General features: G+C 38.8%; 1 pseudogene; it reads right to left on the bottom strand.

The window, feature by feature from the left end:
* Positions 1-40,045: 40,045 nt before the first annotated feature.
* Positions 40,046-64,291, bottom strand: LOC103020535 (solute carrier family 25 member 16-like; annotated as a pseudogene).
* Between the last annotated feature and the right edge of the window lie 7,798 nt (positions 64,292-72,089).

The following is a 72,089-nucleotide window of genomic DNA, read 5'->3' as shown; positions in this document are numbered from 1 at the left end:
CCTACAACCCAAGGAGAGATTGCTGGAAAGGTGCTCTTTTTTTGAGATCTTTTGGAAGGAATATTGAATGATAATAAAGGCTAGAGCATTCGCTGTCATGAAGGGAGAGCCTTCCCAGAAGGTGGGAGAAGGGGTCTTATGTGGGGTCCCTTGTGGACCCTGAGGAGTGAATGTGAAAAACGATTGAGAGTAGAGAAGAGATGAGGAAAGAAATCTATCTGGTTCTTGGTAAAACTGACCTCTTGATCCAGCCTCACGGTGGGACAAAACACCTTGACTCTTCATTTTGTAAGACAGTGTATTCCTATCTCAAGGAAATTACAGTTGGGGTTTTCTGTCACTTGCAAGCAAAACAATCCTCAGTGATAGAGCTCAATGGAACACTATGGAGATGTGGGTATTAGAGTAAACTGGTTTCATCCATCTGGTTTGCAATATGAAAACCAACTCACAACTTAAGAAACTTGGGGATTTAGGTAGTAGAAATGTGTGTTAAAGACTTTTCAGGCTAAGTTCACAATGGGGCAGGAGGAGAAAGAATAGGCACCCAAAAGGTGGCTGGAAATTCTATTCCAAGGCCAATATAAGAATCCTACATCCATAATGCTATTCTGCTTACAGCTGAGTTTACCAACATAGATGCCATTTTCATAAAGACAAGGTAGCAGTGTTTTGGAGACAGTCTGTCATGAATAATCCAAGTCTAGAAAATCTAGGAATCTACTACAACTTCTGGAACTTCTCTCTAGCTGAACTTCTGATTAGCTGAGTGATGTCATGGTTATTAACACCAACCCTTGTGCTAGCATTGGTCATATAGAGTTGCTCAGGTAACAGTCAGCCTGGATTCAGTGAGCCTCCCATCCAGAGAATCAGGTCTGAGTCCTCACCTGCCTGGTTAGGTTGGGTCCCCTAGTCACTTAAATTTCAGATGGCCAGTGATCTGCCTCTTCTTGAAGCAAGATGAAGAGACTGATGGCTGCCACAAGTTGATAACTCACAACCGTCCTGATGTAGCTCATCTGGGTCAAAAGAAAAGTGAAATTGCTTATGGTGGAACATGAGAAGACAAGAACAGAAGAATCCAAAATAAATGGACCCAAGAAAATATGACGAGGAAATTTGGCAAATAGTTCCCATGCCTCTTAATCCTTACCCTTGAGTAACTTTGGGAAAGAAACATCCTTATCTCAGGCATCCCATCAGTACGGGATAAATGAATGTCAGTAGTGTTGAGGTAATTCAGGAGCTACCCCTGCCACCTCCTCTGCCCTGGATGGTCATTGTCCCTATGAATGGAATAGATTTGGGGGTATCTTCAGGCATAATATATTCATATATAAATGTGTCTTATGTATGTTTGTTAGTATTTTAGGTGGGATATAAATGTTTATACTGTTTTTACATTCTATGCTATGTAGATGCCAAGATAGGATTAATATTTGGGAACATTTTGTGGTGAGAAACAGGCCTGCAATGGAAATTTAGAGGCAACTGGAGTATCTGGAGGCACCATCAACCACAACACGGGTCCAACACTGTGAAGGAAAGAAGGAATACATTTGGGTAGGAAGTGAGTTAGACTATAGTGCAATACTACGTGCCCTGGCATCATTAATGGCAACTAACAGACCCGAAATCACCCCTCAGGAGACCCAGGTCTCCCAGGGATGGGGCTTCTCCAGGGTCATGGCTGCACTCAGTCATTGGTTGGAAACAGCCCGTGGGAGGTGTGGCTCTAATGGTCACCACAGTCCCCCTTGTGCTCACAGATCTACTTCTCTACCCAGGTTCACAGAGCAGCATATCATGGTTCCCAGAGGCCTCTCTTCCAGAGGATGTGAGTGGGATGAAATATAGCTCCCCATGTTGGAGTTGATCTTGGGTCACAACTGATACCTATCTTCTCCATTCTCCACTCAAAATTCTCTTCACTCTTGGCTATCACCTCATCTGAAGGTTGGTGTGGTGTGACCCTAACTGTCATCTGTGGGTATGAATCCTCACTAATAGACCCTTTTCAAGCCTGAACTGCTGACTGTATCTGAGTTACAGTGAGGCAAGGAAAAGAAGTCTGAGGAGATAGTCAAGTGGATCACCTGGGCTTAATACACATACTTCCCTGCTCCCATCATGTAAAAGTAGCCCAACCTCTTGGTGATCAGTCAGTTTTGCCTGCAACAATGCTGACTCATGAAATGACAAAGTATGTCACTTAGAGAGATGGAGTTTAACTACAGGTTAAACTTTTACCTCCCGATTCCTGGACCCCAAATGTCTTCCTACTAAGTTCATCCTATGTGGGATTTTCTGTGCTTTCTGGACTTGGGTGACTCTTTCCTTTCCCAGATTAGGGAATTTTTCAGCTATTATGTCTTCAAATATTTTCTCGGGCCCTTTCTCTCTTCTCCTTTGGGACCCCTTTCATGGAAATATTAGTGCCCTTGATGTTGTCCCTGTGGTCTCTTAAACTGTCCTCATTTCTTTTCATTCTTTTTTATTCTGTTCTGCGGTAGTGATTTCCACTACTCTGTCTTCCAGCTCACTGATCTGTTCTTCATTATTTAGTCTACTATTGATTCCTTCTAGTGTATTTTTCATTTCAGTTACAGTAAGTCCCCTACATACGCACCTTCAAGTTGCAAACTTTCAAAGATGCGAACGTGTATTCGCATGTCCAATCATGTAAGTTAGTTCACGTTTGTGGCATACATTGTCACATGTGTGCATCCTCTACAAGTGGTTGTGATTTTGTGTACTTTACAGTACTGTATAGAGTACAGTAGTACAGTATCTTTATTTCAAGCCCAGGATGTCCAGAAGCAAGCATAAGACAGCTGTGATGTAGCTGGTACTGCTAAGAAGCACCAGTTCTTGTACAGTACTACTGTACTTTTCAAGGTACTGTACTGTAAGATTAAAAATGTTTTCTTTATTTTTTATTTTTTTAATGCATTTGTGTGAAAAGTATTATAAACCTATTAGAGTACAGTACTATATAGCCAATTGTGTTAATTGGTTACCTAGGCTAACTTTGTTGGACTTGTGAACAAATTGGACTTATGAACATGCTCTCAGAATGAAACTCGTTCATATGTTGGGGACTTACTGTATTGTTTTCTTAAACTGTTTGGTTGTTCTTTATATTTTCTAACTCTTTGCTTAAGACTTCTAACTTCTCACTCCGTGCATCCATTCTCCTCCCGAATTCTTTGATTGTCTTTACAGTCATTAGTCTGAACTCTTTTTGGGGCAGATTGCCTCTCTTCATGTCACTTTGTTCTTCTGGGATTTTATCTTGTTCCTTTGTCTGGAACATATTCCTCTGCTGCTTCATTTTGTCTAAATTGCTATTTTTATGTGTGTGGTAGGTTAGTTACGTTTCTTGACCTTGGAGAAGTGGTCCTCTGCAGGGGATGTCCTATGTGTTCCAGCAGTACACTCTCTTCTTATTACCCAAGGGCCAGAGGTCAGCTGGTTCCAGGGTAGGGTCTGACCTGCATTTGGAGACTCAGTTCTGCAGGCTGTGGGACTGTAGTTTCCTTACTTCTGGTGTCTGCCCACAGGGGGGTTATACAGAGTGGTAAAACGAGCTCACAGAAATGGCTGCTGCCAGTGTCTGTGTCCCCAGGGTGAGCTTCAGCTGCCTCCTGCCTCTCCAGGATACTCTCCAATATCAGTGGGTGGGTCTGACCCAGGCTCCTTTCAAATTACTGCTTCTGCCCTGGGTCCTAGAGCACGTGAGATTTTGTGTGTGCCCTTTAAGTGTGGCATCTCTATTTCTCCCAGTCCTCTGTGTCTCCCAAAAGTAAGTAAGTCCCACTGGCCTTCAAAGCCAAATGTTCTGGAGTCTTGTCTTCCCAGTGAAGGACCCTGAGGCTGGGGAGCCTGATGTGGAGCTCAGACCCCTTGCTCCTTGGGAGAGTAATTACAATTGCAGAGATTATCCCTATTTGTGGGTTGCCCACCTGGGAGTATGGGTCTTAGCTGTACTGTGACTCTGTAATCTGAAAAACTGGGTTTGACTCTTGGTAGGTATCAACCAAAAGATAAAACCAAGCCAAAGACTGGGAAAAGGAAGGACTTATTACTTGCAGAAAGTAAGGAGAATGCCGGGGATCTTTCCCAAAGCAGTGTCTCCCCAAACTGCAAAATTGGGGAAGTTTTAAGCTAAGAGTACATGCATATTCATGAAGGGGATTGGGTGGTGTATGCATATTCATGAAGGGGCTTTAACAGGAGAATTCACCTTAGAATTGGGGCAAAGGTCGACAGAGTCCAAGCTTGAGTTGATTGAATTCAGAAAATGTCAACATTATCATCCCTTAGATTCCTGTGGGTGGTTGAGCCCTCAAGGGAAGTTTAAATTCTACAAAACAGCTCAAGAAAGTGCTTCAGGCTAATCTTTACCATTGAAACAGAACTGAGAATCTTTACAACTGATCTATTTTTCTTTGCTATTGTTACTTCTCTTGCCTAATAAGTCATCTGTTCTTTCGTTCCCTTAAGATCATTGTTACTGAGACCTGTTCAAGGGCAAGCACTGTGGCCAGGCTTAGATCCCAAAATGGCTTAGGCCAAAAATGGCTTCGCTTATGTCAAGAAAGCCATGCCTGATTCTTCCTCCAGGGACCCCCTCACCCTATCTACTTACAAATCAACCCCTCCTACCCATCTTGTTGTGGTTCCTTATTTATACCTTTAGTTGTAGAATATCTTTTCTGGTAGGTTCCAGTCTTTTTCTATAAATAGTTGTTCTGTAAATAGTTATAATTTTGGTTTGCCTGTGAGAGGAGGTGAGCTCAGGGTCTTCCTACTCTGCCATCTTGGGAATGTCCCTTGATCTCTTTCTCCTTTTGATGAATGACTCTGTTACACTGCCAAAATCATATACTTTTAATCTTTTCCCCAGTACTCCCCAAATGGATCTATGGCCATTTACCAGTGTAACTGTGCATTGGGGAAAAGAAAATAATCGGACTTCTCAGAGATTACTGGTCACCAGCTCTGAACTGACGCTAATTCCTAGACCCAAAATGTCACTGTGGTCTACCAGTCACAGTTGGGGCTTCTGGAGGTTAGGTAATAGGGTTTTAGCTCAGGTACATCTCACAGTTGTCCAGGGGATCCACACCCATCTTGTGGTGGTTTCCTCAGTTCTAGAATGCATAACTGGAATAGACATACTTACTCAGCAATGGAGAGAATCTCTACGTTGGTTCCCTGACCTGTGGAATGAGGGTTTTTATGACAGGAAAGGCCAAATAGAAGCAACCGGTATAGTCTCTACCTATGAAAGAATGGTAAACCAAAAACAATACCACATTCTGGAAATTAATGTCACTATCAGGGACACGAGAGATGCAGGGATGGTGATTCCTATCACATCCCTATTCAACTTACCTATTTGGCTTATGCAGAAAACAGATGGATTTTGAAGAATGACAGTCCAGGATTATTATAAACTTAGGTGGTGACTCCAAATGCAGCTACTGTTACAAATGTGATTTCATTGGATGTGCCAATGGATGAGCGCATTGACACATCCTCTGGTAGCTGATATGCAGTTATTGATCTGGCAAGTGCATTTTACTCTGTACCTGTTAGTAAAAGCCACCAGAAGCAGCTTACTTTCAGGTAGCAAGGCCTGCAATAAACCTTCACTGTTCTATTTTAAGGTCTCAACTCTGCAGGGTATTAGCCCTATGGCATAATTTAGTCCACAGGGACCTTGATCACCTTTTCCTTCCATGAGACTTCATGTTGGTTCATTATGTTAATATTATGCTGATTGGACCTGGTGATCGGGAAGTAGTAACTACTCTAGACATACTGGAAAGACATTTGCATATTAGAGGGTAGGAAATAAATGCTACAAAGATTCAAGGGCCTTCCACTTAAGTGAAACTTCTAAGGGTCCAGTGGTATTGAAGCATGTGGGGATATGTCTTCTAAAGTGAAAGAAGTGGTTGTACCTGCTCTCCCACCACCAAAAAGAGCACAATGCCTAATGAGCCTTTATGGATTTTGGCAGCAACATTTTCCTCATTGGTGTGTGTTACTCCAAACCATTTCCCAAGTGACTTCAAAAGCTGCTAGTTTTTAGTGGGGCCCAGAACAAGAGGAGGCTCTGCAACAGGTCCGGGCTGCTGTGCAAACTTCTCTGCCATTGGCCATATGGTCTAGCAGATCCAATGGTACTGAAGTGTCACTGGCAGATGGAGATCCTGTTTGGAGCTTTCAGTAGACCCTTATAAGTGAATCACAGCACCGACTCTTAGGATTTTGGAGCAAAACCCTGCCGTCCTCTGGAAAATTTTGTTTTGAGAAACAGCTCTTGATCTGCTACTAGAAGAGACTGAATGCTTGACCATGTCCTAGAAGAGACTGAATGCTTGACCATGTACAGTGTTACCATGTGACCTGAGCTACCTGTCATAAACTGGGTGTCGTCTGACCCACCAAGACATCAAGTTGGGTGTGCGTAGCAACACTCCACTAACAAATGGCAGTGATTTATATGAGATCAGACTTGAGCAGACCCTGAAGGCCCAAGTAGTGGGCCTGAGGAATTGGTCCAAATGTGAAGGGCTCCCACTCCTACTAAACTACCTTCTTTCTCCAAGCCATACCTATGGTCTCATGGAGATTTCCCTAGGATCAGTTGAATGAGGAAGAGAAAATTGTTCTGCATGATATGCAGGCACCAAAGGTGACAGCTGCAGAACTACAGCCCCTTCCTGCAACATTCTCAAAGGATAATGGTGAAGGATAAGGCAGAACTTTGAAGAGTGCACCTGGTTGTTGACTTTGGAAGGAGAAAGGGCTAGAGATAAGTCTATATTGATTTATAAGCTGTAGCCAATAGATTGACTGGATGGTCAGGGCTGTGGAAGGAATAAGAATTAGAAAACTGGACACAGAGGTCTGGGGGGAAAGTATGTGGATAGACTTCTCTGGGCAAAGAATGAAGACTCTGGCCTTCTGAAGACTGTTACAGCACCAGCTGGTGGCAACACCTTCCAGGGCTGGGAAAATGTCTTCCAGAATGCTGTCTATGGTCTAAATCTGTGTTCAGTATTTGATGCTGTTTCTCCCATAGCCAGGTTTCTTGGGTCCAGTATCCAAGGGGTGGAAATAAGAATGCCTCTGCTATTACCCCTAGTGACCTACTAAAATTTTTGTTACTCATCCCCATGAACTTAGGCTCTGCTATTCTATAGGTCTTAGTTCCAAAGGGAGGAATGATTCCACCAGGAGACATGAGTTCATTGAACTGAAAGTTGAGACTGTTACCGGCCCCTATAGACTCCTTGTGCCTCTGAATTAATAGGCAAAAATGTACTATACTGGCTGGAATGATGGTTCCTGACTATCAAGGGGAAACTAGATTGCTACTACACAAAGGAGATCTCTTAGGGCATCTTATTACCACCGAGTTCTATAGTTAGTCAATGGAATGCTATAAAAACTGAATTCAGACAGCATTGCTAATGACCCAGACTCTTTAGGAATAATTTGGGTCACCCCACAAGACAAAGAACCACGACCAGCTGAAGTGCTCACTGAGGGGAAAGGGAATATGGAAAGAGTAATTGGAAGAATACCCTATAAATAAAACCTATGACCATATTTATTGTTAGTCACCATAGTGACTAACCAGAGAGACAAAGACATAGTTTTGAGTATTTCTTATTTTGTTATGAATATTTGATATAAATGAAATGTTTTTTCTTATCTCTAAGATATAAATCAACCTTATATCACAGTAGAGAAGTGAACTAAATTCAAAGGATTTTGCATTCTTTTCTGGGGAAAATGTGGTGTGTTTTCAGTTGTAAAAAGGATAGTTTATCATGTTAGGCAGAAGTATGACTTTGTCTTTATTTGGAGGTCAAGTATTGTTTCTTTGAACCTGTACATTATTCTTCCAGCTTTATTGAGATAAAATTAACATATAACATTGTATAAGTTCAAGGTGTACAACATGCTGATTTGTTACATGTATATATTGCAAAAAGATCACCTCCATATTTAGCTAACACCTCCATCATGTTACATAATAAGCATTTTGTGTGTGTGTGGTGAGAATATATAAGACTTACTCTCTTAATAACTTTCAAGTATATATAATACAGTATTAACTATAATTACCATGCAGTACATTATATCCCTCAAACATATTCATCTTATAATTGGAAGTTTGTACCCTTTGACAAACATCTTCCCATTTACCCTGCCTCCCAGCCTCTGATTACCACCACTCCACTCTGTTTTTCTATGAGTTCAGCTTTTTTCAATTCCATATTTAAGTGATATATGGTATTTGTCTTATTCTGACTTATTTCACTTAGCATGATGCCCCCAAGCTTCATCCATGTTGAAAATAGCAGGATTTCCTCATTTTTTCTTCATGAGTCTGGCTAAAGTTTACGAACTTTGTTTATCTTTTCAAAGAACCAGCTCTTTTTCATGGCTGAATAATACCCCATTGTGTATAGATACTACATATTCTTTATCCATTCATCTGCTGATGGACACACAGGTTGTTTCCATGTTTGGCTATTGTAAATAATGCTGCAATGAATATGGGAATGTAGATACTACTACGAGATCCTGCTTTTATTTCCTTGGTATATACCCAGAAGTGGGATCGCTGGATCATATGGTAGTTCTATTTTTAACTTTTGGAGGAATCTCCATAATGTTTTCAATAGTGATATACCAATTTACATCCCCACCAACAATATATGAGGGTTCTCTTTTCACCACATCCTTGCCAATGGATGTTATAGCTTGTCTTCTTGATGACAGCCATTCTAACAGGTGTGAGATGATAATTTCACTGTGGTTTTGATTTGTTTCTCTGATTAGTGATGTTGAGCATCTTTTCATGTACATGTTGGCCTTTTGGATGTCTTCTATGGAAAATGTCTACTCAGTTCCTCTGTCCATTAATTATTTGAATTGTTTGTTTTTTGGCTATTGACTAGCATGAGTATAAAATGTATTTTGGGTGTCAATCTCTTATCAGTTACATGGTTTGCAAATATGCTTTCCCATTTGGTAGGTTGCCTTTTCATTTTGTTGATTTTGTGTGTGTGTGTGTGTGTGTGTGTGTGCGCGCGCGCGTGTGTGTGCAGAACCTTTTTAGTTTGATGTAGTCCCACTTGTGTTCTTCTCCTTTTGTTTCTTGTACTTTGGGTGTCATATCCAAAAATCATTGCCAAGACCAATGTCAGGGAGCTTTTTTCCCTATGTTTTCTTCTAAGAGTTTTATGGTTTCAGATCTTACATTCAAGTCATTAATCCATTTGTCCAAATTATTTGAGTTTGTTTTTGTGTATGGTATAAGAAAGTGGTCTAGTTTCACTCTTTTGTATGTAGCTGTCCAGTTTTCCCAACACCCTTTATTGAAGAGGCTGTCTTTTCTCCATTGTATATTCTTGCCTCTTTTATCATAGATTATTGACCTTATAAAGGTAGGTTTATTTCTGGACTTTGTATTCTGCTCCATTGATCTATTTGTCTGTTTTAGTGCCAGTATTATACTGTCTCTTATGATTTTTTGTATTTTTGTGGTATTGGTTGTAACTTTTCTTTCATTTATGTTTTATTTACTTGGGCCCTCTCATTTTTTCCTGATGAGTCTGGCTAAAGTTTATCAACTTTGTTTATCTTTTCAAAGAACAAGCTCTTAGTTTCATTGATCTTTTCTATTATTTCTTTTAGTCTTTATTTCATTTTATATCCACTCTAATCATTATTTCCTTCCTGCTAATTTTGGGCTTTGTTCTTTTTCTAGTTCCTTTAGGGGTAGGTTAGATTGTTTGAAATTTTTCTTGTTTCTTGAGATAGGTCTGTATTATTATGAACTTCCTTCATAGAACTGCTTTTGCTGTATCCCATAAATTTTGAAAGATTGTGTTTCAATTTTCATTTGTCTCAAGGTGTTTTTGACTTCCTCTTTGATTTCTTCATTGTATCATTGGTTGTTTAGTAGCTTGATGTTCTCCACGTGTTCGTATTTTTTCCAGTTTTCTGTTTGTAATTGATTTCTAGTTTCATAACATTGTGGTCTGTACAGTTGCTAGATATAACTGAAATCTTCTTAAACTGTTTTATGGCCTAACGTATGCTCTATCCTGGAGAATGTTCCATGTGCACTTGAGAAGAATATACTGTTGTTATTTGATGGAATGTTCTGTGTATGTGTTAGTTCTATTTGTTCGAAAGTATGGTTCAAGTCCAATGTTTCCTTGTTGATCTTCTGTCTGGTTGATATCCACTGTTGAAAGTGGGGTATTGCAGTCTTCTACTATTTTTCCTTTCTGATCTGTTAGTATTTGCTCAATACATTTACGTGCTCCAATCTTGGTTGCATATATATTTATGATGTCTTAATTGCCCCTCTGATCGTTATGTAACGACTATCTTTGTCTGTGGTTACTGTTTTTGGCTTGAAGTATAGCTTTGTCTGGTAAGTATAGCTAACTCTGCTCTTTTTTGGCTTCTACTTGCATGGAATATATTTTTCCATCCCTTCACTTTGATCCTACGTGTGTCCTTAAAGTTGAAGTGTCTTGTAGTCAGCATATAGACAGGTCTTGTTTTTTTATCCATCCAGCCACTCTGCTTTTTTTTTTTTTTTAACATCTTTATTGTAGTATAATTGCTTTACAATGATGTGTTAGTTTCTGCTTTATAACAAAGTGAATCAGTTACACATATACATATATTCCCGTAACTTTTCCCTCTTGCGTCTCCCTCCCTCCCACACTCCCTATCCCACCCCTCTAGGTGGTCACAAAGCACCGAGCTGATCTCCCTGTGCTATGTGGCTTCTTCCCACTAGCTATCTATTTTACGTTTGGTAGTGTATATATGTCCATGCCACACTCTCACTTTGTCACAGCTTACACTTCCCCCTCCCCATATCCGCAAGTCCATTCTCTAGTAGGTCTGTGTCTTTATTCCCGTCTTGCCCCTAAGTTCTCCATGACCTTTTTTTTCTTAGATTCCATATATGTGTGTTAGCATATGGTATTTGTTTTTCTCTTTCTGACTTACTTCACTCTGTATGACAGACTCTAACTCCATCCACCTCATTACAAATACCTCCATTTCATTTCTTTTTATGGCTGAGTAATATTCCATTGTATATATGTGCCACATCTTCTTTATCCATTCATCCGATGATGGACACTTAGGTTGCTTCCATGTCCTGGCTATTGGAAATAGAGCTGCAATGAACATTTTGGTACATGACTCTTTTTGAATTATGGTTTTCTCAGTGTATATGCCCAGTAGTGGGATTGCTGGGTCGTATGGTAGTTCTAGTTTTAGTTTTTTAAGGAACCTCCATACTGTTCTCCATAGTGGCTGTATCAGTTTACATTCCCACCAAGAGTGCAAGAGTGTTCCCTTTTTTCCACACCCTCTCCAGCATTTATTGTTTCTAGATTTTTTGATGATGGCCATTCTGACTGGTGTGAGATGATATCTCATTGTAGTTTTGATTTGCATTTCTCTAATGATTAATGATGTTGAACATTCTTTCATGTGTTTGTTGGCAATCTGTATATCTTTGGAGAAATGTCCATTTAGGTCTTCTGCCCATTTTTGGATAGGGTTGTTTGTTTTTTTGTTATTGAGCTGCACGAGCTGCTTGTAAATCTTGGAGATTAATCCTTTGTCAGTTGCTTCATTTGCAAATATTTTCTCCCATTCTGAGGGTTGTCTTTTGGTCTTGTTTATGGTTTCCTTTGCTGTGCAAAAGCTTTTAAGTTTCATTAGGTCCCATTTGTTTATTTTTGTTTTTATTTCCATTTCTCTAGGAGCTGGGTCAAAAAGGATCTTGCTGTGATTTATGTCATACAGTGTTCTGCCTATGTTTTTCTCTAAGAATTTGATAGTGTCTGGCCTTACATTTAAGTCTTTAATCCATTTTGAGTTTATTTTTGTGTATGGTGTCAGGGAGTGTTCTAATTTCATACTTTTACATGTACCTGTCCAGTTTTCCCAGCACCACTTATTGAAGAGGCTGTCTTTTCTCCACTGTATATGCTTGCCTCCTTTATCAAAGATAAGGTGGCCATATGTGCATGGGTTTATCTCTGGGCTTTCTATCCTGTTCCATTGATCTATATTTCTGTTTTTGTGCCACTACCATACGGTCTTGATTACTGTAGCTTTGTACTATAGTCCAAAGTCAGGGAGCCTGATCCCTCCAGCTCCATTTTTCTTTCTCAAGATTGCTTTGGCTATTCGGGGTCTTTTGTGTTTCCATACAAATTGTGAAATTTTTTGTTCTAGTTCTGTGAAAAATGCCAGTGGTAGTTTGATAGGGATTGCATTGAATCTGTAGATTGCTTTGGGTAGTAGAGTCATTTTCACAATGTTGATTCTTCCAATCCAACAACAAGGTATATCTCTCCGTCTATTTGTATCATCTTTAATTTCTTTCATCAGTGTCTTATAATTTTCTGCATACAGGTCTTTTGTCTCCTTAGGTAGGTTTATTCCTAGGTATTTTATTCTTTTTGTTGCAATGGTAAATGGGATTGTTTTCTTAACTTCACTTTCAGATTTTTCATCATTAGTGTATAGGAATGCCAGAGATTTCTGTGCATTACTTTTGTATCCTGCTACTTTACCAAATTCATTGATTAGCTCTAGTAGTTTTCTGGTAGCATCTTTAGGATTCTCTATGTATAGTATCATGTCATCTGCAAACAGTGACAGCTTTACTTCTTCTTTTCCGATTTGGATTCCTTTTATTTCTTTCTCTTCTCTGATTGCTGTGGCTAAAACTTCCCAAACTATGTTGAATAATATTGGTGAGAGTGGGCAACCCTGTCTTTTTCCTCATCTTAGTGGAAATGGTTTCAGTTTTTCACCATTGAGGATGATGTTGGCTGTGGGTTTGTCATATATGGCCTTTATTATGTTGAGGAAAGTTCCCTCTATGCCTACTTTCTGCAGGGTTTTTATCATAAATCAGTGTTGAATTTTGTCGAAAGCTTTCTCTGCATCTATTGAGATGATCATATGGTTTTTCTCCTTCAATTTGTTAATATGGTGTATCACATTGATTGATTTGCGTATATTGAAGAATCCTTGCATTCCTGGGATAAACCCCACTTGATCATGGTGTATGATCCTTTTAATGTGCTGTTGGATTCTGTTTGCTAGTATGTTGTTGAGGATTTTTGCATCTGTCTTCATCAGTGATATTGGCCTGTAGTTTTCTTGCTTTGTGACATCTTTGTCTGGTTTTGGTATCAGGGTGATGGTGGCCTCATAGAATGAGTTTGGGAGTGTTCCTCCCTCTGCTATATTTTGGAAGAGTTTGAGAAGGATAGGTGTTAGCTCTTCTCTAAATGTTTGATGGAATTCACCTGTGAAGCCATCTGGTCCTGGGCTTTTGTTTGTTGGAAGGTTTTTAATCACAGTTTCAATTTCATTACTTGTGATTGGTCTGTTCATATTTTCTATTTCTTCCTGGTTCAGTCTCGGCATGTTGTGCATTTCTAAGAATCTGTCCATTTCTTCCAGGTTGTCCGTTTTATTGGCATAGAGTTTCTTGTAGTAATCTCTCATGATCGTTTGTATTTCTGCAGTGTCAGTTGTTACTTCTCCTTTTTCATTTCAAATTCTATTGATTTGAGTCTTCTCCCTTTTTTTCTTGATGAGTCTGGCTAATGGTTTATCAATTTTGTTTATCTTCTCAAAGAACCAGCTTTTAGTTTTATTGATCTTTGGTATTGTTTTCTTCATTTTTTTTCATTTATTTCTGATCTGATCTTTATGATTTCTTTCCTTCTGCTAACTTTGGGATTTTTTTGTTCTTCTTTCTCTAATTGCTTTAGATGTGAGGTTAGGTTGTTTATTTGAGATGTTTCTTGTTTCTTGAGGTAGGATTGTATTGCTTAAATTTCCCTCTTAGAACTGCTTTTTCTGCATCCCATAGGTTTTGGGTCATCGTGTCTCCGTTGTCATTTGTTCCTAGGTATTTTTTGATTTCCCCTTTGATTTCTTCAGTGATCACTTCGTTATTAAGTAGTGTATTGTGTAGCCTCCATGTGTTTGTATTTCCTACAGATTTTTTCCTGTAATTGATATCTAGTCTCATAGCGTTGTGGTCAGAAAAGATACTTGATATGATTTCAATTTTCTTAAGTTTACCAAGGCTTGATTTGTGACCCAAGATATGATCTATCCTGGAGAATGTTCCATGAACACTTGAGAAGAATGTGTATTCTGTTGTTTTTGGATGGAATGTCCTATAAATATGAATTAAGTCCATCTTGTTTAATGTATCATTTAAAGCTTGTGTTTCCTTATTTATTTTCATTTTGGATGATCTGTCCATTGGTGAAAGTGGGGTGTTAAAGTCCCCTCCTATGATTGTGTTACTGTCGATTTCCCCTTTTCTGGCTGTTAGTATTTGCCTTATGTATTGAGGTGCTCCTATGTTGGGTACATAAATATTTGCAATTGTTATTTCTTCTTCTTGGATCGATCCCTTGATCATTATATAGTGTCCTTCTTTGTCTTTTGTAATAGTCTTTATTTTAAAGTCTATTTTTTCTGATATGAGTATTGCTACTCCAGCTTTCTTTTGATTTCTGTTTGCACGGAATATCTTTTTCCATCCCCTCACTTTCAATCTGTATGTGTCTCTAGGTCTGAAGTGGGTCTCTTGTAGACAGCATATATACGGGTCTTGTTTTTGTATCCCACTCTGCTTTTTGACTGGAGATTTCGGCCCATTAACATTTAGGGTAATTACTGATAGGTAAGGATTTACTAATTCTATCTGTTTTGTGGCTGTATTATAGTTCCATTTTTCTTTTATTTCTTTCTGCCTTTTGTAAATTGATGATTTTCTGTAGTGGTATGCTTTGATTCTCTTCATCTTTTGTCTATTTATTGTAGATTTTTGCCTTTGTGTTTCCCTGAGGCTTAAATAAAATGTTATATACGTAAAACAGACTGTTTAATGCTGATAACAGTTTAACTTTGATTGCAAACAAAAACTCTACCCTTTTACTCCTACCCTTTTGTTTTTGATGTCATCGTTCACGTTTTTTATGTTGTGTATCCATTAACAAATTATTGAAGCTATAGCTATCTTTAATACTTTTGTCCTTTAACATTTATACTAGAATTAGGTAGTTAACACATCACCTGGTTATAGGATCAGGGTATTCTGAATCTGACTATATACTTACCTTTACCAGTGTAATGTATATTTTCATATGTTTTCATGTTACTAGTTAGCGCCCTTTTGTTTCAGCTTGAAGAACTCCATTCAGCATTTCTTAAAAGTCAATGGGAATTTTCTAAATTTTTATACTCTGTATTGCATATGTGTACGTATTAAAATTAATATTTAAATAGCAGTTGGCCTTTTACAGCATTATCTCATTCGACTTTGAATATAAACCTAAACTATATTTTGTTTTGCATTTCAGTTTACTCATGTGGGTACTAAGATATTGTCCTAGGTTATGCAGATAATAAGTTGGGCCATAACAAGAGTAGGCCTTCAGATTTCAAATCCAAGGCCTTTCTAACATTACAAACCAAGTCAGTATAGGAAAAATCCTATTTGAGTAATAGTCAGTAAATACTTGCACATACCTTGAATAGAATAATGATTCACACATGCCAGTGCTTGTGTTACCTCTTCTTATACAGACCGATTAACTGAGACTATTTAATGCTGTAATGGTTGAGAAAATTGAAAAGGAAATTTCCAAAAAGCTTAATATCTCTAGTAATCAGCTGAGGCTATTGATGCTTCACTTTATGGGTATTCTATTTTTATTACATTAAACTCTATTGTGATACAACGTGCAATAGAGCTGAAGACTGGAAATATGGAATAAAGGAATAAATTGTTCTAATTAAAAAAAAAGGGGGGGGCAGTGATGATGGACTCCCTGAGCTTTTGTTAGGGAAAGGCTTATCTGACCTTCATTCTAAAGAACAACTTTCAGTAAAGTTTGCAGTTTGTTTCTTTTAGCACTTTGAACATCTCATCCCATCCTCTCCAGGCCTGCAGGTCTTTACTGAGAAATCCACTGGTAGCCTAATGAGTGTTCCCTTCTATTTTTTTCTCCTGTAGCTTTAAAAGTTTTTTGTTTGATTTACTTTTTTAAATTTAATTTTATTTTTAATTGAAGTATAGTTGATGTACAAGTATGTTACAGGTGTACAATATAGTGATTCACAATTTTTAAAGGTTATATTCCATTTATAGTTATAAAATGTTGGCAATGTTTTCCATGTTGTAAAATATATCATTGTAACTTATTTTATATAAGAGTTTGAACCTCTTAATCCCCACCCTATATAGCCTCTCTCCCCACTGGTAACCACCAGTTTTTTCCCTACATCTGTGAGTCTTTTTTGTTAAAGTCACTGTTTTGTTGTAGTTTTTAGATTCTACATATGCGGTATCATACAGTATTTGTCTTTCTCTGACTTCTTTCATAATGCCTTAGCATAATGCCCTCCAAGTCCATCCATGTTGTTGCAAATGGCAAAATTTCATTCTTTTTTATGCCTTGGTAGTATTCCATTACATATATATACACACCACATCTTCTTTATCCACTCATCTATTGATGGACACCTAGGTTGCTTCCATATCTTAGCGATTGTAAGTAGTGATGCATGTATCTTTTCAAATTAGTGTTTTTATTTTTTCGGATACATACCCAGGAGTGCAATTGCTGGATCATATGGTAATTCTATTTTTAGTTTTTTTGGAGAAAACTTCATGCTGTTTTCCACAGTGGATGTGCCAATTTACATTCCCACCAACAGTGTACGAGAGTTCCCATTTCTCTGCATCCTTGCCAATGTTTGTTATTTGTGGTCTTTTTGATGATAGCCATTCTGACAGGTGTGAGGTGATACCTTATTGTGGTTTTGATTTGCAGTTTCCCTGATTAGCAATTTGTGTTTGGTTTTAGATAGTTTTATTGTATCTTGGAAAAGATTATTTTGGATTGAAATTTTGAGGTGACCTGTTGGTTTTATGAGCTTGGATGTCTAAATCTCTTCCCAGATTTGGGAAGTTCTGAGCCATTATTTAAATAAGCTTTCTACTCTTTTTTGCCTCTGGGACTCAATGATATAGGAACCATCAAAGGAAATAATATACAGAAGTCCCATAGGCTTTCTTCATTCCTTTTCCTTCTTTTTCCTTTTTGCTCCTCTGATTGGATAATTTTAATTGATCTATCTTCTAGCTTACTACTTGTTCAAGTCTGCCTTGAAACTGCCTATTGAATTCTTCAGTTTAATCATTGTATTCTTTGGCTCTAAAACGTTTTTGGTTCTTTTTTGTTCTTTCTCTTTGAACTTTTCAATTTGCTCTTGTTTTCCTAATACCATTAAATTGTGTTCTCTTGTAGTTCTCTGAGCATCTGTAGAAAAATTATTTTGGATTCTCTGTCTGCCACTTCTGGGATCTGCATTACTTTGGGGCCTGTTACTGGAATTTTACTGTATTCCTTTGAGGGAGACATGTTTCCCAGATTCTTAGTGATCCCTATAGCTTTGAATAGGTGTCTGCACCTTGGAAAAAGCAGTCACCTCTTCCAGACTTAATGGTCTTTGGTAGGGGAAGCTTTCACTTGCAGGTGGGGTAGGTTGGATCATGTTATGTCCCTGGGTCTAGTGGTGCAGGGTACAATGAGGGGGTATGGGGTGGCACCAGATCCGGGGGGGGGGGCTATGATATCTCTTTGGTTTAGGCTCCTGGGGTCCTTGGCAAGCACTGCAGGGGATCTCTGTGTCTGCAGCACTGTTGGAGTTCTAAGGGGCACTTCTACATCTGCTAGCTAGGGACCAGGGTAGGCAACGCTGATGGCGAGAGACAGTAGTTAGTACATTCTTGACTGTGGGGACCAGCTGCATGTGCCTATATAGTGGCGGAGGCCAGTTGCAGGCCTTTAAACCTCTATCTGAAAAACAAACCATAGTGATGGGGGCCAGAGCAGGCAGCAAGTGTTGGGACCAACTATGGGCTCACTGGCGGCTGCCGGGGCCCCAGCTGTCAGCATAGTCTTCCCTGGGGCCTGCACACTGCAGTGAAGGCTGCTGTGTGTTGGGCTGGGGATGTGCAGGTGCACAGCTGGAGCGGCTAGCTTACAGGTGGGTGTGGTGGTGCCAGCCGGTTACAGAAGGCAAGGCCTGATCCAGACCCACAGGCAGCTTCAGGAGGCTCTGGCTCTCAGTACACTCACCTGTGGCTGCACACTCTCTGAACCGCGACATGCACACAGCAGTGGAGGCTGAGTACAGGTGTCAGCGTGGTGGCATTCAGGAGCACAGCTGGAGGGCTCACCCTGAGTGTGGGCATGGCAGTAGGGCAGCAGGGGCCATCCTGGGGGCCCTAGGTTGGCTTCTTGCATTCACACAAGTGCAGCAGCCCGAGCTGACTGCTGGGCTCCCATGAGGACAGGGAGGGACTCAGGCAGCTGGAGTTTTATACTTGTGTGGCTGCAGAGACTTTGGATGGCTACCAGTGTGGGTCCTGGCCTCCCGCAGGGGAGCAGGGAGGGACTCGGGTGGCTGGCATCAGCAAACAAGGCTACTTGTGGGGCAAAAGTGGGTGGAATCTACAGGGGTTCTGTAATGGCTGCTGACTGTTAGTTTCTTCAGTGGTGAAATCAGCTGGGTTTGTCTGCAGAGCAGGTCACTGAGAACGCCATTGCTCCTGCTGCATGACTGCTGTTGATAGCCGCCACTTTACTTTGTTCCCAGCCATCTCTATGTCTCACCGTTGCCAGCCTCTGGATGGAGTGGAACTGAAGTGGGACCTTCAGGCAGTGCCCCAAAGGCTGAGAAGCTGATGGCTCACCCTGCTTTCCTTTCCCAGCAATGGGAACTCTTTGTAGTTGAGGAGTTAGCTCTTAGTGCTGAGCAACGCCTGCTTGGGGGAGGGATGATGGAGGCATCCTTCTCTCGTGTAGTTTTTCTTGGGGTTTTTGTTCTACTGTATTGCTAAAGCTGCCTAAGTGGACTCCAGAGCTCTCCCAGAGCTGTTTCTGTTCATGGATAGCTGTCTAATAGTTGATCTTTGTTGGGGGACAGAGAGTGGAGTTTCCTATGTTGCCATTTTGGTGATGTCACTCAAGATTAAGTATGGTTTAAAGTGATGTACAGTTGACCCTTGAACAACACAGGTTTGAACAGTGCAGGTCCACTTATATGCAGATTTCTTTCACTAAATACATACTACAGTACTAAATGATCTCCAGTTAGTTGCATCTGCAGATGCAGAACTGCAGTATAGAGGGCCAATTGTAAAGTTATATGTGAATTTTTGACTGTGTGGAGCGTTGATGCCCCTAATCCCCATGGCGCTCAAGGGTCAACTGTATGTGTGCCAAGTTGACAAGGGGTGGACACACTTTTGGGGTGTCAACTTGGCCAGGCTACAGTCCCCAGTTATTCAGTCAAACATTAGTCTAGATCTTTCTGTGAAGTTATTTATGGATGTAATTAGAGTCCATAGTCAGTTGTCTGTAAGTGAGGAAGATTATTTTAGATAATCTTATGGGCCTGATTCAACCAGTTTAAAAGATTTGAGAGCAGAGCTGAGGCTTCTCTGAAGATGAAACTCTGTGGACAAGTTTCATCCATACCTAACAGTTCCAGCCTACTCTTCCTGACAGCCTGCCCTAAAGATTTTGGATTTGCCGTACTACCACTGTATAACTCATTTCCTTGCAATCAGTATCTTAATATAGATCTCCTACCGGTTCTGTTTCTCTGGTTGAACCCTAACTAACACATCCTCTTAAGTATATGATATAACTTCCAAGATTAAAAAACGTTTCCAATAACAGTAATTCCAACCACACGGGGGAGAATGAAAATGACTTACATAATCTTACAGGTATGAGCCTTTGACGTCAGCTGTCCCACGATTAATCCCTTTCTGCCATCTTGTGGTGATACTTGAAAGTTTACAGTGATGACTTCTTAAGGAATACTCCTGAAAATCCTTAATCAATTCTGCTGAGTCACCATCTCATAAGAAAATAGGGAATGATGCCAAGATTACAGTCAGGTGACTTACATTTCTCTGTTTTACCAATAATGGAAGTTGAGTATCTAAACACACAATGTTACCTTCCTAGCTGAAAACAACATACTTTATAGAATGTGAACATCTGTGGCAGCAGTCAGAATAAATATTTTTTTATATAAAAGTTTAGACTTAGAAAAGCAATACCTTCTCTGCAGAAAAGCTTAATATATTTCTCGAAGTTCAAAGTCCCTCCTTTCTCCCTATCCACCTCCCCATCCCACTCAACAGGTGTTCACTGTCAAAAGATCATGCTTCAGAAGATGGAGCAAATGCAAATGAACATAAAGGATTTTAGAAGCACAAGAATTACCTTGCAGAAGTTTGATCATATTGTACATATTTTTATGTAATTTCCTTTTTATACTCAACATATCATGGTCATTCTTCGACGAAGATTGGCTTATTCCTTAACTCATGCCCAGTATTCTGTAGTATGAATGAACCATCATTTAATCTTCTCCTTGATAGACACCAAGCTCAGAAGGTCTTAATGTTACCACCTTCTAACCAAAAACTTTCTGCAGCAAAATTCCTGAAGCCTGGGCAACAATCATCATGGCTCTGGTTCAAGATGACATTAAGATGGTGAAAGGGAAATCTTACAGGAGGAGGGTAGAGAATGACAAATGACCACCAGACTACTCAGGGCCACCTTGATTCTCAGGAGCTGCTATATGTGTTGGTTCAAAGGCAGATAACTGAACTGAGAGGACAAGATTCTCTCAGTGGAGGCCCCTTGACTGGTGCTTGGAAACACATTTCAACAATGCTGGTGATCTTAACAGCCCTCATTTCAGTGCACTAGTTCACTACCCTAAACTAAGGAGATTCAGCTCATTCTTTGCAATAGGAGGGCCATGTAAATAAACGCCGTAAAGTGAATATGCTATAAATGTAACATGAGAAATGGCTAAATCTTTTAGATGTATACTGTGTACCGTGTACATAAGCACAACTAATCTTCATGCCAACCCAATAAAGTAAATGCTGTCATCTCCTCATTCAGAAAAAGGCAATCAGCACCCCTTCTAGGAAGCTTCCGAATGCTGACCTTGGCCTCCTTGCTACCTGTGTACTCCTTTCAGACACAGATGGGCTGTGTAATTGGCCAAACTGCCAATGGTTAATAAAAAGCCACGAGAGAGGGAGAAAGTGGGAACCTTTAGTTCTACTGAAAGGTAGGTTGCCAGATAAAATACAGGATGGATGCCCTGATAAACTTGTATTGCAGGTTAACAGCGGATAACTTTATAGTAGAAGTGTATATACTGAAACACTGATATATGTATAAAAATGGGTATATTTACACAGAGTTTCCTCTTTTTCTGTGGGCCCATGCTGAACAGCAATCACTGGATAGGGGCCAACACAGAGGATGCAAACTCCCAGGCACTTCCAGGTCCAGAGTCCAGTGACAGGCCTCAGAAGAAGAGACAAGTGTGAGCTATTGGAAACCAATGCAAACTGAAATTGGGAGAGACAGAAATGCTAAAAAGGGTTCAACTGAATCCGGATGGAACACCAATAGTGTGTGCTAGAATCCAGCCACCATCTTGAAGATGTGTAAGGTAGGAATAAACAAAGTGAGACTTGAATAGATGTGACAAGTGCACAAGGTGGTCACAATTTTGGGGGGAAACCTATAACAATGTTAGTAGACTAGCTATAGCCCCCACTGCTGCACTTGGTCCTGAGGCCATACATAATTTTTATTTATCTTCCTTTACATTCTAGATTACCTGCCCCTTTGTCTAGTATTTTTGCTGGGCTAGAGCACTTGCCTGGTGGCCCAGACCTTTATCCTGAGTCTCTTATTACCAGAAGGGACCATTGCCCTTATGGATGGATATATATGATCCTAGCCATGTCACTACTGTTTCTACCATCAGCTCTGGCCTAAAGAGAGCCACTACTGACTCTCAAACAAAATCACATATTGCAGGAGAAGGAACTTCCCAGTGATGATAGTATCCCATGCATCCACACATTCCTGATGGCCTTGGTGACACAGTGCTTTAGTGTGAATTGCTGGTTCAGGAGTGTTTAAATTTTTACATATTTGAATTTTCCAGTTTTCCTGTTGTTGATTTCTAGTCATACCATGTGGTCAGGAAAGATACCTGGTATGACTTCAACCTTTTAAAATTTTCTGGGACTTGTTTTGCGACCTATCCTATGATCTACCCTGGAGAATGTTTCATGTGTGCTAGAGAAGAATGAGTATTTTGCTGCCCTTGGATAGAATTTCTGTAAATATCTGTTAGGTCCATTCGGTCTAAAGTATACTTCAAGTCCAATGTTTACTTGTTGATTTTCTGTTTGGATGATCTATGCCTTGTTGAAAGTGGGGTATTGAAGTCCCTTACTATTATTGTATTGTTGTCTATCTCTCCCTTCATATCTGTTAGTGTTTGCTTAATGTATTTAGATTCTCTGATGTTGGGTGCATGTATATTTATGATTATTATAGCCTTTTGATGAGTTGACCCTTTTGTCATTATACAGTGACTTTCTTTGTGTCTTGTAATAGTTTGGATTTAAAGTCTGTTTTGTCTGTTTTGTCTGATATAAGTATAGCTACCCCTGCTCTTTTGGTTTCCACTTGCATGAAATACTTTTATCCATCCCTTCACTTTGAGCATATGCATGTCCTTGAAGCTGAAGTGAGTCTCTTGTAGGCAGCATATATTTAGGTCTAGTTTCTTTTTTTGTTTGTTTGTTTTAATTCATCCTGTCACTTTGTGCCTTTTGATTGGAGAATAATCACTTACATCTAATGTGATTATTGGTAGGTCAGGACTTACTGTTGCCATCTTGTTAACTGTTTTCTATGCTTTAGTAGTTCCTTTGTTCTTTTCTTCCTCTCTTGCTGTCTTCCATTTGAATTGATAACTTGCCATAGCGGTATACTTTGATCCTCTTTATATTGTTATATCTACTATAGGTTTTTGTTTTGTGGTTACCCTGTGGCTTACTTGAAACATTTTATAGATATAATAGTCTATTTTATGCTGATAGCAACTTAACTTTGATTGCATACAAAAACTCTACCTTTTTACTCCCCCAAACAATTTTGTTTTTAATGTCACACATTACATATTTTTATGTTGTATATTTACTAAAAATTATGTAGCTATAGCTATTTTTAATACTTTTGTCCTTTAACCTTTAAAAATTTTTTTTTGAATTTTATTTTTATACAGCAGGTCCTTATTAGTTATCTATTTTATACATATTAGTGTATATATGTTAATCCCAATCTCCCAATTCATCACACCACCACAAGCCCCTACCCCCGCTTTCCCCCCTTGGTGTCCATATGTTTGTTCTCTACACCTGTGTCTCTATTTCTGCCTTGCAAACTGGTTCATCTGTACCATTTTTCTAGATTCCACATATATGCGTTAATATATTTGTTTTTTTCTTTCTGGCTTACTTCATTCTGACAGTCTCTAGGTCCATCCATGTCTCAACAAATGACCCAATTTCATTCCTTTCTATGGCTGAGTAATATTCCATTGTATGTATGTACCACATCTTCTTTGTCCATTCGTCTTCTGATGGGCATTTAGGTTGCTTCCATGACCTAGCTATTGTAAATAGTGCTGCAATGAACATTGGGTGCATGTGTCTTTTTGAATCATGGTTTTCTCTGGGTATATGCCCAGTAGTGGGATTGCTGGGTCATATGGTAATTCTAATTTTAGTTTTTTAAGGAACCTCCATATTGTTCTCCTTAGTGACTGTATCAATTTACATTCTCACCAACAGTGCAAAAGCGTTCTCTTTTCTCCACACCCTCTCCAGCATTTGTTGTTTGTAGATTTTCTGATGATGCCCATTCTAACTGGTGTGAGGTCATATCTCATTGTACCTTTGATTTGCATTTCTCTAATAATTAGTGATGTTGAGCAGCTTTTCATGTGCCTCTTGGCCATCTGTATGTCTTCTTTGGAGAAATGTCTATTTAGGTCTTCTATCCGTATTGTGATTGGGTTGTTTGTTTTTTGGATATTGAGCTTCATGAGCTGTTTATATATTTTAGAGAATAATCCCTTGTCAGTTGATTCATTTGCAAATATCTTCTCACATTCTTTGGGTTGTCTTTTCATTTTGTTTATGGTTTCCTTTGCTGTGGAAAAGCTAAGTTTAATTAGTTCCCATTTGTTTATTTTTGTTTTTATTTTCATTACTCTAGGAGGTATATCAAAAAAGATCTTGCTATGATTTATGTCAAAGAGTTTTCTGCCTATGTTTTCCTCTAAGAGTTTTATAGTATCCAGCCTTACATTTTGGTCTTTAATCCATTTTGAGTTTATTTTTCTGTATGGTGTTAGGGAGTGTTCTAATTTCATTCTTTTATATGTAGCTGTCCAGTTTTCTCAGCACCACTTATTGAAGAGACTGTCTTTTCTCCATTGTATATCCTTGCCTCCTTTGTCATAGATTAGTTGATCATAGGTGAGTGGGTTTATCTCTGGGCTTTCTATCCTGTTCCATGGATCTATATTTCTGTTTTTGTGCCAGTACCATACTGTCTTGATTACTGTAGCTTTGTGGTATAGTCTGAAGTCAGGGAGTCTGATTCCTCCAGCTCCACTTTTTTCCTTCAAGATTGCTTTGGCTATTCGGGGTCTTTTGTGTCTCCATACAAATTTTAAGAATTTTTCTTCTAGTTCTGTAAAAAATGCCATTGGTAATTTGATAGGGATTGCACTGAATCTGTAGGGTTTTTTTTTTTTTCTCTCAGAAAGGGCTAAGCTGGTTTTAATGGTACTGTGAGCTGCTTTCCCCCAGCACATGGAGCAGAATCTCTTACCTTACAGAAAAAATTTTTAGAAACCATACACAGACTCTAGCAAAACCTTAACCATTTACATTTCAGTCTGAATAAAGGACAGCTGTGGGAGTGCTCCAGATGGTGACAGGTTGGTCTCTGTACACAGCCTTGGGGACAGCTGGGTAGTATAGTCATTTTCACAATATTGATTCTTCCAATCCAAGAACATGGTATATCTATCCATCTGTTTGTGTCATCTTTGATTTCTTTTATCAGTGTCTTATAGTTTTCTGAGTACAGGTGTTTTATCTCCTTAGGTAGGTTTATTCCTAGGTATTTTATTATTTTTGTTGCAGTGGTGAATGGGATTGTTTCCTTAATTTCTCTTTCTGATCTTTCGTTGTTAGTGTATAGGAATGCAAGAGATTTCTGTGCCTTAATTTTGTATCCTGCTACTCTACCAAATTCATTGATTAGCTCTAGTAGTTTTCTGGTGGCACCTTTAGGATTCTCTATGTATAGTATCATGTCATCTGCAAACAGTGACAGTTTTACTTCTTCTATTCCAATTTGTATTCCTTTTATTTCTTTTTCTTTGATTGCCATGGCTAGGACTTCCAAAACTATGTTGAATAATAGTGGCGAGAGTGTACATCCTTGTCTTGTTCCTGATTTTAGAGGAAGTGCTTTCAGTTTTTCACCATTGAGAATGATGTTTGCTGTGGGTTTGTCATATATAGCCTTTATTATGTTGAGGTAGGTTCCCTCTGTGCCCACTTTCTGGAGAGTTTTTATCATATATGGGTGTTGAATTTTGTCAAAAGATTTTCCTTCATCTATTGAGATGATTACATGGTTTTTATTCTTCAGTTTGTTAATATGGTTATCACATTGATTGATTTGCATATATTGAAGAATCCTTGCATCCCTGGGATAAATCCCACTTGATCATGGTGTATGATCCTTTTAATGTGTTGTTGGATTCTGTTTGCTAGTATTTTGTTGATGATTATTGCATGTATATTCATCAGTGATATCGGTCTGTAATTTTCTTTTTTTGTAGTATTTCTTTCTGGTTTTGGTATCAGGATGATGGTGGCCTCATAGAATGAGTTTGGGAGTGTTCCTTCCTCTGCAATTTTTTGGAAGAGTTTGAGAAGGATGGGTGTTAGCTCTTCTCTAAATGTTAGGTAGAATTCACCTGTGAAGCCATCTGGTCCTGGACTTTTGTTTGTTGGAAGATTTTTAATCACAGTTTCAATTTCATTACTTGTGATTCGTCTGTTCATATTTTCTATTTCTTCCTGGTTCAGTCTTGGAAGGTTATACCTTTCTAAAAACTTGTCCATTTCTTCCAGATTGTCCATTTTACTGGCATAGAGTTGCTTGTAGTAGTCTCTTAGGATGCTTTGTATTTCTGCGGTGTCCATTGTAACTTCTCCTTTTTCATTTCTAATTTTATTGATTTGACTCCCCTCCCTCTTTTTCTTGATGAGTCTGGCTAAAGGTTTATCAATTTTGTTTATCTTCTCAAAGAGCCAGCTTTTAGTTTTATTGATCTTTACTATTGTTTTCTTTGTTTCTTTTTCATTTATCTGCTCTGATCTTTATGATTTCTTTCATTCTAGTGACTTTGGGATTTGTTCTTCTTTCTCTAGAGCCTTTAGGTGTAAAATTAGGTTGTTTATTTGAGATTTTTCTTGTTTCTTGAGGTAGGCTTGTATAGCTGTAAACTTCCCTCTTAGAACTGCCTTTTCTGCATCCCATAGGTTTTGGATCATCGTGTTTTCATTGTCATATGTCTCTAGGTATTTTTTGATTTTCTCTTTGATTTCTTCAGTGATGTCTTGGTTATTTAATAAAGTATTCTTTAGCCTCCATATGTTTGTATTTTTTACAGATTTTTTTCCTGTAATTGATATCTAGTCTCATAGTGCTGTGGTCGGAAAAGATACTTGATACGATTTCAATTTTCTTAAATTTATCAAGGCTTGATTTGTGACCCAAGATGTGATCTATCCTGGAGAGTGTTCAGTGTGCACTTGAGAAGAAAGTGTAATCTGCTGTTTTTGGATGGAATGTCTTATAAATATCAATTAAATCTATCTGTTCTCTTGTGTCATTTAAAGCTTGTGTTTCCTTATTAATCTTCTGTCTGGATGACCTGTCCATTGGTGTAAGTGAGGTGTTAAAGTCGCCCACTATTACTGTGTTACTGTCGATTTCCTCTTTTATAGCTGTTAGCATTTGCCTTATGTATTGAGGTGCTCCTATGTTGGGTGCATATATAATTGTTATATCTTCTTCTTGGATTGATCCCTTGATCATTATGTAGTGTCCTTCCTTGTCTCTTGTAACAGTCTTTATTTTAAACTCTATTTTATCTGATATGAGTATTGGTACTCCAGCTTTCTTTTGATTTCCATTTGCATGGAATATCTTTTTCCATCCCCTCACTTTCAGTCTGTATGTGTCCCTAGGTCTGAAGTCGGTCTCTTATAGACAGCATATATATGGGTCTTGTTTTTGTATCCATTCAGCTAGTCTGTGTCTTTTCATTGGAGCATTTAATGCATTCACGTTTAAGGTAGTTATTAATATGTATGTTCCTATTACCATTTTCTTAATTGTTTTCGGTTTGTTGTTGTAGGTCCTTTTCTTCTCTTGTGTTTCCCAGTTAGAGAATTTCCTTTAGCATTTGTTGTAGAACTGGTTTGGTTGTGCTGAATTCTCTTAGCTTTTGCTTGTCTGTAAAGCTTTTCATTTCTCTGTGGAATCTGAATGAGAACCTTGCCGGGTAGAGTCAACTTGGTCGTAGGTTCATCTTGGTTGGAGGTTCTTCCATTTTCTCACTTTAAATATATCGTGCCATTCCCTTCTGGCTTGTGGAGTTTCTGCTGAGAAATCAGCTGTTAACCTTATGGGAGTTCCCTTGTAAGTTATTTGTCATTTTTCCCTTGTTGCTTTTAATAGTTCTTCTTTGTCTTTTATTAAATTTTTTAATTAAAAAAATTTTTTTAACATCTTTATTGGAGTATAATTGCTTTACAATGGTGTGTTAGTTTCTGCTTTATACCAAAGTGAACCAGGTATACATATACATATGTTCCCATATCTCTTCCCTCTTGCATCTCCCTCCCTCCCACCCTCCCCATCCCACCCCTCTAGGTGGTCACAAAGCACCGAGCTGATCTCCCTGTGCTATGTGGCTGCTTCCAACTAGCTATCTATTTTACATTTGGTAGCATATATATGTCCATGCCACTCACTTCATCCCAGCTTACCCTCCCCTCCCCATGTCCTCAAGTCCATTCTCTACATCTGCATCTTGATTCCTGTCTTGCCCCTAGGTTCTTCATTATCTTTTTTTTTTTTTTAGATTCCATATATATGTGTTAACATACGGTATTTGTTTTTTACTTTCTGACTTACTTCACTCTGTATGACAGACTCTAGTTCCATCTGCCTCACTACAAATAACTCAATTTTGTTACTTTTTATGGCTGAGTAATATTCCTTTGTATGTATGTGCCACATCTTCTTTACTCATTCATCTGTTGATGGACATTAAGGTTGCTTCCATATCCTGGCTATTATAAGTAGAGCTGCAATGAACATTGTGGTACATGACTCTTTTTGAATTATGGTTCTCTCAGTGTATATACCCAGTAGTGGGATTGCTGGGTCGTATGGTAGTTCTATTTTTAGTTTTTAAAGGAACCTCCATACTGTTCTCCATAGTGGCTGTATCAGTTTACATTCCCACCAACAGTGCAAGAGGGTTCCCTTTTCTCTACCCCCTTTCCAGCATTTATTGTTTGTAGATTTTTTTAAAAATTAATTTATTTATATATATTTTTTATTTTTGGCTGTGTTGGGTCTTCGTTTCTGTGCAAGGGCTTTCTCCAGTTGCAGCAAGTGGGGGCCACTCTTCATCGTGGTGCACGGGCCTCTCACTGTCGCGGCCTCTCTTGTTGCAGAGCATAGGCCCCAGACGCGCAGGCTCAGTAGTTGTGGCTCACGGGCCTAGCCGCTCCGCGGCATGTGGGATCTTCCTGGACCGGGGCACGAACCCGTGTCCCCTGCATTGGCAGGCAGATTCCCAACCACTGGACCACCAGGGAAGCCCTATTGTTTGTAGATTTTTAATGATGTCCACTCTGACTGGTGAGATGATACCTCATTGTTGTTTTGATTTACATTTCTCTAATGATTAATGATGTTGAGCATTCTTTCATGTGTTTGTTGGCAATCTGTATATCTTCTTTCAAGAAATGTCTATTTAGGTCTTCTGCCCATTTTTGGATTGGGTTGTTTGTTTTTTTGATATTGAGCTGCATGAGCTGCTTGTAAATTCTGCAGATTAATCCTTTCTCAGTTGCTTCATTTGCAAATATTTTCTCCCATTCTGAGAGTTGTCTTTTCGTCTTCTTTATGGTTTCCTTTGCTGTGCAAAAGCTTAAGTTTCATTAGGTCCCACTTGTTTATTTTTGTTTTTATTTCCATTTCTCTATGAGGTGGGTCAAAAAGCATCTTGCTATGATTTATGTCCTAGACTGTTCTGCCTATGTTTTCCTCTAAGAGTTTGATAGTGTCTGGCCTTACATTTAGGTCTTTAATCCATTTTGAGTTTTTGTGTATGGTGTTAGGGAGTGTTCTAATTTCATTCTTTTACATTTAGCTGTCTAGTTTTCCCAGCACCACTTATGAAAGAGGCTGTCTTTACTCCATTGTATATGCTTGCCTCCTTTATCAAAAATAAATTGACGATGTGTGCCTGGTTTTATCTCTGGGCTTTCTATCCTGTTCCATGGATCTATATTTCTGTTTTTGTGCCAGTACCATACTGTCTTGATTACTGTAGCTTTGTAGTATAGTCTGAAGTCAGGGAGCCTGATTCCTCCAGCTCCGTTTTTCTTTCTCAAGATTGCTTTGGCTATTTGGGGTCTTTTGTGTTTCCATACAAATTGTAAAATTTTTTGTTCTAGTTCTGTGAAAAATGCCATTGGTAGTTTGACAGGGATTGCACTGAATCTGTAGCTTGCTTTGGGTAGTATAGTCATTTTCACAATGTTGATTCTTCCAATCCAAGAACATGGTATATCTCTCCATCTGTTTGTATCATCTTTAATTTCTTTCATCAGTGTCTTTTAATTTTCTCATACAGGTCTTTTATTAGGTAGGTTTAGGTAGGTTTATTCCTAGGTATTTTATTTTTTTTTGTTGCAGTGGTAAATGGTAGTGTTTCCTTTATTTCTCTTTCTGATCTTTCATTGTTAGTGTATAGGATGCAAGAGATTTCTGTGCCTTAATTTTTTATCCTGCAACTTTACCAAATTCATTGATTAGCTCTAGTAGTTATCTGGTGGCATCTTTAGGATTCTCTATGTATAGTATCATGTGATCTGCAAACAGTGACAGCTTTACTTCTTTTCTGATTTGGATTCCTTTTATTCCTTTCTCTTGTCTGATTGTTGTGGCTAAAACTTCCAAAACTATGTTGAATAATAGTGGTGAGAGTGGGCAACCTAGTCTTGTGCCTGATCTTAGTGGAAATGGTTTCAGTTTTTCACCATTGAGAATGATGTTGGCTGTGGGTTTGTCATATATGGCCTTTATTCTGTTGAGTTAAGTTCCCTCTCTGCCTACTTTCTGGAGGGTTTTTATCATAATGGGTGTTGAATTTTGACGTAAAGCTTTTTCTGCATCCATTGAAATTATCATATGGTTTTTCTCCTTCAATTTGTTAATATGGTTTATCACGTTCATTTTGCGTATATTGAAGAATCCTTGCATTCCTGGGATAAACCCCACTTGATCATGTTGTGTGATCCTTTTAATGTGCTGTTGGATTCTGTTTGCTAGTATTTTGTTGAGGATACTTGCATCTATGTTCATCAGTGAAATTGGCCTGTAGTTTTCTTTCTCTGACATCTTTGCCTGGTTTTGGTATCAGGGTGATGGTGGCCTCGTAGAATGAGTTTGGGAGTGTTCCTCCCTCTGCTATATTGTGGAAGAGTTTGAGAAGCATAGGTGTTGGCTCTTCTATAAATGTTTGATGGAATTTTCCTGTGAAGCCATCTGGTCCTGGGCTTTTGTTTGTTGGAAGATTTTTAATCACAGTCTCAATTTCAGTGCTTGTGATTGGCCTGTTTATATTTTCTGTTTCTTCCTGGTTCAGTCTCGGTAGGTTGTGCTTTTCTAAGAATTTGTCCATTTCTTCCAGGTTGTCCATTTCATTAGCATAGAGTTGCTTGTAGTAATCTCTCATGATCCTTTGTATTTCTGCAGTATTGGTTGTTACTTCTCCTTTTTCATATCTAAATCTATTGATTTGAGTCTTCTGCCTTTTTTTCTTGATGAGTCTGGCTAATGTTTTATCAATTTTGTTTATCTTCTAAAAGAACCAGCTTTTAGTTTTATTGACTTTTGCTATCATTTCCTTCATTTCTTTTTCATTTATTTCTGATCTGATTTCTTTCCTTCTGCTAACTTTGGGGTTTTTTTGTTCTTCTTTCTCTAATTGCTTTAGGTGTGAGGTTAGGTTGTTTATTTGAGATGTTTCTTGTTTCTTGAGGTAGTATTGTATTGCTATAAACTTCCCTCTTAAAACTGCTTTTGTTGGATCCCATAGGTTTTGGGTCATCGTGTTTTCATTGTCATTTGTTTCTAGGTATTTTTTGATTTTCTCTTTGATTTCTTCAGTGAGCTCTTGGTTATTAAGTAGTGTATTGTTTAGCCTCCATGTGCTTGTATTTTTTTACAGATTTTTTTCCCTGTAATTGATATCTAGTTTCATAGCATTGTGGTCAGAAAAGATACTTGATATGATTTCAATTTTCTCAAATTTACCAAGGCCTGATCTGTGACCGAAGATGTGATTTATCCTGGAGAATGTTCCATAAGCACTTGGGAAGAAAGTGTATTCTGTTTTTGAATGGAATGTCCTGTTAATATCAATTAAGTCCATCTTGTTTAATGTATCGTTTAAAGATTGTGTTTCCTTATTTATTTTCATTTTGCATGATTTGTCAATTGGTGAAAGTGGGGTGTTAAAGTCCCCTACTATGATTGTGTTAGTCGATTTCCCATTTTATGGCTGTTAGCATTTGCCTTATGTATTGAGGTGCTCCTATGTTGTGTGCATAAATATTTACAGTTGTTATATCTTTTTCTTGGATTGATCCCTTGATCATTATGTAGTGTCCTTCTTTGTCTCTTGTAATAGTGTTTATTTTAGAGTCTACTTTTTCTGATATGAGTATTGCTACTCCAGCTTTCTTTTGATTTCCATTTGCATGGAATATCTTTTTCCATCCCCTCACTTTCAATCTGTATGTGCCCCTAGGTCTGAAGTGTGTCTCTTGTAGACAGCATATATATGGGTCTTGTTTTTGTATCCATTCAGCCAGTCTGTGTCTTTTAGCTGGAGTATTTAATCCATTTACATTTAAGGTAATTATCGATATGTATGTTCCTATTACCATTTTCTTAATTGTTTTGGGTTTGTTATTGTAGGTCTTTTCCTTCTCTTGGGTGTCCTGCCTAGAGAAGTTCCTTTAGCATTTGTTGTAAAGCTGGGTTGGTGGTGCTGAATTCTCTTAGCTTTTGCTTGTCTGTAAAGCTTGTCATTTCTCTGTCAAATCTGAATGAGATCCTTGCTGGGTAGAGTAATCTTGGTTGTAGGTTTTTCCCTTTCATCACTTTAAATGTCTTGCCACTCCCTTCTGGCTTGCAGAGTTTCTGCTGAAAGATCAGCTGTTAACCTTATGGGGATTCCCTTTTATGTTATCTGTTGTTTTTCCCTTGCTGCTTTTAATATTTTTTCTTTGTATTTAGTTTTTGATAGTTTAATTAATATGTGTCTTGGCCTGTTTCTCCTTGGATTTATCCTGTATGGGACTCTCTGCGCTTCCAGGACTTGACTATTTATTTCCTTTCCAATATTAGGGAAGTTTTCAACTATAATCTCTTCAAATATTTTCTCAGTCCCTTTCTTTTTCTCTTCTTATTCTGGGACCCCTATAATTCGAATGTTGGTGCGTTTAATGTTGTCCCAGAGGTCTCTGAGACTGTCCTCAATTCTTTTCATTCTTTTTTCTTTATTCTGCTCTGTGATAGTTATTTCCACTATTTTATCTTCCAGGTTGCTTATCCATTCTTCTGCCTCAGTTATTCTGGTATTGATTCCTTCTAGAGAATTTTTAGTTTCATTTATTGTGTTGTTCATCATTGTTTGTTCGCTCTTTAGTTCTTCTAGGTCCTTATTAAACGTTTCTTGTATTTTCTCCATTCTATTTCCAAGATTTTAGGTCATCTTTATGATCACTACTCTGAGTTCTTTCTCAGGTAGACTGCCTATTTCCTCTTCATTTGTTTGGTTTGGTGGGTTTTTACCTTGCTCCTTCAACTGCTGTGTGTTTCTCTGTCTTCTCATTTTGCTTAACTTACTGTGTTTGGGGTCTCCTTTTCGCAGGCTGCAGGTTCGTAGTTCCCGTTGTTTTTGGTGTCTGCCCCCAGTGGCTAAGGTTTGTTCAGTGGATTGTGTAGGCTTCCTGTGGAGGGGAGTAGTGCCTGTGTTCTGGTGGATGAAGCTGGATCTTGTCTTTCTGGTGGGCAGGGCCATATCTGGTGGTGTGTTTTGGGGTGTCTGTGACCTTATTATGATTTTAGGAAGTGTCTCTTCTAATTGGTGGGGTTGTGTTCCTATCTTGCTAGTTGTTTGGGATAGGGTGTCCAGCACTGTAGCTTGCTGGTTGGTGAGTGGAGCTGGGTCTTAGCATTGAGCTGGAGATCTGTGGGAGAGCGTTTACCATTTTGTCTACCAGAGACCTCCCAGCTCCACATAATATCAATGTCCTGAACTCAGGTCTCCCACATCAGAGACAAAGGCCTGACCCCGGCTGGAGCACCAAGACACTGTCAGCCACATGGCTCAGAAGAAATGGGAGAAAAAAAGAAAGATTGAAAGGACAAAAAATAATAATAAAAAAAATTAAAAAAAGAAAATAAAAAAGAGCAACCAAACTATAAAGTAAATCCTCCACCCATGATAACAAGCACTAAAAACTGTACTAAAAAATATAAATAAAAACAAACAAACAAACAAAGGACAGACAGATCCCTAGGACATATGGTAAAAGCAAAGCTATACAGACAAAACCACACAAAGAAGCATACACATACATACTCACAAAAAGAGAAAAAGGAAAAATATATATATATGGTTGCTCCCAAAGTCCACCGCCTCAATTTTGGGATGATTCCTTTTCTATTCACGTATTCCACAGATGCAGCGTTCATCAAGTTGATTGTGGAGATTTAATCCGCTGCTCCTGAGGTTGCTGGGAGAGATTTCCCTTTCTCTTCTCTGTTCGCACAGCTCCTGGGGTTCAGCTTTGGATTTGGCCCCGCCTCTGTGTGTAGGTCACCTGAGGGCATCTGTTCTTCACTCAGAGAGGACGGGGTTAAAGTAGCAGCTGATTAGGGGGCCCTGGCTCACTCAGGCTGTGGGGAGGGAGGGGTACAGAATGGTGGGTGAGCCTGCGGCGGCAGAGGCCAGTGTGACATTCCAACAGCCTGAGGTGTGCCGTGTGTTCTCCCGGGGAAGTTGTCCCTGGATCATGGGACCCTGGCAGTGGCGGGATTCACAGGCTCCCAGGAGGGGAGGTGTGGATAGTGACCTATGCTTGCACACAGGCTTCTTGGTGGCTGCAACAGCAGCCTTTGCATTTCATGCCCGTCTCTGGTGTCCACACTGATAGCTGTGGCTTGCGCCCATCTCTGGAGCTCGTTTAAGTGGTGCTCTGAATCCCCTCTCCTTGCGCACCCCGAAACAATGGTCTCTTGCCTCTTAGGCAGTTCCAGACTTTTTCCCGGACTCCCTCCCTGCTAGCTGTGGTGCACTAGCCCCTTTCAGTCTCTGTTCATGCAGCCAACCCCAGTCCTCTCCCTGGGATCGGACTTCCAAAGCCCAAGCCTCAGCTTCCAGCCTACACCCGCCCTAGCGGGTGAACAGACAAGCTTCTCGGGCTGGTGAGTGCTGGTTGGCACTGATCCTCTGTGCGGGAATCTCTCCGCTTTGCCCTCTGCACCCCTGTTGCTGTGCTCTCCTCCGTGGCTCCGAAGCTTCCCCCCCACAACCCCCCATCTCTGCCAGTGAAGGGGCTTTCTAGTGTGTGGAAACCTTTCCTCCTTCACAGCTCCCTCCCACTGATGCAGGTGTCGTCCCTATTCTTTTGTCTCTGTTTTTTCTTTTTTCTTTTTCCCTACCCGGGTACGTGGGGAGATTTTTGCCTTTTGGCAAGTCTGAGGTCTTCTGCCAGCGTTCAGTAGGTGTTCTGTAGGAGCTGTTGCACACGTAGATGTATTTCTGATGTATGTGTGGGGAGGAGGGTGATCTCTACAACTTACTCTTCTACCATCTTGAATGTCTCTCTCCTCTTTGTCTTTAATTTTTGTCAGTTTGATTACTATGTATCTTGGTGTGTTTCTCCTTGGGTTTATCCTGCCTGAGACTCTCTGTGCTTCCTGGACTTGGGTGGCTATTTTGTTTCCCATGTTAGAGAAGTTTTCAACTCTAATCTCTTCAAATATTTTCTCGGGTCCTTTCTGTCTCTCTTCTCCTTCTGGGACACCTATAATGCGAATGTTGGTGCATTTAATGTTGTCCCAGAGGTGTCTTATGCTGTCTTCATTTCTTTTCATTCTTTTTTCTTTATTCTGTTCCACGGCAGGAATTCCACCCTTCTGTCTTCCAGGTCACTTATCCGTTCTTCTGCCTCAGTTATTCTGCTATTGATTCATTCTGGTGTATTTTTCATTTCAGTTACTGTATTGTTCATCTGTTTGTTCTTTAATTCTTCTAGATCTTTGTTAAACATTTCTTGAATCTTCTCGATCTTTGCCTCCATTCTTTTTCCAAGGTCCTGGATCTTCTTCACTATCATTATTCTGAATTATTTTTCTGGAAGGTTGCCTATCTTCACTTCATTTAATTGTTTTTCTGAGGTTTAACTTATTCCTTCATCTGGTACATAGCTCTTTGCATTTTTATTTTATCTATCTTTCTGTGAATATGGTTTTCTTTCCACAGGCTGCAGGATTGTAGTTCTCCTTGCTTCTGCTGTCTTTCCTCTGTTAGATGAGGCTATCTAAGAGGCTTGTGCAAGCTTCCTGATGGGAGGGACTGGTGGTGGTTAGAGCTGGGTGTTGCTCTGGTGGGCAGAGCTCAGTAAAACTTTAATCTGCTTGTCTGCTGATGGGTGGGTCTGAGTTCCCTCCCTGTTGGTTGTTTGGCCTGAGGCAACACAGCATTTGAGTCTACAGGCTCTTTGGTGAGGCTAATGGCAGACGCCAGGAGGGCTCATGCCAAGGAGTACTTCCCAGAACTTCTGCTGCAAGTGTCCTTGTCCCTGCGGTGAGCCACTGCCATGCCCGCCTGTGCAGGACACCCTCCAACACTAGCAGGTAGGTCTGGTTCAGTCTCTATGGGGTCACTGCTTCTTCCCCCTGGGTCCTGATGCACACACTACTTTGTGTGTGCCCTAAGAATGGAGTCTCTGTTTCCCCCAGTCCTGTCAAAGTCCTGCAATCAAATCCCACTAGCCTTCAAAGTCTGATTCTCTGGGAATTCCTCCTACACTTGCCTGACCCCCAGGTTGGGAAGCCTGATGTGGGGCTCAGAACCTTCACTCCAGTGAGTGGACTTCTGTGGTATAATTGTTCTGCAGTTTGTGAGTCACCCACCCAGCAGTTATGGGATTTGATTTTATTGTGATTGCGCACCTTCTACCATCTCATTGTGGCTGCTCCTTTACTTTGGATGTGGGGTATCTTTTTTGGTGAGTTCCAGTGTCTTCCTCTCAATGATTGTTCAGCAGTTAGTTGTGATTCCCATGCTCTCGCAAGAGGGAGTGAGCACATGTCCTTCTACTCTGCCATCTTGAACCAATCTCCTCTTTAATCTTTTTGAATAAAATTTATTTTTAATATCCTATGTATTCTATAACAGACATAGAATGCAAAATTTTATTTTAAAAATCTGCAGTCCTTTTATTGGTAACCTGAGATACTTATTTTATACATTTAAATTTTCTTGAGATTTGATGACAGTATTTAGATACATTTGTAGCCCAGAAATTAAAATACACAAAATAGTTCTAGGAACACATGTATTTTTACCTGTGTGTACACTTATAAGTCATTCAAAGGTACATATTTATTTTAAAATAAAAACTTTGAAAGTGAAACCAGTTCATCTAATTTTTACCAAGGTATGACAAAAAATATTTTATGCAAAAAATAAAAATTGAAACAGAAATAAGACTTTCAACTTATGATTTTTTAAGACATTAGAAAACTATTCTACAAATTGCTATTTCTCAGGACAGAACCATAACTGTTCCCCTTGAATTTAGTCATGCTTATGATAAAACATAAAAAGTACTCTAAACACAATAAATGGAATTCTTAAATTTTAAACCATTTTAATATAAAGGATAGCAATTCAAATCATATTTTACCTTTCTACTTAAGTTTACATTGCATTAAAATTATTTTGCAGGGGTGAACTAGTTGATGTATCATGACATAATACCTTAGAATCGTTCTTTGATGTTCACATCTATATTAGTGGATATTTCACAGTCCACTTAGATGATTTGGTGTATACTAAAAAATTTAACAAACAAATCTATAATGCTAATCTGTTTTAAGAGCAAAGATACTCAGTATTTATTACTGCCTTTGGGAAATACACTAACTTTTAAAAAATGTTATTTAATTAATTAATTTATTTATGTCTGTGTTGGGTCTTCTTTGTTGTGCACAGGCTTTCTCTAGCTGCGGTGAGCAGCAGCTACTCTTTGTTGTGGTGAATGGCCTTCTCCTCGCGGTGGTTTCTCTTGTTGCAGAACACAGGCTCTAAGCATGCAAGCTTCAGTAGTTATGGCATGTGGGCTCAGTAGTTGTGGTTCGCAGGCTCTAGCGCACAGGCTCAGTAGTTGTGGCGCATGGGCTTAGTTGCTCCGCAGCATGGGGGATCTTCCTGGACCAGGGCTTGAACCAGTGTCCCCTACATTTGCAGGCGGATTCTTAACCACTGTGCCACCAGGGAAGTCTCAATACACTGACTTTTTTTTTTTTTTTTTTTAAGAAATTCACGTTCCCTTATTTATTTATTTATTTATTTATGACTGTGTTGGGTCTTCGTTTCTGTGCGAGGGCTTTCTCTAGTTGTGGCAAGTGGGGACCACTCTTCATCGCGGTGCGCGGGCCTCTCACCATCGTGGCCTCTCTTGCTGCGGAGCACAGGCTCCAGACGCGCAGGCTCAGTAATTGTGGCTCACGGGCCCAGTTGCTCCGTGGCATGTGGGATCTTCCCAGACCAGGGCTCGAACCCGTGTCCCCTGCATTGGCAGGCAGATTCTCAACCACTGTGCCACCAGGGAAGCCCCCAATACACTGACTTTTAAAAACACATTTAAATCACTCACAGTAACTGGAAATAACATTTGTGCAATTCCTGAAAATTCTTATTGTTGAGTCTCTACACAGCTACTTTTTAAATACAATTTTTATTAAGAAATGAAGAGAAAGTGTCCTTTTATTCAGTAGAGCAGAATTACAAGAAGAGCAATATTAATAATAATACTTCAGTGTTGGCTTCTAAGCATGCTTCATATAACTTAAATTTTCAGTTCTCATGATTCTGCTGCAATATAATCAAGCCCGTTTGTAATAAGAACTGATGCCAGAGTCTTTGAAAATCATGATTACAATTTAAAACTGGAATAGCATGATAAAGCTAATATCAACCTCTTTTTAAAATTATAGTTGATTTACAGTATTGAGCTAGTTTTGGGTGTATAGCAAAGTGATTTAGATATATATATATAACTGAATATATATATTTCAGATTATTTTCCATTATAGGTTATTATAAGATATTGAATACAGTTCCCTACGCTATATAGTAAATCTTTATTGCTTATCTATTTTACATGTACTAGTGTGTATCTGTTAATCCCAAATTCCTAATTTATCCCTTCCCCCTTTCCTTTCCCTTTCCCCTTTGTTTTCTGTCTGAGTCTGTTTCTCTTTTGTATATAGACTCACTTGTATCATTTTTGGATTCCACATATAAGTGATATTACATAATATTTGTCTTTGACTTACTTCACTAAACAATATTCTCTAGGTCCATCCATGTTGCTGCAAATGGCAATATTTCATTCCTTTTTATGGCTGAGTAATAATTCCATTGTATGTGTGTATATATATACATACATATATAGGTATATATGTTATATATATATATATATATATACACACACACACACGCACACCACATCTTCTTAAGCCAATCATTTGTTCATGGGCACTTGGGTTGTTTCCATATCTTGGCTATTGTAAACAGGGCTGAACATTGAGGTGTGTGTATCTTTGTCTTTTCTGTATATATACCCAGGTGTGGGATTGCTGGGTCATATGGTAGCTCTACTTTTAATTTTTTAAGTAAACTTAATGGCAACCTCTTGAATCCCATTTTAAGTTAGTTCTACTTCCAAATAACACTTTTTTAAAAAAATTAATGTATTTATTATTATTTTTTGGCTGCATTGGGTCTTCGTTGATGCACGTGGGCTTTCTCTAGTTGCAGTGAGCGGGGGCTACTCTTTGTTGTGGTGCACGGGCTTCTCATTGTGGTGGCTTCTCTTGTTGTGGAGCATGGGCTCTAGGTGTGTGGGCTTCAGTAGTTGTGGCGCATGGGATCAGTAGTTGTGGAGCACAGGCTTAGTCGCTCCGCGGCATGTGGGATCTTCCCAGACCAGGGCTTGAACCCGTGTCCCCTGAATTGGCAGGCAGATTCTTAACCACTGCGCCACCAGGGAAGCCCCCAAATAACACTTTTAGCCAGCAACAGCTTACATTTTTTTCAATGTTCTAAGATATAACTTTTGGCATCCAAAAGTATAAGTAAGCACTTTCGATTTGTGATGAATAAAAAAGTCAAGTGCTAAAAATACCCATGGTTTCCTGTGACAGGGTATATATTCCCCTTCAAGTAATGTTCTCCCCCCAAATTAACATTTTATTTCTCCCTCAAAGAGTTGACTAAGGAAAAGAAATCACAACAACTTTTTTTAGTTGAGGAGAAAAGACTGCTTCATAAGTTCATGTACTGTAAAAGCAACTGCTTGCGAAAGAACACAGTGAATGTAAATTAAGAGAGAAACCATGATATCCTTCTGAATTCCCTGCCGTATAGACATACTTTATAGTCACCTCCACGGTATGGCACTTTTCAAATTCTGGAAGAACAGTCCTTAACTGCATTCACTGATGAGTTACATCAAATGGGTCAGATACTGTCTGTGTTATTGCTCCAGCAGCACCACCATAATGTAAGTTTATGTGAGTTTTCAAAACTCAGACGTTAGGGTAGTCTGAAGGTCTGCAAAGAAGGGTGGGAGCATGGGAAAGGCACCAAAAGTAAAAAAAAGAAACACCTGCACGGGGAGCCATTGCTAATACAGCAGGCATCAGGCCTCTGTAAAATTCAAGGCACCTTCCTTGGCATAAATTGTTTTGAATGCATGAATAATTCCTGTATAGGTATGTTCCCCTTTCACCGGGATTGCTAGGCGTACTCTAACCACGTGAAGAGAGTAAGTACCAATAACTGCTGTTAAACCTGCCATCGATCCAGACATTCATCTGTGCACAGACCAGAAACTCCCAGCTTTGTAGTAATTAATGTTCTATAATGCTCAAACGCGGTAAACTGGATCGCACCATAGGGAACGATTTGGATCATCACTGCACCATTCCCTTTATACAATCCCCAAGGTATCCCTCCTTTGGGGAACAGCACGCAATGCAGCAAACACTCCCAAATGTTTGTAATGGTGATTGTGAGCTGGTAATAAAACGTTTGTTGATCTAAAGGAGCACCTGTTTTGGCACAGCGTCCGGCAACACCTGTAGCCAGGAAGGAGCACGGCCAGGAGAAGTCTCGGCCTGCGATGGGCCCTCCAGCTCCTGCTGCCTGCCGCATCGCCAGAGGTGGGGTCGCCACAGCCAGTGCTGCCTCGGGAGATTTGGTCGCCAAATTACAAGCCAAGGGCCCTAGCCATGGCCAGAGCGGGCAGTGACAGGGCACCAACCGCCAGTCAGGAGGGGCAGAGTCTGTCCTTTAACCTTTATACTAGAGTTATGTGGTTATATGTCATCGTATTGTAGTATTAGAGTATTCTAAGTCTGACTATATACTTAGCTTTACCAGCGCAATGTGTATTTTCACGAGCTTACATATTAGTAGTTAGCGTCCTTTCATATTAACTTGAAGAACTTTTTTCAGCATTTCTTCTAAGGCAGGTATAGTGGTGATGGATTCCCTCAGCTTTTGGTTGTTACGAAAAGCTTTCTCTTGCCTTCATTTCTGAGGCATAACTTTGTTGGGTAAACTATTCTTGGTTGGCACTTTCTATGTGACCATGCTGGTGCCTTGATTTTGGACTTCCCAGGTTCCAGAACTGTGAGAAATACGTTTATAAGCTATCCAGTTTGTGGTTTTTTTGTTATTGCATCCTGAATGGGCTATATCAATCAAAATAGAATTGTTTGTTGAAATTTCTTTTTCTCTTGTAATGTCTTCTCCCCCCCTTCATATATTACACACTTTGGTTTTGGTGATTGTTCCCCTAAGCAATTTTATGCACATATATGTACCTCCTTATATACAGATATCTTTTCCAAAATGATCAATAAGATCATAATTGCACATGTTCAATATTTTTTCCCACTAAACAGGACATGGACAGGTTTCCAAGTCAGTATATAGTTACACTTCAGTATTTTTTAAATGCTGTATAAAACTGGATAGTATGGACATCGTGATTTTTTTCTAAACAACATTTTCCATGTAATGAAAATCTTGGTTGTGTACAGTTTTTAGCTCCTGTAAGCCTGTTCACTGGAAAAGTAACAAAACTATTTAAGGATACATATATATATATATGTATATATTTACATATGTGTGTGCATGTATATAGATGTGTATATATGTGTGTATGTATGTGTGTGTGTATATATGTGTATGTGTGTGTATATATATGTGTATATATATATGTGTGTATATATATATGTGTGTGTATATATATATATGTGTGTGTATATATATATATATATGTATATATATATAAAGAAAGATTCCTAGCAGTGTAATACAATCCTTTCAATTCAAGGAACTGAGCTCCAGAGGGCAAGAACTTTATCCAAGGCCAGATTTAAACCATGACTGATACCAGTGATCATAAAATTTCCATGAAATCCTGCCAGCCTTTCAGCTTATATAGTTAATAAGGAAGAAATGACTCTTACTAATGTGATTGATAGATTTCTTGAGGATAATTTTTGAAATCCAAGGCAGTAATTATCATGCATTTTCGTCTTGTTACTCTTTTGCTAAGTATGGTTCTTAAACGTCAGGGACATTTTTGTTGGCAGGATGAACATTTACAATTATTTTGTAGAATAGAGAATTGAGCCCCTGGGACTTCAGATTCTTTTTTCTTTTCTTCTCTTTTCTCCTCTCCTTTCCCTTCCCTCCCCCTCCCTCTCTTTCTCTCTTTTTCCTTCTTTGTTTCTTTCTTGGCTATTTGTCCAAGGTTGCCCATAGGCATAATTTGAGTACTCTAGTACAATAGCCTATGTCCTGGGGATACAAGAGAACTCTGAACAATGGGAGAGACAACAAGGAAATCAATGCTCCACAGTAGGGATAGGGTGAAATAGATAGCATGGCTGCAGGAGAAGGTGAAGAGTCAGCTCTACTTGGAGATGGACATAGTGGGTGATGATTGAGTTGAGAATTGAAGGATGAGTGGACATTTATCAAGTGGGGAGGGCATGCTAATCATAAGGAACAGCATGTAAGTGCTTGGCGTTCTGAAAATAATCGGTATAATCAGGCAAATGTCTATTTTCTATCCTGGGATTGGCAGGAGTTGCAGTGGGAAGTAAGAAAAACCAAATCACAGAAGGCCTGCCCCCTGTTAAAAACTTGGTCTGTCCGCCTCCAATCTTGTCTCACATTGCAGTAATCATCTAGATGAGAGATGAGGGCCTAAGCTATGGAATGAGACATGATAGATGTGAGAGATTTAAAGATTGAATCAATGCCAGCTGAAACTTAGCCAGGGTCCTAGTTCTGCTGAGTCTCAAACTAATTGGGAGACAATGGTCAGCCAAGAGATGGGAAAATTGGTAGTTATCCAATTTCTTGTCTGATTCAAGATTTCCTGAGTTACTTGATATATCCATATCTAAGGCACTTTTTCAGGGACAATAGAAGGCATTTAAGTATACTAATACTTGGGAGTCTAAATTTCTTTTCAGGACAGTGTGAGAGTGGTCAAAACTTATAAACCACAAACCTAAGGAAGTAATGGGTTAGGGATAAAGTTCAAAGCTTGAATCCTGGTCATTCCTAATGTAAAAGGTTGCTAGGACTTGAGTCTTGGTATAATTTATTTTCAATGCAAAGGCACACAATGAATGATCTCTATTTTGCTTGTACTATATCATAGTAACAGATATACTGAGCTAATCTCTTAGTTTGTGTTTCAAAGGGGAATAATGTAGAGGCACATTAATACCATCCCCACTCCTAAAATTCTCCCCTACCTTCCTTCTCTAACTTCACCAACGTGAAGCTCTATTCTAGGTCCACACCAGCAGATTCCTGACTAATCAATTTCAAAAGTCTAAATGAATGATGTTCAGCTTAAAAACAAAATGGCCTGCTGGCCCCTGTAAACATAAAATAAACTTAATTCCATGAACTGCCCAAAACCTTCTCATTTTCAGAAGCAGAAGGATCAGGCTCAGAAAATGTATAAATAGAGGCAGAGCTGAAAACTCCCCAGGGAAACAACTGAAGATACAGGCATCAGTGCTAGGACCTCACGTAGCAGGCAATTCCACCATCAGTGAATCTGAAACAAGCAACACCAAGAAATAAGGACACTGGAGAATTTTGACACTTTAATTAGTAGATGCAGCAAAGTGGATTCAAAATTTCATATGCAAGCATTTGATTAACAGAGCCCAGGTCATGTGCCCATGCCCGGTTACCAAGATGACAAGGAAAAGTTGAATATACCTTTGGACGTCTAGGTTTGTAGCGGGAGGTAAGCTCTGTTAGATATCAAGACTCACACAGGACCCAATAAGAAGGGGTTCATGCTGGGTATAATCTGTTGCCACACTAATGCTGCATTAAAAACTACACCAGACTTAGTGGCTTAAAACAACCATTTATTATACTCACAAGACTATGGGTCTGCTGGGTTGTTCTGCTGGGTTTAGCTGGGCAATTCATTTGGTCCTGGCTGGGCTTACTCTGGTGATTGGCTTGCTGTTGGCTAGTCTAGAATGGTCTCAGCTGGTATTACTGGCTCTGTTCTATGTATTTCATCTTCCAACCAAATTCCCTGGGCAAGTTCTCATGGCAACTGCATGGGTCTAATACCTAGGCTTGGAGTTGGCACACTGTCAGTTCTACCACCTTCAATTGGCCAAGGTCCAGATCCAAGGAATGGGGAAATTGTGGTTCCTCCCATGAAGAGGTAGAACCTAAGACCAATTCCAAAAATAGCCTCAATTCTCCACCTCTCCTATATCTATGCCTTTTTTTTTTTTTTTTTTTACTTTTAGAATGATGGGCAAAGTATCTTGCCTACCCCTTCACCTAGCCATCCAGCTTCTTATCTATTCTCTGATATTATCAGTAATTACAGGTAAACATGTATGCATGGTTCCTTTTTCACACAAATGGTCATATATTCACACAATTTTGTGCTTGATTATTTGCATTTCATGTAACTTGAAGTATATCCCATATTCATAGGTGTATATATCTGTAGCATTAATTCCTAAAAGTAGAATTATTGGGTCAAAGTGTATATGCATTTTAAAATTTGATAGTGACAAACAGTGCTCCATAAGAAACAGCACTTTTATATACTTTCCCACCTAGAAATCTATGCAGTTTTTTTCCCCAACTCCTTGCCAAAATGCCAATCAAACCATTTTATATTATAAACATGATTTTTAAAAAAGGTATTTTAGTAAATTTTTAAATTTCAAATGTACAGAAAAATTGCAATGACAGTAAAGTACAGCATATCCCCATCATCAAGATTCCCCAATTATTAATGTATTTGCTCTGCAAGCATCTCTTTATGAATATCTATTGCCCTTATTTGTTTTCTGAGCCACTTGAAAGCTAGTTGCTAACATGATGCCCCATCACCTCTAAATCTAGTGTATATTTCTGGAACACAAAGACCCTCTCTTACTTATAAAGCAACAATGCAACCATCCAAATTAGGATATCAACACTGATAGAAAACTACTGTCCAGAAGTGATGCTGTGTTCTTCTCAGTGTATCACATCAGGAGGCACATGACATTGACCCATCCCACTACTGTTTATGTTAACCTTGATAACCTGCTCAAGTTGGGGTCTGAATTACAGGTGGAGAAGCCTGTCATTTTCCCCTTCTGGTGTCCTTCATAATTGAGAAGTATTTTGTGGGAAGATTTCTAATAAGAAATGGGATATTGGCCTAGTTTCAAATTTCTATCTACCAGCCTTAACATCCATTGATAATTCCCACTTGAACCAATCAGCATTGTAATGGTTGCCAAATGGTTTGTTATTTTCCTCATTTCTTCTACACTTATTAGTTGATCCTCAACTGTAAGGGAAAGCATTTCCTTCTCTCTCATATGTTAATATCAGTATGTACTTCTACAGTTTTATTCAATGGATTGTAATCCATTACTGTCCTTTTTAAAAAATTTTATTATTTTTAATTGAAGTATAATTGATTTACAATATTGTAGTTCAGGTGTACAGCATAGTGATTTAGTATTGCACACTACACTTCATTATAGGTTATTACAAGATAATGGGTATAATTCCCTGTGCTATACAGTATATCCTTATCGCTTGTCTATTTTATATATAGTAGTTTGTGTCTGTTAATCCCATATTCCTAATTTTTCCCTCCCCACTTCCCTTTCCCTTTTGGTAACCATAAGTTTGTTTTCTATATCTGTGAGTCTTTCTGTTTTGCATATACATTCAAATGTATTTTTTTAGATTTCACATATATTATACAGTTTTTGTCTTTCTGTCTGACTTATTTCACTAAGTATAATACTCTCTGTGTTTATCCACACTGCTGCAAATGGCAGTATTTCCTTTTTTTATGGCTCAGTGATATTCCATTGAATATATGCAGCATCTTCTTAATCCAGTCATGTGTTGATGGGCACTTGAGTTGCTTCTGTCTTGGCTACTGTATTGGGTTGGCCAAAAAGTTCGTTCTGGTTTTTCTGTAACATCTTACGGAAAAACCCGAATATCTTATGAAAAATCCAAACGAACTTTTTGGCCAACCCAATAACTAGCATTGCCACAAATATCGGGTTGCATGTATCTTTTCGAATTAGTGTTTTCATTTTTTCTGGATATATACCCAGGAATGGAATTGCTATGGTAGTTCTATTTTTAATTTTTAAAGGAACCTCCATGCTGTTTTCCATAGTGGCTGCACCAACTTACATTCCCACCAGTAGTGCAGGATGGTTCCCTTTCTCCACATTCTCGCCAACATTTGTTATTTGTAGACCTTTCGATGATAGCCGTTCTGGCCAGTATGAGGTGGTATACCTCCTTGTGGTTTTGATTTGCATTTTTCTAATAATTAGTGATGTTGAGCATTTTTTCATGAGCCCGTTAGCCATCTGTGTGCCTTCTTTGGAGAAATGTCTATTCAGGTCTTCTGCCTATTTTTTTTATTGGGTTGTTTGTTTTTTTGTTGTTGAGTTGTATGAGCTGTTTGTATATTTTGGATGTTAACCCTTTGTTGGTCATATCATTTGAAAATATTTTCTCCCACTGCATAGATTGTCTTTTCATTTTGTCTGATTTCCTTCGTGCAAAAGCTTTTAAGTTTAATTAGGTCCCAGTTGTTTAATCTTGCTTTTATTTCTTTTGCCTTAGGAGACTGATTCAAGAAAATATTTCTATGATTTAAATCACAGTGTTCCATCTGTTTTCCCCTAAGAGTTTTATGGTTTCAGGTCTTACATTAGGTCTTTAAACCATTTTGAGTTTATATTTGTATATGGTGTGAGGGAATGTTCTAATATCATTGTTTTACACGTGGCTGGCTGTCCAGTTTTCCGAGCACAACTTATTTAAGAGACTGTCTTTCTCCATTGTATAGTCTTGCCTCCTTTGTCACATAGATTACTTGACCATAGGTGCATGGGTTTATTTTGGGCTCTCTATTCTGTTCCATTGATCCATGTGTCTGTTCTGGTGCCAATATCATGGTGCCAATACCGTCTCTGTTTTGATTACTGTATCTTTGTAGTATAGTCTGAAGTCTGGGAGGGTTATACCTCCAGCTTTGTTCTTTTTTTTCTCAGGATTTCTTTGGCAATTTGGGCTCTTTTGTGCATCCACATAAATTTTAGGATTACTCTAGTTCTGTGAAAAATGTCATGGGCATTTTCAGAGGGGTCACATTAAATCTGTAGATTGTTTTGGGTAGAATGGCCATTTTAACAATATTAATTCTTCCACTCTGAGAGTATGGGATATCTTTCCATTTCTTTGACACATTCTCAGTTTCTTTCATCAATGATTTATACTTCTCAGAGTATAGGTCTTTTTCTTTTGATGCAATTTTAAATGGGATTGTTTTTTACTTTCTCTTTCTAATATTACATTATTACAGTAAGTCACATACACACGAACCTTAAAGTTGTGAACTTTCAAAGATGCAAAAGTGCATTTGCATGTCCAATCATGTAAGTTAGTTCATGTGTCTGGCATACATTGTCATGTGTGTGCATTCTCTATAAATGGTTGTGCTTTTGTGTACTTTACTGTATAGTACTGTATAGAGTACAGTACAGTATCTTTATTTCAAGCCCAGGATATCCCAAAGCAAGCATAAGAGTGGAGGTGATGTAGCTGGTACTACTGCACTTTTCAAGGTACTGTACTGTAAGATGAAAAATGTTTATTTTTCATGTTTGTTTTTTATGTATTATTTATATGAAAAGTATTATAAACCTATTACAGTACAGTACTATATAGCCGATTGTGTACCTAGGCTAACTTTGTTGGACTCACAACAAATTGGACTTACAAACGCACTCTTGAAACTGAACTCATTCGTATGTAGCGGACTTACTGCAGTGTATAGAAACACAACATATTTCTGCATTAATCTTATATCCTGCAACCTTGCTGAACTGATTTATTCTAATAGATTTTGGGTGGAGACTTTAGGGTTCTCTATATAGAGTATCATGTCATCTGGAAATAGTGACAGTTTTACCTCTTCCCTTCCAATTTGAATACATTTTCTTGTCTGATTGCTGTGGCTAGGACTTCCAATTGCTAGAAGTGGTGAGAGTAGACATCCTTGTCTTATTCCTGAATTTAGAGGGAAGGCTTTCAGCTTGAGTATGATGTTGGCTGTGGGTTTGTTGTAAATGGCCTTTATTATATTGAGATATGTTCCCTCTATACCCATTTTGATGAGAGTTTTTATCATGAATGGATGTTGCATTTTGTCAAATACTTTTTCTTCATCTATTGAGATGATCATGTGATTTTTATCTTTCCTTTTGTTAATGTGGTGTATCACATTGTGTGATTTGTGTATGTTGAACCATCCTTGTGACTCTGGGCTGAATCCAACTTGATCATGGTGTATGATCCTTTTTATGTATTGTTGGATTTGGTTTGCTAATATTCTGTTGAGGATTTTTGCATCTATAGTCATCAGAAAAAAAAAAAGAGAATTACAAGCCAATATCTTTGTAGTGTCTTTGTGTGGTTTTGGTATCAAGGTGATGGTGGCCTTGTAAAATGAATTTGGGAGTGTTCCCTCCTCTTCAATTTTTTGGAATACTTTAAGAAGGATAGGTATTAGTTCTTCTTTACATGTTTGGTAGAAGCTGTCCGGCCCTGGACTTTTGTTTGCAGGGAGTTTTTTTAAATTACAAATTCAGGGCTTCCCTGGTGGCGCAGTGGTTGAGAGTCTGCCTGCTAATGCAGGGGACACGGGTTCGAGCCCTGGCCTGGGAAGATCCCACATGCCGCGGAGCGGCTGGGCCCGTGAGCCACAACTGCTGAGCCTGCGCGTCTGGAGCCTGTGCTCCGCGGCGAGAGAGGCCGCGGCGGTGAGAGGCCCGCGCATCGCGATGAAGAGTGGCCCCCGCTTGCCACAACTGGAGAAAGCCCTCGCACAGAAACGAAGACCCAACACAGCCAAAATCAATCAATCAATCAATCAATCAAAAAACATACGCATCTGATTCAAGATCCTCATTTAAAAAAAAAAAAAAAAAAAAAATTACAAATTCAATCTTACTTGTAGTGATCAGTTTGTTTAAATTGTCTTTTCTTGATTCAGTCTTAGCAGGCTGTATGTTTCTAGAAATTTGTACATTCTTCTAAGTTGCCAATTTGTTGACATACAACTGTTCATAGTATTCTCTTATAATTTTTTTGTATCTCTGGGATATCAGTTGTTTTTTCTTTCATTTCATATTTTGTTTATTTGGGTTCTCTTTTCTTTGTGAGCCTGGCTAAAGTTTTATCAATTTTATCTTTCCCAAAACCAGCTCTTGGTTTCATTGATCTCTTTTACTGATTTTTTTCACTTCTATTTTCTTTATTTCCTTGTTGATCTTTATTATTTCCTTCTGCTGACTTTGGGCTTTGTTTGTTGTTTTCTAATTCTTTTAGATAGTAGGTTATATTGCCCTGAATTGCGATGAACTTCTCTCTTAGAATTGCTTTTGCTGCATCTCATAGGTTTTGGAAACTTGTTTCCATTTTTATGTCTTGATGTATTTTCTGATTTCTTCATTGACCCATTGGTGTTTTAGTAGCATGTTGTGTGTAGTCTGTGTTTGTACTTTTCCATTTTTTTTTTCTGTAGTTGATTTCTAGTTTCATACCATTGTGGTCATAAAAATGCTTAGTATAATTTCTATCCTCTTAAAATTTGTTGAGGGTTATTTTGTGACTCTAGGATGTGATATATCCTGGAGAACGTTCCATGTGCACTTGAAGAATGTGTATTCTTTTTTTGGATGTAATGTCCTATAGATACCAATTAAGTCCAACTAGTCCATTGTGTCACTTAAGACCACTGTTACCTTACTGATTTTCTGTCTGGATGATCTGTCCATTGATGTCAGTGGGGTGTTTAAGTTCTCCTACTATTGTTGTATTATTATTTCTCCTTTTATGTCTGTTAGTATTTGCTTTATATATTTGGGTCCTCCTGTATTGGGTGTGTATATATCAAAGAGTGTAATATGCTCTTCTTGTATTGATTCCTTTATTGTATAATGTCCTTCTTTGTCTTTTTTATAGCCTTTAAGTCTATTTTGTCTGATATGAGAATTGCTATCTCTGCTTTCTTGTTGTTTCTATTTGCATGAAATCTTTCTCCATCCCCTCACTTTCAGTCTGTGTGTCTTTCACCCAGAAGTGAGTCTCTTGTAGGCAGCATATTGAAGGGTCTTATTTTTTTTTATCCAGTCAGCCACCTATGTTTTTTGATTAGAGAATTTAGACCAATGACATTTAAAGTAATTATTGATAGGTATGTCCTTATTGCTATTTTATTACTTGTATTCCAGGTGTTTCTGTAGTTCTTCTCTGTTCATTTCTTTTTGTTTCTCTCACTGTCATTTGATTTTTTTTTTTTTGTAGTATGCTTGGGTTTCTTTTTGTTTTTTTGTGTGTCTACTGTAGGTTTTTGATTTTTGGTTACCATGGGTTCATATGTGTTGACCCATAATTATATCTACTTGCTTTAAACTGATAGTCTAATTCAAACACATTCTAAAAGATCTGCATTTTTACTCTCCTCCCTCAATTTTTCTAATGTCATGTTTTATATCTTCATGTTTATCCTGTTAGTGTTTACTGTAGTTATAGTTGCTTTTACAATATTTTTTGTCTTTTAATGTATGTACTGGCATACTTAACACATTATTGACTGGGGGATTTTTGCAGAAACTAATACCTATGGCTAGTGATTTGTTACATAAGTGAATACTGAAACACCTGCATTTGAGTAAATATCAACAACTTTTTTTGCATTTAATGTATTTATTTGAAACTTTGTACATGTCTTACTAAAGCATTCTAATATTTTGTTAGAGTGTGTTAGGCAGTATATCAGGCACCTCTGTGTAGGGGAACAGAACATCTATTACAAATATACCATGTTTCACTGTGTTTTCCCCGGAAGAGCAGAGTCTCCACTTTCTGGCAGCATTTTGTTTTATTCCTGTGGGTATTATTTCCTCTAGAATATGTTCTTTTATTTTACCTGATAGTTGACAAGGTGGATCTTTGCAGGGGGCTCTTTTAGAAATGCCACAAGAAGGACCGGGGTGGGACTACCACTTCATTCACCAGAATGGTCAGTTACCCATTCTCTAGTTACTGCTAACAAAAATTGCTTGTAAGTCATTTTATTCTGTGCATTTAGGCTACAATAAATTTTAAACGCATTGAATAAACTGCAATTACTCAAATAGAAACCCACTTTCTTATACCATTTTCAGGTTTTCCAGAGGATATTGAAGTTTGCCAGATATTGATCAGATCGATCAACTCCTTTCATACATTTATTATACTCTAATATACAAGTGGACTTAGTCATCTGATGTTTAGTCCTCCTGTCTTCCTTTCCTATAGATGCTATGGAGGCATCATGAATAGTTGTCACCATGCGGAGTGGCCTCTTGTCTTTCCATATAAGAAGAATCATTTCTCTCTTACATAAAGATGTCATTTCTCCCCTCTGTAGATTTTTAGATTTCTCCTTTAATTGGTTTAGTAGACCACAATTCTCTCTTATAGTCCCACAAACTCTGGTTTTATTTTTCAACAATATTTCAGATGTGGACACACTGTTGTAATAATTGTCTTGGTAAATATGGTGACATGAACCAAGATAAGGTTGTAGGACTGATAATATTGTTTATTGCAGTTTCTTTCCTTCACTTGTGTAAATCTCAAGGTTGCATATACATCCAGTTTCACTTTTCGCTAACCATCCTGACCAAAATTCCATATTTTGTAAGTTTTCCAGAATTATAGGTTTTGAATCTGAGTCATCTTCTCCACCTTATCGTTGCCTCACCAAGTGATAGCTCTTGTTTGGGTACATAGATCGGCTGAAATTTTGGTAGAAAATAATCCAAAAGAGGTTTAACTTTGAAATTCTGTCTGCAGGAAGTGGAGTTTCCAAGTTATTGTTAAAGTGAAGAAATGTCATTATTTGTTTGAACCTTGTCATAATCTTTGGAAAGATAGGTGTTTTAAATAAGGGATCAGTTGACCAGTATTCTCTCCAGTGTGACTTTATTTGTCCCATCAAAATAATTAATCCAAGAAACGTCTTCATATCATTATTGGTTACATCAGTCCATTTTAAAGCCTTATCATACTTTTTATATGATTTTTCATTCTGTTGGTAATACAAGTTTGTTTGAGAAGCAACCAATTTGAAAAAGTCATTACCAAAAATTAATTCTGTTATTTCACTAACACACACTTTGTGGGTTATTACATTCAATAGTTACACCTGACACATATGTAAAGTCTTCTAATTTTCCTGAAATGTTGTCTTCAATCCACTCTTCTATAGAAGCAAAGGCGCATTCTCCAGCTCTGTGAGTTTCATTTTCACTTTCCGTATCAGAATCAATCACTAAGGTTTTTTTGTCTTTTTCTTAGTCTAATATTCACATCGTCTGAATCAGAACTATATTCTGAAGAACTATCTTCTGAGACGCTAGTATATATGTCACTCGGACAATCAGAGAAAACATCTGCATAAAATTCTTCTTCACTCAAAATTTTGTGATGTGTCGTTTTTGAAAATTTTATGGTATAAACTTGCGTTTATAATATACACAAGGTTGGAACAAAAACCTAATGGAGCAAAATGTGAATGACTATGACAATTATAAGTTGTATAATGAACTCTTGATCAATTTTAAGCTCTAACAATTTCGCATGGTGACATTAATTGTATCACTCTAAAAATGTATTGATACGTCTCTGGTCAATAACATTCGGGTAACAAAAGATGTATTACTATGTTCCGGTCAATAACGTGTTAAGTGATCTTCAATCCTTACTATATATTCCTTACTATATATTTGCTTTTTCTATTGGGATTTTCCGTTTCCTGTATATTCTTCTTTTCCATTTAGAGAAGACCCTTCAGCATTTCTTTTAGGGTAGGTTTAGTATTGCTGAGTTCTTTGAATTTTTGCTTGTCTGAGAAGTTCTTTATCTCTCCTTTGGGTAGGGTACCCTAAGTTGTAGGTTTCTCCCTTTCAGGGCTTTGCAAGCCAGAAAGGGGTGACATGATATATTCAAAGCTTCTGCAGAGAAATCAGCTGATAGCCTTACGGGAGTTCCCTTTTATATGACTCTTACTGCCTTAACTTTTGCTATTTTAATTATGATATGTCTTGGTGTATGTCTGTTTGGGTTCATCTTTTTTGGGACCCTCTGTTATTCTTGTACCTGAATATCTGTTTCCTTCTTTAGGTTTGGGAAGTTTTTTAAAAAAATTATCTTCTTTATTGAAGTATACTTGACTTACAATGTTTCAGGTATACAGCAAAGTAATTCAGTTTATACATATATGTTCTTTTTCAGATTCTTTTCCATAATAGGTTATTATAAGATATTGAATACAGTTCCTTGTGCTATACAATAGGTCCTTGTTGTTTATCTATTTTATATATAGTAATGTGTATTTGTTAATCCCAAATTCCTAATTTATCCCACCCCCTTTTGTAACCATAAATGTGTTTTCTATGTCTGTGAGTCCATTTAATTTTGTAAATAAGTTCATTTGTATCATTTTTTTAGATTCCACATATAAGCAATATCATGATATTTATCTTTCTCTGTCTGACTTAAACTTCACTTAGTATGATAATCTCTAGGTCCCTCCACGTTGCTGCTTGGGCATTCACAAAGTTTTGAAAAACAACCAAGAATTAGGGTATGGGTTGTATGATAAGGTTAATCTCCTATACAAGGACAGTCAGGACTGGGAGAGGTGGCTGTTTATGCAGCTAATGCATATCCAGCACAGAGTGTCAAGCAAAATAAACAGGAATATATTCTGAACAAAAGAACAAGATAAAATCTCAGGAAAAAATATTAGTGAAACAGATAAGTAATATACTTGAGAAAGAGTTCAAAGTAATTGTCATAAGGACACTCACCAAAGTCAGGAGAACAATGCATGAATGATAAGAATTTCAACAAAGAAACAAAATATAAGGAATGTACCAAACTGAAATCATAAACCTGAAGAATAACTGAGCTGAAAAATTCAATAGAGGCATTCACTAGCAGGCTAGATAAAGCAGAAGACAGGATTAGCAAACTCATTTTACCAGGCCAGCATTACTTTGATACTAAAACCAGAAAAGGACACCACAAGAAAAGAAATTATAGGCCAATAGCCCTGATGAATATAGATGCAAAAGTACTTACCAAAAATATTATTAGCAAACCAAGCTCAGCAATACAGTAAAAGGATCATACACCATGATCAAGTGGAATTTATCTCAGTGATGCAAGGATGGTTCACCATTCAGTTCATCAATGTGATATACCACATTAAAAGTGAAGGATAAAAATCATATGATCTCAATAGCTTCAGAAAAATCCTTTGACAAAATTCAACATCCATTTAAAAAAACTCAACAAATAGAATGTACCTCAACGTGATAAATGCCATATATTATAAGCCTACAGCTAACATCATATTCAACAGTGAAAAACTGTAAGGTTTTCCCTTAAGATCAGGAACAAGATAAGAGTAACCACTCTTCCCACTTTTATTCAGCATGGAAGTCCTAGCCAGAGAAATTAGGTAACCAAGTTGTCTTTTTGCATATGACATATACAGAAAATCCTAAAGGCTCCACCAAAAAACTGTTAGAACTAATATTTAGTAAAGTTGCAGGGTACAAAATCAATATACAAAATGTCTGATGAATTTCTATAAAGTGTCAGAGAAATTAAGAAAACCATCCCATTTATAATTGCATCAAAAGAGTAACATAGGATTACATTTAAGCAATGAGGTGAAAGACCTGTATACTAAAAACTATAAGACATTGATGAAAGAAATTGAAGACAACACACACAAATGGCAAGATATACCATGCTCATGAATTGGAGGAATGAATATTAAAATAACCCTACTACCCAAAGCAATCTACAGATTCCATGCACTCCCTATCACACTACCAATGGCATTTTTCACAGGAAAAGAACAAATAATTCTAATTTGTATGGAATCAGGAAAGACCCTGAATAGTCAAAGCAATCTTGAGAAAAAAGAATACAGCTGGAGGTATCACACTCTCTGATTTCAGACTATACTACAAAGCTAGAGTAATCCAAAGAGTATGCTACTGGCACAAAGCCAGACACATAGATCAATGGAACAGAACAGAGAGCCCAGAAATAAAACCACATTTATAGGGCCAATTAATCTACGACAAAGGAGGCAAGGATGTACAATAAGGAAAAGACAGCTCTTCAATAAATGGTGTTGGGAACCCTGGACAGCTATATCAAAAGAATCAAATTGGAAGAGTATCTCACACCATATGCAAAATACACTCAGTGGATTAAAGACTTAAATGTAAGACCTGAAACCATAAAACTCCTAGAAGAGAACATATGCAGAACACTCTTTGACACTGGCATAGCAATATTTTTCTGTCTCCTCAGGCAAGGGACACAAAAGAAGAAGTGAACAAATGGGACTACATCAAACTAAACTGGATAGGCACTTTTTTTTTTTTACCAAAGAAGACATACCAATGGCCAACAGACATATGAAAAGATGCTCAATATCACTAATCATCAGAGAAATGCAAATCAAAACCACAAAGAAATACCACCTCACACCTCTCAGAATGGCAGTCATCAAAGTGACAATAAAAGTTGTTGGCAAGGATGTGGAGAAAAGGAAACTCTTGTTCACTGTTGGTGGGATTTGTATATTGGTGCAACCATAATGAAAAACAGTACAGAGGTTCCTCAAAAACTAAAAATGGAACTACGACATGACCCAGTAATTTTACTTCTGGGTATTTACCCAAAGAAAACAAAAACGCTAATTCAAAAAGATATATGTGCCCCAACATTCACTGCAGCATTATTTACAATAGCCATGATATGGAAGCAACCTAAGTGTCCACTGATAGATGAGTGGATAAAGAAGATGTGATATATATATATATATATATATATATATATACACATACATACATACATATATATATATGTATATATATATATATAATACTTAGCATAAAAAATGAAATCTTGTCATTTGCCACAACATAGATGGATTTAGAGGGTATCATGCTAAGTGAAATAAGTCAGACAGATGAAGATAAATACCATATGATCTCACTTATGTGTGGAATCTAAAAAACAACAACAGCAAAAAACCAAAACAAAATGAAAAGAGACTCATAGATATAAACAACAAATTAGTTCAGTAGGTAAGGGATTGGATGATTGGGCAAAATAGGAAAGGGGATTAAGAGGTACAGAATTCCAGTTGTAAAATAAACTATAGGGATGTAATACACAGTATAAAGAATATGGTCAGTATTATTGTAATAACTTTGTATGGGAACTGATGGTTATTAGACTTATCATGGTAATCATTACATAATGTATGTAAATGGCAAATCACTATGTAGGACACCTGAAAGTAACATAATATTGTAAATAAACTATGTTTCAATTAAAAACTCCATACTACCCAAAGCAATATACAGACTCAATGCAACCCTTATCCAAATTCCAATGGCATTTTTCATAGAATTAGAACAAACAATCCTAAAATTTATATGGAACAACAGAAGACCCATAATAGCCAAAGCAATATTGAGAAAGAAGAACAAAGCTGGAGGCATCACACTCTGATTTCAAACTATACTACAATGCTACAGTAATCAAAACAGTATGGTATCACCATAAAAACAGACACATAGATCAATGGAACAAAATAGAGTGCCTAGAAATAAACCCACTCATGTATGGTCATTAATTTATGACAAGGGAACCAAGAATATAGAATGGGGAAAGGACAGTCTCTTCAATAAATGGCATTGGGAAAACTGAACAGTTACATGCAGAAGATGAAACCAGATCACTGTTTTTACACCATACACAAAAGTTAACTAAAAATGGATGAATGACTTGACTGTAAGACCTGACCATAAAACTCTAGAAGAAAACATAATAAACTCCTCAACATTGGTCTTGGCGATGATTTTTTGGATTTGACACCAGAAGAAAAATAAACAAGTGGAACTACAACAAACTAAAAAGCTTTTGCACAGAAAAGGAAACCAACAAAATCAAAGGCAACCTACTGAATGGGAAAATATATTTGCAAATCATATACCTGATAAGTGGTTAATATCCAAAATATATACAGAACTCATAAAACTAGCAAAAATAATCCAATTCAAAAATGAGCAGAGTGGATGCTAAACAATATGCTACTAAACAACCAGTGGATCACTGAAGACATCAAAGAAAAAAAAAACCTGGAGACAAATGAATGAAAACACAATGATCCAAAATCTATGGGATACAGCAAAAGCAGTTCTGAGTGGGAAGTTTATGGCAATACAAGCCTACCTCAGGAAACAAGAAAAATCTCAAATAAATAACCTAACCTTATACCTAGAGGAACTAAAAAAAGAAGAACAAACAAAACCCAAAATTAGTAGAAGGAAGGAAATCATAAAGATCAGAGAAGAAATAAATGAAAGAAGCTTTAAAAATAATAGAAAATGTCAATGAAACTAAAAGGTGGTTCTCTGGCTAAAGGTTTATCAATTTTCTTTTCAGACTCATCAAGGAAAAAAGAGAGCATAAATCAATAAAATCAGAATTGAAAAAGAAGTTACAACCAAACCCACAGAAATACAAAGGAACATAAGAGATTACTATGAACTATATGAAAAACAAAAACAAAACAAAAAAACAGAACTAGAAGAAATGGACAAATTCCTAGATCTGTACAATCTCCCAAGACTGAACCAAGAAGAAACAGAAAATATGAACAGACTAATTACCAGTAATGAAATTGAATCAGTAATTGAAAAAGCTGCCAACCAACAAAAGTCCAAGATCAGATGGCTTCACATGTGAACTCTATCAAACGTTTAGAGAAGAGTCAACACCTATCCTCAAACTATTCCAAAAAAATTGAAGAGGAAGGAATGCTTCTGAACTCATTCTACAAGGCCAACATCATCCTGACACCAAGTCCAGACACACAAAAAGAAAATTACAGGCCAATATCACTGATGAACACAGATGCAGAATTCCTCAAAATATTAGCAAGCTGAATCCAACAATACGTAAGAATCATACATCATGATCAAGTGGGATTTATCCCAGGGATGCACGAATTTTTCAGTATCTGCAAATCAATTAATGTGCTACACCACATTAACAAATTGAAGAATAAAAATTTTATGGTCATCAACAGATAATGGAATAAGTTTTTGACAAAATTCAACATGAATTTATGATAAAAACTCTCCAAAAATTGGGTATAAAGGGAACATATCTCAACATAATAAAGGCCATATATGATAAACCTACAGCTACCAACATACTCAATGGTGAAAAGCAGAAAGCATTTCCTCTAAGATCAGGAACAAGTCAAGGATGCCCACTCTCACCACTTTTAGTCAACATAGTTTTTGAAACCACAGCAATCAGACAAGAAAAAGAAATAAAAAAGACTCCAAATTGGAAAGGAAGAAGAATAAAATTGTCATTGCTTGCAGATGACATGATACTATACGTAGAAAATCCTAAAGACACCACCAAAAAACTACTAGAGCTCATCAAGGAATTCAGTAAAGTTGCAGGATACAAATTAATATAAAGAAATCTGTTGCATTTCTATACACTAACAACAAACTATCAAAGAGAAAAATTAGGGAAACAATCCCATTTATAACTGCATCCAAAGGAATAAATCTGACTAAGAAGCTAAAAGATCTGGACTCAGAAAACTCTAAGACACTGATGAAAGAAATTGAAATCAGCACAAACAGATGGAAAGATATACTGTGTTCATGGATTGGAAGAATTAATATTGTTAAAATGACCATACTACCCAAGGCAATCTATAGATTCAATACAATCCCCAACAAAATACCAAGGGCATTTTTCACAGAACTAGGACAAATAATTTTAAAATTTGTATGGTATACAAAAGACCCCAAATAGCCAAAACAATCTTGAGAAAGAAGAACAGAGCTGGAGGTATCATGCAGTCTGACTTCAGACTATATTACAAAGCTACAATCATCAAACCAGTATGGTACTGGCACAAAAACAGACACATAGATCAATGGAACAGAATAGAGAGGCTAGAAATAAACCCACACACTTATGGTCAATTTATCTACAAAAGAATGCAAGAATATACAATGGGGAAAAGACAGTTTCTTCCCTAAGTAGTGCTGAGAAAACTAGGCAGCTACATGTAAAAGAATGAAACTAGAACATTTTCTCACACCATATACAAAAAATAAACTCAAAATGGATTAAAGACCTAAATATAAGACTGGAAACCATAAAACTCCTAGAAGAAAACATACGTAGAACACTCTGACATAAACTGCAGCAATATATTCTTTTGGATCTTTCTCCTAAGGCAAAGGAAAAAAAATAAAAATCAACAAATTGGACCTAATTATACTTAAAAGCTTTTACACAACAAAGGCAACCATCAACAAAATGAAAAGACAACCTATGGAATGGGAGAAAATATTTGCAAATGATATTACTGATAAGGGGTTAATATCCAAAATATATAAACAGCTCATATAACTCAACTTGAAAAAAACAAACAACCAAATTTTAAAATGGTCTTCTTTAAGAAGACCTGGATAGACATTTTTCCAAAGAAGACATACAGATGGCCAACAGATACATGAAAAGATACTCAACATTTCTAATCATCAGAGAAATGCAAACCAAAGCCACATGAGATATTACCTCATACCTGTCAGAATGGCTATCATGAAAAAGACCACAAATAGTAAACATTGGCAAGGGTGTGGAGAAATGGGAACTCTTGAACACTGTTGGTGGGAATGTAAATTGGTGTAGCCACTGTGGAAAACAGCATGGAGGTTCCTCAAAAACTAAAAACAGAACTACCATATGACCCAGCAATCCCACTTCTGGGTATATATCCAAAGAAAATGAAAACACTTATTCAAAAAAGATATATGCGCCCCCATGTTTACAGACACATTATTTACAATAGCCAAGATATGGAAACAACTTAAGTGTCCATCAACAAATGAATGGGTAAAGAAGATATGTTATTTATATAGAATGGAATACTACTCAGCCATAAAAAAGAATAAATTTTTGTCATTTGCAACAACATGGATGGATCTGGAGGGCATTATGCTCAGTGAAATAAGTCAGACAGAGAAAGACAAATGCCATATGTTATCATTTATATGTGGAATCTAAAAACACCAACCAACCAAACAAAAGACCTGAGCTCATGGAAACAGAGAACAGATTGGTGGTTGCCAGAGGTAGAGGTGGGGACGGGGGAAATGGGTGAAGGGGGTCAAAAGGTACAAATTTCCAGGTATAAAGTTATTAAATCATGGAGATGTAATGTACAGCATGACGACTACAGTTAATAATACTGTATTGCATATTTCAAGGTAGCTAGAAAAGTGGATCTTGAAGGTTCTCATCACAAGAAAAAAATTCTTTGTAACTATGTATAGTGATGGATGTTGACTGGACTACTGTGGTGATCATTTTGTAATATATACAAACATCAAATCACTGTGTTGTACACCTGAAACTAATTATAATGTTATGTCAATTGTATTTTTTAAAAATTCCGTGCTGTCTTTTGGAATCATATCTGGAAGCTTGCCCTAGAGTCTGTTTCTCTCATCAATTCTGTAAATCATTTCACACCCTTTTAAGTCCCTGTCGGCTTTTCAAGCAGGAGAAGGCTCAATTGTCTCTGCCTGCACTCTGAATGGATACACATGGTTATTTTTGGACTGAGATGCAACTTTCCTTTTCACTTCTGAAACTCCAAAATGTTGTTCTAGTGAAAGTGTTTAACTTCACTAATACTGATGACCATGTTGGAGTTTGAGGGAGGGCCCTATGAATAGTAACCACTCTTCTTTACCTGAGTTCAGAACAGGTTGGGACATAGAGAGAGGAGTTGATGATGTGGAGGTCAAAAAATCTCCCTTTTTAGCTGATAAAGCTGTTGGGAGAAATGCAATTTAGGTTTCTGGTCAAAAAGACTTGCAAATACTGCACCCAAAGTTAAATTCACCCACTCAGTACAAGCTGAGCTGGACTCTGGCAGGTCCCCCTAACAAGGTCCAGCCCCTGAAAAGTTGATGGTATAGAGGAGCAGAACAGATGAGAACATATACTCTTCTTCCAGACGGGCAGATCAGAGAGAGAGAGAGAGGAGCATCTCCCACATCTCTCCCCTAAACTCAATCACCAGAGTGCAATCTCCATTCTTCCAGTTTTCAGAAGGAGGAGCTTCCACTTTGGGTGAGTGTTCCCTCCATCTTCCAAAATGTATGTCTCAAAACTTCCCTTCAGTCATCTCATCCAACTAAGATTTATTTCTTTTCAAGGGTTCTTATGCTTTTTTCTCCCTCTGGTTTATCTTTCTGGGAATAAAAACAGTAGTCTGTCTAAAATAGTTAGTTTTATAAAAATAAGTTAATTCAGTCTTGATCAATGATAGGTATAGTGGATGGTGTCCCATGTCACCCAGACACCTCTCCAGGAGTGAAGTACTTTTCACCTACTGCTGAGAACACTTAGCTATCAGTCTTCATGTGTTGCCTGAAGAGAGGCAGTTTGCCTGAGGGCACAGCCCCTTCCTAGAACAGTCCACATTCAGTGACTGATTATCCTACTCATTGATGCCTCTGCCCCCTTGATCCAACTGAGAACAACAATAAGGGGTCATCTCAGCTTCAGAGATTCCTGTCGAGTCTGGTGAGGTCTTTGTGTAACCATGCGGTGGTCCAAATTCCCTTTCTGCTGAATCCTTCTTTCTATCCATCCCTTCCGCATGTGTTCAACTTAAGAGCAACATTTAATAAACTTCCTGTACACTATTATTTGTCTCAGAGGCGGTTTCCTGGGGACCCAACCTGCAACAGTTAGTGCCAGGAATGATCCAAGAAAGTCAGTGCTAAGAAAGGATCCTGAAGCTGGGTTGTCACCAGCCAGCTGGCCAGAAGGACCCTGTAGTGAGCTGGATACTGCACACCCACCTCCCAAATTCACGTTCATTCAGAACGTCAGGATGTGACCTTATTTGGAAATAAGGTCTTTGCAGGTGGAATTAGTTAAGGATTGAGGTGCGATCATGGTGGATTAAGGTGGGCCCTAAATCCAGTGACAGGTTTCTTTATAAGAGAAGAGGACATAGAGGAGAAGGCCAGGTAAAGATGGGATCAGAGATTGGAGTGATGCTGCCACAAGCTAAGGAACATCTGGAGCCATCAAAAACTGGAGGAGGCAAGGAAACATTCTTTCCGAGAAACTTCAGAGGGAGTATAGCCCTGCTGACACACTGATTTTGGACTTCCAGCCTCCATAATTATGAAAACATAAATTTCTATTGTTTTAAGCCATGCAGTTTGTGGTCATTTGTTACAGCAGCTCTAGGAAACTAGCACAGACCCCCTCACTGATCATGCATGGAGTACTGATAGCTCCTGGCACAAGGCTGAATTATTAAAAGGTTGAAATTGTTAAAATGTTTGCTGATGGAGAAGTGGAAGGAAATGAACTAGAAGGTGCACTGGATCAGGTGTTTGAAAAGTATGGGGAAATACTGACCACATGTACAGTGGAATTAGGTGGCTCTTGCTAAACGCAATTGGTATTTTGGAAAAATAACAAGAAGTTGAGTGTTTAATCAGTAACTAAAAGCTAAGCCAGAGGCCTTCTTTATAGCATCTAAAGAGGCTCTTGTCTCCTTCACCAGAAGCCAGAGAAAACAGAGGACTAGGCTCTGGACTTAATCATAAATATAGCAGAGGTCTGAAGAAGATTCACTTCTCAGCTAGGCAACTATGCAATGCCAAGGTCAGGGTCCTAGTTGGGACAGAATGGGGTCATCTTCAAACCCTGCATTCCTCGGAACCCATGATCCTGCAGAACTTATCCAGTCTTCCCCATTAATGGGATTCATGATGATGCAGAACCCCGACACCCCCCCCCCCCCCACCGCTCCAGATCTATACTCAGTCAGTAAGTAGATTTCAATCACAACATAACCCAGCTGGCGATGTGCTAGGCTGGCTAGGCTGATTAGGGAGAAAAGGTACTCTACCCCAAAGGAAGTTTCTTGGGTGAGAAAGATGCCATGTGGAATTCACGTAAGTCTCAATGGGAGAATCACAATGCAGACTGCTAGGGTTCTGGACAAGGTCATTTACAGCAAGAATTGTACACTGTTTGTTTGAGAAACAGCTTCTGGCTTGCTACTGGGCCTTGATGTAGATGGAGCATCTGAATATGCGATACCAAGCAACTATGCAGCAACAATGCCCTTCATAAATTGTGTTAAGCCAGAACCCACAAATCTTTAGATCGGGTAGATGGAATGGTACTCCAGGATCAAGCATGAACAGAGCTGAAGGACAAATCAGCAAAACAGATAGCCCAGACCTCATCACTGTTGCACTAGTGTCTTACCCTCAGGTCACACCCTAGGCAGCATCAGGGTCCCTTATGACCAGATGTAGAAGTAGGAGAAAAAAGATGTCAATCCTTCGAAGAGTTTCAGCTGGCCTAACCTGCTTCACAGGATGGCACGGAGGAGACACTGTCTACCAAACGACTGAGTATGAGCTAATGAGAAGGGCATCAGCATCACTAAGAAATTCAGTGGTGGCTGCCTTTGTAGGCCAGAGGTGACAAATGGAGATGCCACTACAAGACTGGCACCACTGAGAGCAAAGAGCATGATCAGATTCTGAAACAGTAGAGGCAGGAGGTAGCACATAAGCATCAGAAACCTAGTGGACACGATCATTGCAATCAGCAGCATGGTCAGAGTGGCCGCCAGAGGGTTGCAATCTGGCTCAAAGAGATCTGAACCATGAGGACACTCTGTGGAATGTGACATGGGCCCACTATACAGATGACATCAGGCAAGACATTTATTAGAGAAAGTGCCTATCAGGGAAAATGGTGTAGCAGCCAGGTGAGGCTGAGAGAGCCATTAGTCTGCATTGCATGTCTAACTCCAGAGGAAACAAGTAAGGTTGCATGGAAGCTTCTTAGACTGAGTGCAACTCTAAGGAAAGTTTGGCAAGGCCACTGCAGGGTCCTTGAGCCACTTTACTTCCCTGCTTGTCCTGCCAGAGTGTCCAGTGTGAGGAAGATCAAGGGTTATTTGTCCCAGATAGTGGGGACAAGATGGCAGCTCCACTATTGACTTGGCTTTGGGGGAATTTCAATTCCATGCACATATATTTCAAGAACAAATTAACCTGGTTATGGAATTCATTAGACAGTGGGGTTGCTTTTAATCATCATCTGGCATCTCTTGAAACTGAATGGCTTGCTTGGGATTTAATCAGGCAAAAACAAAACTTTGATAAAAATCACAACTCAGGGTTTTTTTTTTTTTTTTAATATTACATAATGAGACAGAGTGATTCCAGATAAATTAAAGTTGGGCAGCACTCTTCTTTTGGATGAACTCTATTAATCAAGTGTATTTTATAATTATTGTTTATTTGATCATCAAGCCCTAAGGGTAAGTTAAAGATTTTAATTTCCTGGGAAACGATATGCCAAAGTATGAAATCAAGAAGACTGCTATAAAAGGCAAAGGATATCTAAAATGATGGGGCTACCACAACTGGTCAGTTCATAAATAATATTTGTATGATTTTACAGGCTGGTTGCCAGTAATTATGTCAGTTACTCCTACTAAGGAAATATCTCATTCCAAGATATTAAAGTTAGACCTCACTACAGAAAATCCATTAACTTCATCATAACTTTATAGAAGTTTGATAAAAACTCATTAATCAAATTGTATAGACCTGGAATATCTTTGGAAGGATACTCTATTGGAGGGTCATGGCAGTCAAGATTATGAAGTAGATTAGCAGTGTTTGTTGTGTTAGAATTTGTTTACTATATCAATGTACTAATTTTAAAATTATAATCAAAATCAAAGCTTTAAGTCATAGTTGGTACAATTATCACTTTAAAATCATAGTATTTTGATACTATGATATACTTAATGTAGGAAGTATTGGATTTACATATGAACATATTTATCTACTGTGGGTTCTGTTTTGTTAAAACCTGGACCTATCTCTCTTGGAGACCCTTTCTAGGATAACCTAACCATAGTCAATGTGGAATGACCCAGGTTTGGGGAAATATGCCAAAGCACCAGTAATTCCACAAGACCACACCATAGTAATCCTATGAGTCCACACCGTGAGGAAAAGACATTTCCACATTAACTCTGGGGTAAGAAATGAGATGTATTCTGGACTAGGGAAAGTGAAGAGGCTTGGAGTACTTCTGCTGGTGGGGGTGAGATCCACGTGGAGACAGACAAGCGTAAGAGAGAACACCCAAACTCCTCCTGGTGTCAACAGTGGCATTGTGGAAACACCCCTTCCTGAGCAGCTGAGACCCAGGGCAGCAGCGTCTACAGTGGGCCTCCAAACATAAGGGGGTAGGTCTGAGTTCTGGTCCTGCTACTGAGTGGCAAGACTGACATTTTGGACATGTAATTACTGTCTTGCCTTCCTGAATTTGAGAGGGGGACAGTCATGGAGGTCACCACGAGAGAGCTGTGTCCAGCAGAGTGACAAGTGATGAGCTCATCAGTTTAAGTAATGGAAAGAAGCAGCTTGCAATGACCAGGTGAGGAGGAGAAAAATCTGAGATAATTAATCCAGGGTACATGTGAGACAGTACATTTGCAAATAGCTAGAAGTCAGTGTCCTCTTCCCCATTTGACAAAAACAAACAAAACCAAAAACCAAACACCAAAACAAACCTGTGGGGAATAGGCCAATAACTTTGCCTTTAAAGGGAGTGTAACATAGCTACAAGCTAGGGACCTTGATGGATTATCCTCTATAAGCCCCAAGTTCAGTAACTCCATAGGCTAGCAGGGAAAGCTTCCTCCAAAACAATCTCTGCTGGTCACTTAGTTCAGGAGCCCCATGGACTGAGATCTCATTCTGGGCAGCCCAGAGCAAGATATTTTAGCCTCCTGTGTCTGGGGTCTCCAACCCCGTGTAAGAAACAACCCCATCAGTGCTAGATGAGCCATGTCCTCCCATTGGAGCCTGAATCTCTGACCTTTGAATAAGGCTCTAAGTTCCCGATAGGCAAATTACCAGGAGAGTCATTTATTATACTCTTATCAACTGAGGAAAAATTATGCCTGTTACTCAAGGGATGCAAAGCCTCTCCTAGCAGGCAACTTTGTCAGACAATTTTCATGAGGGGCTTTCTAGAGCAAGAGCTGAGGGATATAGTAAGCAACATCTGCCATGTTGCTGGAACAAAGAGAGTAATGGATTCCATTAGCCTGTTTTTTTTTTTTTTTTAATACCATGCCTCGATGAAAGCTGAAGGCATAACACCAAAGTATAACACAGCAAACGTGATTGTGTGTGAGGCCAAGAAAATATTGTGCAAGTACATGAGGGTCCTATTCAATCTGAGGATGGAATGCACAATAACAAGAATTGGATGTGCTGCTTGACCTGTAATCAATTCTTCACAAACATCACTTTTCTCAATTAGTCTTTTGGAAAGAGGCAGCAGATGATTTGAAATTAACCTCTACTAAGGGTGTAGAGGGGAATTGTTTTGCTTGTTCAAAGTTTATCCAATACTTTAAAGAATCAAATGGGCATGGGGTAAAGTTAATATCCAAAATTATAGTAATTAAGTAGATTCACTAAGCCCTCTGGTCCAGATGAATCTCCATCTCTCTTTTGTTTGGGGTAGACTTGGAGGTCCACACAGGCAAAGTCAGAGTCTTTAATGTCCCAAGTCTACTGGATAATCTGTTATAAACTGGAACCAACTTCCTACACATTTAGACTTTCAGGCTATAGGCTCTTTTTACCCACTTCTAGAAACTTATGTCTGGCAGTTTCTTTCAACTCCTGAAGGCCTGCTTGGTTTCAGGGATTATATCTGCCCATTGGTATCTGGGTTTTTCTGGCCAGAGGAACAGAAATCTTTCCCTTTTGTGATCCTGAGGGAACTCCTGAAGCAGAGCTGGTGATTACATAGATTCTGGCAAATGTTGCAGGCAAGAGCCAGCTCCACCCAAGAGAATCCCCTGTGCCGTAGGGTCTGGGAATGAAGAATGAGAGAGGATATTGTCTATAGATTCAGCTGGCTTAAACTTTAGACTAGAGTAAATATTTAGCACTTTTGGTCTCAGCTCCTTAGCTTTGACAGAGATGTTGAATATGTCAGTTAGCCAGTCTCTCTGTTGGAAAAGTAGACTTTTTATGCCTGCTGGAGTTTATCTACTGAACAGATTAATAACTCAACAAAAGACTGCTTTATATTTATATGGAGTCATCCATCAGAAATCTAACTCCAAAAGCTACTGTATAAAAAACCCAACCTAACCCTGGTTACTAGGAGAGACTGATTAGAAGTCCACATGAAGACAAGTATTCATCCAAATTAAGACAGCAATTTTTAAGATCCCTTTCAGATGACTCATTGGACCAGCTAAGTGGATGATAAAATAATGAGGTCTAGGATCCAAAGTTGATGTCTCTCTATGGGAGAGATGCATTTGGACTCTGAGAGAGGTGTGGTCTTTAGATGGGTCCCCAGGGCAGTACTAGCTGTTGATTCTCTAAGTTGTAGGCCTTATAAAGATGTGGAGGCACGGTGGTCAGGAGTGTCTCTCCAATCCTGGCTGACAGTGTAGATGGGGAATGCACATAACTAAGCCCAAGGGTGAACTGCTGGGGCACACCCGTGGGACCAGGTTTAGTGCTTTGGCCAGGAGATGGCAGTGTCTAATCACACAGCAGAGCTCATGGAGCCCTGAGGCACCTTGGCTGGATAGAACCACAACTGGGTAGCTTCTGAGGGGGCTTTCTGAGAAGAAATGACTAGCCCTGACCGACTCATGCAGTCTTAGGACATCTGGGGTTCTACAGCTATGGGTAAAGATACATAGTTCTTGGGAGGAGAATGGCCAGGTTAATCTAATTGACCCAATCTGAGGCTGATTAGCAGAAAGAAGACCCCAAGAAGGGGAGGAGATGCTGAAAGGCTAAAGCAGAGCAAGACACGTCGGAGAAGAGGTAAGAGTTGGACCAATAGGTGTAGCTCTCAGAAGAGAACGAATCCCAGGGAGGCGAGAGAAAAGACGGGTTCTGTCAGTGGGGAAATTGTGGGGACCACATTTCAAAGCACCAGTGTGCATGGCTCTGTTGACCTCTCCTCTCTCACAAAATAGATTATGCCCCAAACAGATACTGAGCTAACATAGCTGGCAACAGGTGGGCAAGACACAGGTGGTCCCTACTCTCTTGGATCTCTGTTTTCTCGTTAAGGCACGTGACCTCTTTTACCTGCCTTGGGAGGGGTGTTCCTTACAGTGGTTCAGCAATCCTACCTGTATGGGTCCCTCCTCTTTGGAGACTGCTATTTTGCCAAAAGCATGATGGTCCCTGGTTTATATGCACTGTTTTGGGGTCTGCTAAAATGGAAATGGTAGTGGTAGGGGGAAGGCTTTTATGAGATAAGAGATACTATGTATATTACGTGCCATACAAAGAAAATAACATGGTATACCATAGCAACTTGGGTTCTAAAATATAAACCCAGTGAACTTCTAGGTGATTTGCCTAGAAACTAAACTATCTAAGAAAATAACTTACTAGAATACTGGTTTATAATTATGAAACAGTTTAAAATACTTATTAAATATACTTTTACTGATTAAAAACACTAATACTTTATGGCGTTGGGTTCCAATTATTTTGCCTTATCGTCATACTAATATAATACCAATACTTATTAAAAATAGTGGTTTATACTTATTAAATGGTTTGTATATAACTCCATCTGGTAATCAGTGACTTGCTGGCACGTTCTAACACTGACAACCTCATCTGGAGCATATGAGTAAATAACTTGTCCAAGGTAACTCAGCTCTGAGAGTTGGACTAACTCTGGATCCCAGAACTCCTGATTTAGTCCAGAGAACTTTGTTCATACACCGTGATACAGTCTAGTTTATGTAAGCAGAAATTGCACCCATGTACTCTTTCAGGTCCCATGGGTTCACACACTAAGCTGTAGGAGTTTTGAATATTAGTAAACTCTCTGGAGCACTCGTTTGTGAGAAGGTACCTGATGGTGATCAGGAAACCAAGGTGAAGAGACCTGCTCTGTTGTGTCCATACAGAACCTTGCTCAGAGCAATGGGGCTGAAGAAATAGGCGCTCCATTTCCCCCTACTAGCCTGGAGGTTCTTCACTGGGTGTCATTCGAGACACCCAACTGTAGAACATGAATCATTCTTGAGGCCAATCCAAAATACTGCAATGCCCATTGTGGGCACTGTTTTCTCCTAAAGATGTAAGACCAATCTTGACCTTCTTAGATATTTGTGTTTCAGAGCCAGATGGATGTCAGGCAAAGAGAAAAGCCCCTGGGGGAGGATCCAGCACTAGGCAGGAAGCCAGACCATGGAACAAAATACTCAGCCCCCAAGGCCACAAGGAACTTTTCACTTGTAATGGAATTCGTGACTAGAGGGGTCTTTGGGGGTATCCTGGTGGTAACTTTGGAAAGCCCTATAGTGGGGTCAGATCTGGGTAAAACATACCATCAAGGGTCTCTAGTGTTTTGCTTTCATAAACCCCTGTTCTCAGATATCCCTTAACTTGTCAAACTGTTGAACTCACTCTGATTCCTTAAGCCATTGGAGCAGCTCACATCCAGACAACATGGCATCCCTTATGTGCACCATTATGTTTTGTTTAAACAAAACAGCTTCAAAACAAAGGAATGACCTATTTTGAATATTTAGAGTTTAGAAGAATGGGCCATAGCATTTTCCAGATGCCCCATGGTACATGCCCTCAACCACTTATGACTTCACACCCGAGGGGGTATTTATGTCTTATTCATGCTGGCAGTGTGCTCCCCAGGCTCACACTGGACCTCTTCTGAGGGGCGTGGCTTTTGCCAGTCCAGGCTTTTTTCTACGTGTAGCCTGGAAGAGTTAAGGAGTTGTTTCTGGGGGCAAATCTGAGAAGCATACAAATCCTTCTGCAAAGGTGAAAAGCTGGATGGTGGACTTCAATATTGCACCTCATGGTGGCTTTTCCTTCTTTTCTATCTGATGCTTCCCCTTATACACTCCTGTTTTCTGGGTGTAGGCAGTTTATATAGGAGGCAATCCCAAATCCTTATCTCAGACTCTGCTTTTAAGGAAACCCTAACTAAGACACAGGCCCCAGCTTCAGGAGATCTAGGTCACTCAGAAAAAAAGCCTATAATTTTAAAAAGTGAGTGAGGGAAAATTACATCATAAGCTATAAAACCACAGTAAGGCATCATTCAGTAATGGAAGAAGAGACCAGAGGTGAAAATAATTCTTGACCTCAGGAAACTTCCATTCAATGTTTTAAGTTTCCTCCATTAGTGAAGGAATAGAAAAATTGGCTTCTGACATGCACTGCGCACTTTTTGCTGTTTGAGCCTTGTCATAATTCCTCATTTGGTGGACTTTTTTCTTATCTTTCTTTTCAATCTTATAGGAGCCAATGAATCCTGGTGCCTACCTTGCCTTTGCTGCCCTCTACAGCTGCTCCTCTTTCACTCTTTTAAAGGGTGGCTTTTGCCTCAACTGTAAAGGAGATCTAAGATTATATGGTGATTCTGATTGAGAGGCTGAGGGAGACTGTCTTAAGAAACTGGCATCCTGTTCAGAGGGTTCCAGTCTAAGATGGTGATATCAGAGGCTCCTGACCTCACCTCCTCCCACAGACACACTAATCTACAGATACGCATGGAACAATTCCCTACGAAAAAAAATCCAGAAACTATCTGAGTGACTCCTACACTAAGGTGAATGAGAAAATAACCTACATCCAAAAGGACAGGCTGAGACATACTCACCATAAACTCCACCCCTGGCACAGTACCATACAATCGGAAGGGAACTCCCAACTCCCAGCTTCTCCCTGAGGAGTGAAGGGTTTAGACCCAACATCTCACTCCCCAACTTTTAAGACTTCAACCTGGGGGGTGGCCCCCCACCCCCACCCCAAACACCTAGCTCAGCCAACAGGGCTTGCATCCATGAGAAGCACCAGATTATAGCAAACAAAGAAACAGTTTTTAACAGGCTCTTGAGGACTCCCCATGGCTATCCCCCCAGGGCTCAGTAGAGAGGCAGCAATCAGAAATGCCCATCTCACAATCTTTCCCTGAAATAGGCCTATTTGCATATCTTAAAAGGTGCAGCCTGAGGGTCAGGCTCCTAATTTAGCCCACATCTAGGGTGACTGTGGTTCTCCCTGGAGACCAGGGAGGCCATTGGGAGCCATCTCTGGATCCTCTCTCTGCTCTGCTACAGGTCACTAATATCTCCCTGAAAGAAGCGTTTGCATATGTCTGGAGCCCTGGCTTTTTTAGCTCTTGCCCAGAGGATGCAACCTTTGATCACATGGCTCTGGTAGCTAGTGGGGCTTGTGTTCATGGACTCCACAGGACTATAGCAAAAAAGAATCAGTTCTTAACCAGCCCTCCACCCCTATCCCACCAGGACTCAGTGCAGAGGGAGCAGACAGAACCACCCAGCTCCCAGTCTTTCTCTGACAGATGTCTACTTGTATACTTTAGAAGCTGCTGCCTAAGGGTCCAGCTTCCAATCAGCCAGCATC

Source organism: Balaenoptera acutorostrata, chromosome 5 (genome assembly GCF_949987535.1).
Source record: "Balaenoptera acutorostrata chromosome 5, mBalAcu1.1, whole genome shotgun sequence".
Classification (NCBI taxonomy): domain Eukaryota; kingdom Metazoa; phylum Chordata; class Mammalia; order Artiodactyla; family Balaenopteridae; genus Balaenoptera; species Balaenoptera acutorostrata.
This window is presented reverse-complemented; position numbering and strand designations above follow the sequence as displayed.